This window comes from Cetorhinus maximus, chromosome 25 (assembly GCF_964194155.1).
Source record: "Cetorhinus maximus chromosome 25, sCetMax3.hap1.1, whole genome shotgun sequence".
Lineage (NCBI taxonomy): Eukaryota > Metazoa > Chordata > Chondrichthyes > Lamniformes > Cetorhinidae > Cetorhinus > Cetorhinus maximus.
In genome coordinates this window covers 22,633,602-22,700,796 of record NC_135903.1, presented here as the reverse complement: position 1 = coordinate 22,700,796, position 67,195 = coordinate 22,633,602, and the positions used below count along the sequence as shown (strand labels likewise).

The 67,195-nt window shown below is 42.5% G+C and overlaps 1 protein-coding gene across 5 annotated transcripts; it reads left to right on the top strand.

The window, feature by feature from the left end:
• Positions 1-8,982: 8,982 nt before the first annotated feature.
• Positions 8,983-26,194, top strand: LOC144667962 (glycoprotein-N-acetylgalactosamine 3-beta-galactosyltransferase 1-like). 5 transcript variants are annotated; one of them, XM_078529615.1, is made up of 5 exons: positions 8,983-9,102; positions 10,690-11,014; positions 13,928-14,123; positions 15,435-16,102; positions 23,572-26,194. In XM_078529615.1, the coding sequence occupies exons 3-5, from the start codon at positions 13,934-13,936 to the stop codon at positions 23,719-23,721; spliced, it is 1,008 nt and encodes a 335-aa protein (XP_078385741.1). In that variant the 5' UTR covers positions 8,983-9,102; positions 10,690-11,014; positions 13,928-13,933; the 3' UTR covers positions 23,722-26,194. The 5 variants fall into 5 exon arrangements, with proteins under 5 accessions (XP_078385741.1, XP_078385744.1, XP_078385743.1 ...); XM_078529618.1 differs by having other exon boundaries at positions 8,989-9,282; positions 10,848-11,014; XM_078529617.1 differs by having other exon boundaries at positions 8,989-9,282; positions 10,845-11,014.
• Positions 26,195-67,195: the final 41,001 nt, after the last annotated feature.

Here is a 67,195-nt window from a genome sequence, read left to right as displayed (position 1 = left end):
TTCTGGACTCAAGCAATTGGACCAAAACCACTCTCTTTTTATCAGGAAGAAATAGCAAATACTTATACCTAGATCAGATGAGAGAGGCCACCAAATCCATCTGTCTCCCTGGTCAGTGTGTGAAACTGAACCAGATTGTTCTTTAGCTGTGAAGAGTCTTACGGACTCGAAATGTTAGCCCTGTTTCTCCACAGATGCTGCCAGACTTGCTGAATTTTACCAGCATTTTCTGCTTTTATTTCAGATTGTTCACAACCTTGGTGTCCTACCTGACCCTCAGATGAGCTTCCAATACATGTCCACTCAAACACCAAGATCACCTTCTTCCATCTCCAGAACGTCCTTCATCTCTGCCTCACCTCAGCTTGTCTGCTGCTGAAACCCTCATTCATGCCTTCGCACCATCAACACTCCATAAACTTGATACATCCAAAACTCGCACCAAGTCCCATTCACCTATAAGTCCTGTGCTCGTTAACCTACATTGGCTCACAGTCCAGAAACGGCTCGATTTTAAAAGTCTGAATTTTCTTTTCATGGCTGTGTCTCTCCCTAGCTCTGTAACTTTCTCTAGTCCTACAACCCTTCAAGATACCTGCACTCCGCCAATTCTGGCCTCTTGTGCATCCCCCAATTTAATCACTCCACCATTATCGGTCGAGCCTTTAATTGCCTGCGTCCTGAGTGCTGGAATTCTTCACCTCTCTACCGCTGTCTTCTGTAAAAATGTTCTTTAAAACTGACCTCTCTGACCAAACTTTGCTTCACATGTCCTAATAGGTGACTTACTGTCAAATTCTATTTGCTAGCACTCTTGTGAAGTGCTTTGGGATGTTTTACTATGTTAAGGGCACTGAATAAATGCAAATTGTTGTTCTTGTTATAGGGTAGTAACAGCAAAAACCATACAATTATTGAATAGTTAGATGATAAATTAAGATGGGTAGAAAGGTGCTGGTGCCCCTGTTGATGTACTTAGTCTTGGAAGATAAACTGAAATAACAGACTACCATGGAAAGTTTGAATATTTTCATAGCTTGATTTTTGTTATTCTCTTGGTTTAGGCCTTTTGTTTTCTGTGATTACTTTATCATACAGTAATGGTAGAGTTCTTTAATAGTTACTCACAGTTCCCAAAAGGAGTATGAAAATTCCTTCCAGGAGCATAAATTCCAGAACAAATTTGAAATCTAAATTCAGATTGATATGACAAATTGGATTTCGAACGCCACCTGCTGGTCCTTTAAGATAAATGCAGGATTACCTTCTTGAACATGGGCATGGTTTAACTGAAAATAAGCTGACATGTAGAAAGTTAAATTAAGGAGTGTAAACCCAAATGTCAGTCAGTTGATTTCATTTACAACCAACATCATTAAAAACAGATCAACTGGACATTATCCCGTTGTTGTTTGTGGGAGCTTGCTGTGCACAAATTGGCAGCACGTTTTCTACCTTGCAATTGTGACTACCCTTCTAAAGTACTCCATTGGCTGCAAAACACTAAGGGGCATCCTGAGTTTGCTCACTATATAAATGCCAGACTTTTGTAAAACAAGTTAGATGTGGTTTATATCCACAATTTTATGCACAGGGGAAATATTCCAAACACATTACTTTGGAGGAAAGGAAGGAAAATTGGAGAACAAATTATCCTGGTTCATTTTGTGCATTTCCCAACAGGCAGATGACGTATGAACATACGAGTTAAGAGCAGGAGTAGGTCACCCGGGCCTTCAAGCCTGCTCTGCCATTCAATAAGGTCACGGCTGATCTGACTGTAACCTCCCACCTACCCCCCATAACCTTTCACCCCCTTGTTTATCAAGAATATATCTACCTCTGCCTTGAAAGCATTCAAAGGCCCTGCTTCCACTGCTTTTTGTGGAAGGGTGTTCCAAAGACTCACGACCCTCAGAAAAAATTTCTTCTCATCTCTGTCTTTAATGAGTGACCCCTTATTTTTAAACATCGATCCCTGGTTCTAGATTCTCCCACAAGAGGAAACATCCTCTCCACATCCACCCTGTCAACACCCCTCAGGATCTTGTATGTTTCAATCAAGTGGCCTCATAAGTGGATACAAGCCTAGCCTGTCCAATCTTTCCTCCTCAGACAATCTGCCCATTCCTGGTATTAGTTTAGTAAACCTTCTCTGAACTGTTAATGTATTTATATCCTTCCTTAAATAAGGTAGACCAATACTGTACACAAAACTCCAGATGTGCTCTCACCAGTGTCCTGTACAACTGAAGCATAACCTCCCTCCTTTTATATTCAATTCCCCTTGTAATAAATGATAACATTTTATTAGCTTTGCTAATTACTTGCTGTACCTGCATAATGGCCATTTGTGATTCATGCACTAGTACACCCAGATACCTCTGAATCTCAGAGCTCTGCAATCTCTCACCATCATTAGGACTTTGTTGTCATGTTAGATAGCAAGTAACATACCATCCAAGCAGAGGACTCTTCCATGAGAAAAATGGAACTGGCATAAAACCAGATATCAAGTCGAATTTTGTTTAAAGCAGCACTATGTCATACAAGTACAAATCACTAAAGACATATTGAACTCAAGGGTGCAGCTATTCTACCACTTTGCCATTAATAGAAAGCAGTTTTTCCCATTGATGGAAAGCAGTTTTATGCATCAATACAAAAGGGTCAGTTACCTTCAGAGACTACAGACTGTATTCAAATTCTCCTGGATCCCATTTCACCTGATAGATTTAAAGTGTGTGCAATTTAAATTGAGTCTATGGCTACATATTTACTGCTGCTTCTGCTTCGATATGAAATGGTTTTGAATACACATCAATGCAAACATGACAGAGTAGCTCAAAGACTACCAAGCACGCCAAAGTTATTTTTACTGTGAAGAACATATCTTTTTATTTCTGCTGGACTGTGGACTAAAATTACAATGGCTGCAGGTTGAAAGAAAGGTCCACTGGAACAGGATGAGAGATATATACAATGTTGCAGTACTGGAACAGAGTGTGCCATTAAAGGCAGGATGACGCTGGAAAGGAGTCCTGGACCCAAGGGAGTTGCCTGGCAACAACATTTTAATTGGCTCCTGAACAGGTGACCAGGTTTTGTGTGCGAAGCAGTGCAGCAGAATAGCTCCTAGCCTGAAAGGAACAAGACCTAAAACCTCTTGCTCCTGTGTGTGGAAGATTTCAGTAATTCCACAATAATAGCTAGCTGGCTTTTCCTCTTCATATCTCTATAACATGCTCTCTCTCTCTCTCTCTGAAAACCCCTATTAAGAGGCAAAGGGGAAAATCACTGTTAGAGACATTGAAAGGCAGGTGCTCAACCAGTGAACTAAATACTGAAAGTGCTGAAAGACCACCTTGTGCCATCAACAAGAACCGAACGGAATTTGGAAGACATTGGTCAAAATCAACCCATCAAATCCTGTACTCTGGAATTGGTGCTATTGAACTGTTTTATCCCACCCTTAAAATCCATATTTTTGTGTCTTGTATGTGTGTGTATAGGGATTTAAGAAGGGGGTAGAGATTAAGTTATAGTGTTAGAAATTAGCAGTTCATATTTCTTTCTTTTGCCGCTAGTTAAAGACAATTTGTTCAATAAACAGTTATTATTAAGTTTACAAACCTGGTGCTCGTATTCTGTTAACCTAAATTAAACAGTTAGGTAGAATTGGGGCAATCTGGTGGTTTAATCAAAATTTTTTACATATTCACGGCTCAGGGAACAGTGGGGCTTGATATTAAGCGCACTATCCTCAGTCAGTCGTGACATTACATTATCCTTAGATTGTGGCATTGGTTCCTAACACCTGAGTCTCACACACAAAGTAAATTTGCTGGATTATTTTAAAAATCCTTTCTGGAATATGGGCATCACTGACAAGGCCAGCATTTAATTTCCTGTCCTCAGTTGCCTCAGAGAAGTTTGTGGTGGGCAAATTTTGAAATCCTCATCCTTGTTTTCAAATCCCTTCATCTCCTTACGAAAGTTAGAAGCATTTTGAGGAAGCTAGCATAGAACTTCAAAAGGATATAGACAAATTAGTGGAATGGGCAGACAGGTGGCAGATGAATTTCAATGTGGAGAAGTGTGATTTTTCAGCCCTGCCATGCCTGGACCTGCCACAGTGGATGCGGCGGGCCAGCCAAAAGTTCATTAACTTTAGGCAGGTCTGGAAGATCCCAGTGGTGGGCAGGGCCAGAAAATCCCAGCCGATGTAAAATAAAGAGTACAATGCTAAAGGGGTGCAAGAGAAGAGGGACACGGTTGTATATGTGCATAGGTCATTGAAGGTGGCAGGACAGGCTGAGAGTGCAGTTAATAAAGCATACAGTACCCTATGCTTCATTAATAGGGGCATAGAGTACAAGAGCAAGGAGGTTATGTTGAACTTGTATGAGACACTAGTTCTGCCTCAGCTGGAGTATTGTGTCTAGTTCTGGGCGCTGCACTTTAGAAAGGATGTGAAGCATTGGAGAGAGTGCAGAAAAGATTCACAAGAATGATCCCAGGGATGAGGAACTTCAGTTATGAAGATAGATTGGTGAAGCTGGGACTGGTTTCCTTCTAGAAAAGGAGGCTGAGAGGAGATTTGAAAGAGGTATTCCCCATCTCCTTCAGATAGGGAGAAACTGTTCCCACTCATGAAAGGATTGAAATTGAGAGGGCACAGATTTAAAATAATTTAAAGTAATTGGCAAAAGAAGCAATGTGAGGGAAAAAAATTCACACAGCGATTAATAAGATCTGGAATGTACTGCCTGAGAATGTGGTGGAGGCAGGTTCAATCAAAACATTCAAAAGGGAATTAGATTTATCTGAAAAGAAATAATAAATCAAATGCTATTTTCTAATTCACATTTTATGTGATTTTAAATCTATTCAATTAGTATATTGTTCAAATAGGTAACGAAGGCAAAATGTAGTCAATATCAAAATGAGCATGAGCTCGATAATTGTTTTACATAAAATGTTACTAAAAGCCTTCCATTGGGTGTGCAATTCTAGTTCACAGACCTTAGTTCCTCATGCCATTATTTTTGATCACACTATGTCAATATTTATCATTGTAACTTGCTGTGCACCAACATTCACCCTTAAAGGTGAGAAAGAGCAACCAGGAAAGATAGACCTGTTAGTCCAACATTTGTTGTGGGAAAGTTTTTAGAATCTATAATCAAGGATAGAGTGACTGAGCAATTAAAGAAATTTGAATGGATTAGATAAAACCAACGTGGATATATGAATGGCAGGTCATGTCGAATGAACCAGATGAAGCTTTTTGAGGGAATAATTAAAGCAGTAAACAATGGATGTAATTTAAATAGACTTCCAGAAAGCATTGGACAAGTTTTCACAGAAGAGACTGTTAGCTAAAATTAAAGCTTGTGGATTTGAAGAGAAATTATTTACCTAGGTAAGAGATTGGTTTAGGCAGCAGAAGACAGTAGGAATAATGGGTCTACACTCGAATTGGAAGGAAGTAACTAGCAATGTCCCACAAGGATCTGTGCTGGGACCTTAACTATTCACTATGCTTATTAATAATTTGATAACACAATAAAGAGCCAAGTTTGCCAATGACACATAGATAGGTGGCATAGTGAGCAGTGTAGTCAGGAACATAAAATTACAAAGTGACACTGATTAAGTGAATGGGAAAATCAATTTCATCACAGGTAAATGTGAGGTCATCTTTCTTGGGATAAAAAAGAGATTTGAATATCTTTTAAAATGGTGAAAATCTAGGAACGTTAGAGGTTCAAAAAGATTTTGAGGTCCAGATCACTGAAGTGTAGTGGTCAGTGAGAGAATGGATGTTTTTAAAAAATATTTTGGGGAATATTATGTTATTATGTAAAGAAGGTTGGGTGTCTATGTGTGCATGTGAGAAATTTAATTAAGCTGGGCAGAGTGTGATAGGAGTCAAGTTGTCGGGGGGTGGGGGGCTGTTAGGAAACATGAAAGGAATAGGAGTGTTAAGTTAAGGCACAAGTAAATAGGTTAGATCTAATATTTGCATTTTTAGATAAGTTGAGAGCTTGTTTGAATGTCGAAGAGGAGTCAGAGGTAACAAGAAACATGTTTGTATCTTGCAGGAGTTCAATAGGTAAACAGCAGTGGGGATATTATATTTCATTGACCCAAAATCAAAGACAAGATGGAAACATGAAAGATTTTATATTTGGAAAGGGTTGAGTTTCAGAGAGGTGTGAGAACAATGGAACGGAGATGAAAGGGGGAAAAAAGGTATGTTAGAGTTTCTGTGGATAGCTGTTGAGCTAGAAATGACTGGAGATAGCTGAATCTGTTGAGCTATAGCTGGAGCTCTGGGCTGGGAGAGAATGCAGCTTGAATCACTGATCCAGTCAAGCCAGAAAAGTCCTGGGCTGCAGCAATTTGTTTTATTCTGAAGTGGATTTCACTGCAGAGTGGAGGAGAGTAACGATCATACGGTACACCTTTATTGAATCTACAGCAATTTGCTTTGTGTTTATTATTACTGGATTTTATAGTAGACATCTATAAGGGAGTGTTGCCTGAAAGGTGTTTACTTGTGGATTTGACCAAGTAGAGAGTTTTGGGGGAATGTTTTTTAAGACTAACCTTAATTGTGTCACTGTAATCTTGTGTGCTTAAGTTTTATTTTAGTTTTGTTAATAAAACTTTTACTTTTAATATTTAAAATCCCAAAAGTGTTACTGGATCACTTACTGCAGAGCTTGTCATGTCTTCTTCTCGTTTCCAGAACATAAAAGAAAAGGTTTTGGTCCATAAACCAAGTTTCCCTCTGGGATTTGGTTTGAGCAGCAATTAACACCGGCTGTGGTCATAACAGTCAGGTATAAAGATAATCAAAATTGCTAATAGAATGTTACCCTTTAGATATAGAGGTATATAAAGGGGAGGGTATTTTGTAACGTTACAAACTACCTTGGAATATTCACTAAGGAGTGTTGAAGGTTATGAGGTGATTTGATTGAGCATTTTAGGATTTTGAAAGGATTTGGTTCAATAGATGAAGAGAAACTCTTTCCACTAGTGGAGAGCCTAGAATAAGAGCATATAATCTTAGAATCAGAGTTAGGCTATTCAGAAAAGATGTTAAGAAATATGTCTTCACATAAGGAGTGCAGTACATGTTAAGCTTAATTAATTTTGAATCTGAGATCGAATAGTTTTTTGCTAACCAAGGGCATAGAGCCAAGGTGTGTGGATGAAGTTAGGATCAATCATAACCTTTTTGAATGGTGAAACAGATTCAAGGGGCTGAATGACCTACTGCTATCAGAAATACAACCACTTCTAACAAACTTAAAAACACAGACTGTACTAGACTTTCATGTGATTTCATATATTAAGATGTATTGAGCTTGCTAAAAAGCTTTAAGTCTTAACTGAATTATGTAGATTTTATTTTAACAGATTTGATTTGATTTGATTTTTAGACTTAAATATTTTAATTACTTTTTTTTAAAAAGACTATAATCTCCCTATTCAATTTTGCCATGTCAACTATCATGATGTAACTGCAGTTTCTGGTCACTAGGTGACACTTTGGAGTGAGTTTTTAAGTCTCTTTCAACTCTATCTCAGTCTTGTATAAAGAGAAAACCATCAATTGAATGTGGGCAAAATCAAAGGCAATTTATTAGTAAAAATAAAAATCCTGTGAAAGGATAAAGAAATAGTCACAGTTCAGAAATTCATGCCCATCTATGGAACATCATTCAACAAAAGGGCATGTTTGAATGCATGAATTCATAGTTACATGTTATTTACCGCACAGAAACAGGCCATTCGGTCTAACAGGACCATTCTGGGGTTTATGCCTCTCATGATCTTCCTCCCACCCTTTTTCATCCACCCCCATCAACATATCCCTCTATTCCTTTCCCCCACAGTGTGTTTATCCAGCTTTCCCTTACATGCATTGATGTTATTCAGTTGTTCACAATTACTCATTGTGGTAGTGAGTTCCACAATTGAATCACTCTCTGGGTGGAGAAGTTTCTCCTAAATTCCCTAATAGATTTATTAGTGGCGATTTATATTTATGACCCTTCATTCTGGTCTCCTCCCACAAGTGAAAACACATTCTGGACATCTACCCTATCAAGTCATTTTATAATCTTAAAGACTTCTATCAGATCAATCTCCCTTTTCAGAGAAAAGATCCCAGCCTGTTCAATCTTCCCTCAGATCTGATACCATTCTAGCAAATGCTCCCTGCACCTTCATGTCCCACTCCTGGAAAACCAAGAACTGTGATTGTACTGGAAAGAGTTGCAATCTGTGACTGTTGATAACTCGAAAGAGTTTCCATAGTGCCTCTATATTATTTTTATAATATGGAGACCAATGCTGTTCACATTAGAACAATTGTGGTCTGACAAAGGGTCTATGCACGTTTAACATAATTTTTCTGATTTTCAATTCTTTCCCCTTTAGAAATAAACCCAGTGTTTTTTTTTTTGTTTGCCCTCGTTAACTAGCGTGTCTACTATTAGTGATTTGTGTATCTGTACCCCCGGGTCCCACTGTTCCTCCGCCCGATTAAGGAATATATGGCACCTTTGTTCTTTGCCAAAAAAAAACCCCTCTCAATTCCTAGGCCTACGGGTCTAACTGTAAGACCCTTGGTTTTTCATTTCTGAGACATTAGTCTATAACAGGGAATCCCAGATGGTCCAACCTATTTCTCAAAGTGCTTGTAAGCATACGGTTCTAAACCATAACAGATTAAAAACATTTCGCTGTAAATATACAATTATATTTAAGTTAGAAACAGGAACTGCATCATTTCATGTCTACTTCGTCCTCTAACCCCCCTTCCTTTAGTCATAAAAATAGCAAAAAGATAAGGAGTACATGACTCAAAAAACATTTGTCAAACTTCTGTTTGCTCGTGTAAATGTGATAAAAGATTAAACAAATAAATCCTGAGTTGGTCTGTAATTTCCTGTGTGTTCCAGTCCCTGGATGCGGAAACGTTCCAAGTTGTGCCCTCTTTAAGTTTGGACAAGTTGGAAGTGACCACGGCCCAAATGTGTAAACGAAAGGGAAGCGTGTCAACATTCATCAGTCACTGATGTAAGGAAAGTGGGTGAAGAGTGGGGAGGGGTTCCTTCAAGAAATGTGTGTAATTGTGGCCGGAGATCGTGAATTAAACTCGGGAGAGAAAACAATGGACAAGCGGTCCCGGGGACTGCTGTCCTATGAATCTTCACTTGGAGAAGACAGGTCACTGTCTGAATAGCCCATTGTTAAAAGGTGAGTATTGACAGAACCGTTCAGATTAATGTAGGAAACAAGTTAGCTGGAGAAAATTAAACTTCTTTCACTTCCAAGAGAACAAATTCGTATTTACTGAAAAATGACGTGGTTTTTTTTTTTAAATAACGAGACAATTTGAAAGGAGATAATGATATTCCATTTCTAGTCTGTTCCAGTGTAAGGTGTTTATCTGGACCACATTTTCTAGCCTATTTCTCATTGTTAACGCTTAACAGCTGTTGTTTGGGTTTTTCGATCACTATTTCTATTTATTCTGACCCATGTCTGCCAATCCCCCTCTATGTCATATAATCTGGAAATATACTGACTGGCGGTTTGTTCCCTGCGGTCTTGTGTGGGAAGAAGTTTCAGCCGTTAAATAAAACGACACTTCAGTCAATATTCACCTTTTAACAATGGGCTATTCAGGCACTTTTGTTCTGGGTCTATTGGTTGTTAATGGACCAGGACGGGCGAAAGGGAAGTGATCAGTGGGGTGTTCGGCAGCTGAAGGAAATCCTATTTACAAGCACAACGGAATTAATTTGGAGGGAGGAGAGAAGAGAGAATTCATGTCTGGAGCTAAAATTATTTTTAATGGGTTGCTCTTCAATGGAAATGAATATACCCTACTTCATTCAGCGAGGACATAAAGCGCGACCCCCACCCCCCTCCCACTCCCACTCAGCCCCTCGCCCACTGTCATGGTTCTGTATCCACTGCAAAATCGCGTGTTAAAATTGACAAACAGAAAGGCTGAATGTTGGAAATCTGAAAATTCGCAGAAGATAAGGCCACATCTGAAAGGGAAAGGAAACACTTGCATTCAAATAGCACCTTCCACTTCCTCAGGCATCCCAGATCATTTCACAACAGCAAGGGTTCTCCTCAGCTACTGTCTCCCTCTCTTTCAAATAAGCGCAAAAAATCTAGGCTGGCACTCGGGTGCAGGACCGAGGGAACTTTGGAGGAGCTATTTTTCAGATAAGACGCTCAGTCCAGGCCCTGCCTGCCCTCTCGGGTGGACTCATTTCAACCAGGGGAATTCTTCCAGGGGCCTCGCCAATATTTATCCCTCAGACAACAGCTAAAAACTAGATTCTCTGGTCACTGTCACATTGCTGTTTGTGGTACTTTGCTCTGCACAAAAGAGTAATGCAGGGAAAAAAGTACCTAATTGGTTGTAAAGCACATTGGGACTTCCTGGGATCAAGAAAGGCACTACATAAATGTATGTACTACATATAGGTTGTGTGCCCAAATAATGGCTGCTCACGTTTTTTTAATCACAGACGTGATTTAAAAAATGTTTCTTAATAAAAATAGTGTTTGACATTGGGAACGTTCTGTTGAAAATTGCAGGTTAATCATTTATTAATATATGTCTTTGTCTACTGATTCAAGGTGTTTTCAGGGGGAAGGCAGGAAGAGTTAATTAGCAAGGAACTAAAAATTGAAAGAATTTAAGAGATGGAGAGTGGAACACTTCTCACTCTTCTCCAATCAACAAGGACACTTCTCATTTTCACATTAATTTTCTCACAAAAGTAAAAGAACAGCAGGAATAGCACCGGAAACAAAAGAGAAGATTGCCAAGGAATAAGGAAGCTAGAAGCTGTTCGAAGAAGATCAGGTAAACAAATGAGATGAGGAGATTGGTCTGTTGCAGGTCAGGAAGAAGTCAAAGACAAAGGAATCGGAAAGATCAGGCAACAGAGAGTCTTCTGAGGTCAGTGAAATGGTCAAAACATGAACAACTTATAGTTATATAGCACCTTTATCATAATGTAACATCCCAAGGTGCTTCACAGGAGCATTATAAAACAAAGCATGACACCGAGACACATAAAGAGATATTAGATCAGATGACCAAAAGCTTGGTCAAAAAGGTAGGTTTCAAGGAATGACTTGAAGGAGGCAGAGAGGTGTTTTTGAGGTTAATCCAGAGCCTAGGGCCTAAAGGCACAGCCACCAATAGTGCAATTATTAAAATTGGGACGCAGGAGCGGCCACAATTAAAGGAGCACCAATCAGGATGGTGGGGTTGGAGGAAACCACAGAGACCGGGAGGGCAAGGCCATGAAGGGATTGAAAACAGTGATGAAAATTTTAAAAACAAGACGTTGCCTGACTGGGAGCCAATGTACGTCAGCGTGCACGAGGTGGTGACAGGGGAATGGGACTTTCTGTGAGCTAAGAGACAGGCAGCAGGATGACCTCAAGTTTACGGAAAGTAGAATGTGAGAGACCAACCAGGAGTCTGGAGGTAGCAAAGGGATGAATGAGGGTTTCAGCAGATGAGCGCAAACAGTGGTAATGTTGAGCGATCTTATGGAGGTAGAAATAAGCAGTCTTAGTGATAGCACAAATATGAGGTCAGAAGCTCATCTCAGGTTCAAATGTGACAACAAGATTGTGAACAGATGGGCTTAATCTCAGACTGTTGCCAGGGAGAGGGATGGAGTCAGTAGCTAGTGAACAGAGTCTGGAGCAGGGATGGAAAACAATGGCTTCAGCCTTCCCAATATTTAATTGGAGGAAATTTCTGCTCATCCAGTACTGGGTGTTAATAAGCAGTCTGATAATTTAACAACAGTGGAGGAGTCAAAAGAGGTGTTGGTGAGGTAGACTGAGTGTGCTCAGCATGTGCTTTTGGATGATGTCACTGAGGGGCAGCATGTAAATGAGATATAGGAGGAGGGACAAGGATGGGTAACCAGGAATAAATTGGATGGCATAAAAATGGCCAGAAATATTTAGAAATGAATGCTGCAAATGCAAATGGTATTATTTGATAATGAGCAGATTGTAAGATTCCGATGTTTGGAAAGCTGCATCTTGGAAAGTTATTGAGCTTGGCTTACCTCCACCATTGTACTTCTGTCTGCCCCCAAGAAAACAACAACTTGCAATATCTAGCATCTTTAACATAATAAAATGTCCAGAAGTTCTTTACAGGAGCATTATCAAACAAAATTTAACACCAAGTTACATAAAAGCTTGCTCAAAGAGACAGGTTTTGAGGAATGTCCTAAAGGAGACCAGAGAGATTTAGGGAGGCAATTTGAGACATTAAGTGCCATTCAGGAAAGAGGAAAAAGGCATGTGGGCGCCATTCTAATCTCCAAAGGACCAGCGTTTGATGAAATATTTGGTATATGTTGACCACACACCTCCTGTTCTACAGGAACAAACAGCATAAAACAAAATATTGACATAAGTAAGTGTGGGGCTACAGCTCATGGTGGAAAAAATAAGCTACGACATATTTATAGCACAGGAACAGGCCATTCAGCTCAACACGTTCATGCGGGTGTTTTTGCTTCACATGAGCTTCTTCTCACCTTTCTTCATATACCCCCATCAATACATCCTTCAATTCGTTTCTCCCTTATTTCTTGGCTTCCTCATAAATGCGTCTATGCGATTCACCTCAACTACTCCTTGTGGCAGTAAGGTCCACATTTTAACCATTTAACTTTAGTAAATTCCCAATCTGTGAGTGAGCTGACTAAGCAGCAGTAGAAGCTCTAGAACTGGCTTCACTGCCCCTACAATAGGGAGGAGCAAAGAATCTGCTAAGGTGTCCCCTCCTGACTGCCATTCAGTGCTCCCCCTGCTGTAAAGTGCGTAGGCCCCTCGTAGGAACAGGATCAGCTTTTTTGTGTACTCTCTGAGGTCAATTAGCCTTCGCATGGGGCATGACCGGCAGCACAACTCTCAGCTTGGTGGGACATTTAATGATTTTAAGCTATAATTCTTTACTTGGTATGGAGATACCTAATGATTCAACTCAGCTAGGCAACACACTAATGGAAAAATTCTACACCTGCTCTTAATACAAAATAGTTTGTTATACATATTAAGACAAAGCTAATTGCACAACTTAGGAGTCAAGTCAGCGACCTGACCCCTGACCATATCAAGGCAAAAGGTGTGCAACTATTTCCAGGAAGTGGTATCACTTAGGCTTTGCATTGGTTACAGCATAGCCTCATCCTAGTGTGATGGTGGTCCATTACACTTAAATTTAAATGTTTCTAAAAAAAATAATAAATTTAAATGTTTCTAATGTTGGTAGTGACCTAGTGCTGCCATTGATACTGTCCTAACGTTGAAAGGCAATTAAAAACAAAAAAGAAGGGTCATGTGGACTCGAAACGTCGACTCTTTTCTTCTCCACCGATGCTGCCAGACCTGCTGAGTTTTTCCAGGTAATTCTGTTTTTGTTTTGAAAGGCAATTGGTGTTGTGCAAATAAACATGTGCAGAACTCTTTTGTTACTGGCCAGACTCCAATGTGGAACCTTCAGCTTAATTGGCCTGCTGACTATGCATTGCTCGGTACAGGTGCCAGTTTGACATGGGTAAATGTCACAAGACCTTATATTCAAGGGAAATTAGATTTAGTCTGGTTGAAAGTACAGGATGTCATTTTATGCCTATCTCCCTTGCCCGCCCCCACAATTATGAGCCGAATTGAATTACAGCAATTAAAAAGCAAACACTTAAGCTTGCAATTGTGTCATTGAGCAGGTCATTTCAACTATGAGAAGGCGAAGTAAATATCTCAGTCAGGGTTACTGTGGCAGAATTCATCGTATTTCTCAAATTGTGTGGTGATTTGTTTTTGCCTTTCTCAGAACACGATGGCAGTTCCAAGGTCTGTGGGCTCCTTTATCAACTTTACCATTGGGATTGTGATAGGAGTTTTCATCTGTTCTTATTTTGTTAACAAGGCCACATTACACATTCAACGTATCAAGCAGACGAATCAAAACCGCCACAACTTCGATCATTACAGTCCCCTTGTGAAAGGAATGATAAATTGTAGTTCAAGTAAGTAACTAATACTTTCCTTGTGACTGAAATTGATAAGTGGCATCACTTTCGCTATTCATTTCAGCTTCTCTAGCACACAAAGCTGCTGCAGTTCTAATTTCATTTAATCTTTTTTTTTATGTTTTGAGGATTTATTTCATTCTTCCATAGCCTGTGCTTCCCTTCTCACACTTACATTGTCCTCCTTACCCGGGATCGTGTGGCACACTACCTTGGCACTGTGGGATCTGCAGGTGCCTTTTCTGGTCGAATCCATAAGAGGCTGGTTGTTCATCGGATACCTTCGCTCCCTCCCTTGGCCAGCACCCCTGCAGCACTTGATGACTCAGCTAAGAGCGCTAACTCTATACAAAAACAATCCATGTGCTTATTGTTGTAGTTCCAGTTGAGGAATTACTAAATACTGCACTAGTACAGTGCAAAGTATTTATATTTGGATAATCCCGAGTCACTCTTGGGCCCCAGGCAGCTTCACTCAATTTCTGTCAGAAACAAAGGATAAAGCAGCTCAACGGTAAAGATCTATCATAATTCTAGAATTAACTGATGATATATTTACATACACAGAGCTCGAATTCACAATCCAATGCACTGACTAAAGTGTGCCATTGAAGTTTAAAATAAAGAGCTTCCTAGGCAGTTGATTTTTAATTGGACCATTTGGTATGGTACAATGGTGTATAGACCAAGAAGGTTAAAGGTTCAATCCATGACCTCTCCAAAATTGTCTATTCACAGCCAAGTGAGCAGACAAGTACTGCAGTTAACTTTTTGAATTCTAGACCCGTGAGAGGAACAATCGGCCAGGGTTTCTGCTCCTAATCGCTGGCAGGGGTCAGCTATTGTAAAGTGCTCAGGTTCAATGAGAACAGCATTGGATCTGGTTGCGATGCACCCACAGATGAATAGCCTGCTGACCTTCATTGCCTCGGCTTCGAAATGAAGGGTGGCCGTTTTAAGCACTGTGCTGCAAAAATCCACAAAGGCCTATCCAACAAGGCAACAAGGGAGGAAAAAATACCTCAAGAAAGACAGGTAAATAGGATTTAAAGGGCTATTGATATTGTGAGCTCAATATGCAATTTGCATTTTGAATGCAGCGAGTAATTATCACAAACACCAGAACCTTTGACTAGCAATGCTCTTTGTTGTTGATATTTGATGTGTATGACTGGATCCAGGCTGGTACTGCAGTCATGTCAAATACTGATCATTCTTATGTTTAAAATGGACTCACACCATAACACAAAAAGCTTTGTTCAGTTGCATTGTGGTGATGGTGTTGCAATCTGTTTTTATCATTGACAGAAAGGGATCACTCTGTAGCGGATGAGTTGTACAAGAAAGTGCGCATCCTTTGCTGGGTGATGACTGCGCCCAAGAACTTGGATACCAAAGCCAGACACGTCAAAGCCACCTGGGGCAAGCGCTGTAACGTTTTGCTGTTCATGAGCTCAGAAAGCAATCCGGATTTCCCCACCATTGGCCTGGAAACGAAAGAGGGCAGAAAGCAGCTATACTGGAAAACCATTAAAGCCTTCCATTACGTGCACAAACACCACATCAACGAGGCTGACTGGTTTCTGAAGGCCGATGATGACACCTATGTTGTCACCGACAATCTCAGGTTGCTGCTTTCAAAGTACAACCCCGATGAGCCTGTGTATATGGGCAGACGTTTTAAAATGTTCCTCAAACAGGGTTACATGAGCGGAGGAGCTGGCTATGTTTTGAGCAAAGAAGCTCTGAAAAGGTATGTGGCAGCCTTCAGAGATAAGACCTGCAATCATACTTCCCATGTTGAGGATCGAGCACTTGGCAGATGCATGGAAATACTTGGGATTACACCTGGAGATTCCAGAGATGATCACTTAAGAGAGACATTTTTACCTCTTTCACTGCTGAGTCATTTGATAAAACGGCATCCAGACAGCAGCTTTTGGTACTGGAAATTCACCTACTACAAAGCTACACACGTAAGTTTATTACTAATTATATGCAGTGTATAATCAACAGCAACAGCAAAGCATCAGGCCAAATGAGTATAGGGGGCATCACAGCCCTATATTCGCCCAAAGTTCAGAAGAAGTCACTGTGCAACAATCAGCAGCTTGGGCATTGAATGAATTTTCCCTCCCAACCCAGAGACTCTACAGTCATTTATTTCACCCGTGCCACTGCCCTGGTTGAGATCCAATGAACTGAGTTCAAAATTGAGGTTGTATATGAGGCCTTCCTCCATTCAGAGATAAATATCCTGGCTTAGGGATGGGAGCTACATTGGTAGAACAAAGGAGGCATCCAGCAAAACTTTGGTTGGAATCCAGTTTTGCAGAGCCTTCTGCAAAGTCCTGCCAGAAATGGGCACTACTGTCCTGACCTGACAGGGAAGGCTGACACCAACCATTCCCCTGCAAAAATGTATCCCAGATAATTTTTAAATGTTGGGGTTGCCCTGTGGCAAATTTGGATCATGGGCCCTCAAGCCTTCATTTTCACTTTGTCCGACTGGCTTGGCAGGGCGCTGTAGTGAAAATCCTCCTCTTGCTGCCAACCCATTTACACCAGACCAGGATGGGTGCCTGCCCAAAATATTTCAATTGGCCTGACCCTGGGGTTTTGAACTGGGTCAGGGATGCGGGCAGTGGGAAATTCTACTCCACCCCAGGCTTGTACCACTCCCCAGGAATTTCAGGCCTGCCTATCCTCTGAGCCATCAAGGTAGCTGGCTTGACCTTGTTTATGGAAAATGCTACATTCCTTGTGGGAAGTAGTGAGCGATGAGATTAGTGTGACTTTGAGAGCCTAACCTTGCTGCAGAATCCAAAGAGAGAGTGAAGAAGAATTTCAAATGAATTTACTGTTATCCTTATGCTTTTGAATTATTAGCCAATAGAAGGCTTAAAACTAACTGGCACTGCGATTGTACATGAGCACATGATTCTACTGCCTGAACATGGCTTATAGAGTACGAAAACAAAAAGTGCTAGAAAAACTCAGCAGGTCTGACAGCATCTGTGGAGAAAGAGACAGAGGTAATGTTTCGAATCCGTATGACTCTTCTTCAGATCGAGCTTCAGAGCTTATAGAGTGTATTTTTGGGCAGGAACAGAGTGTACAGTTGTAAATGGAGACCTGAGGGTTTATCAGCTGTACCTGTCAGAGTCAAAGAATAGATGTTTTTAGTGACACTGTGAGGGGAGAAAATCTATCTTTCTCTACATGATGATTGTTGGATTTTACTGCCAAACAGAGCTGTCCTATATTTAGACGTTAACAAAGTGGATTTCAGTCATAGCTGTTCATTTATCCATTCAGCTCATTAAAAAAAATCATTATAGTGAAACCTTCTAATACCTTAACAGCCTTCACCAGCCTAGCTTCTTAAAAGAATCCATTTATGAAAACAATTCTCCTTCAGTTTTTCTGTCCTTTTTTCATGCTAATGTTGGATGTTGATGATGGGCTCACTGACGCAGAATGAGCTTGCGATTCCAACTCTTATGCTTCTCTCAATTAACCACAAGGGTTGAGGGGGAGCTTTGTTTTGTGGAAATCAGCTAAAATGCCATCGAGTGTTTCAAACTGATTTATTACAGACTCTGAGTTCATGATCCAGCAGGGTGAATAATTATTGCCTAAATACCTAGTGGGGCTTGGTATGATGTCTTATCTGAAACACGACATGTCTGAAAATGCAGCATTTGTTTTTGAACAGTGTATTCATTATTTAAAGGGAAGAACCTGAGGCTCACCTGGATATACTGGAAGCTTGATTAGATAATTTAAATCGACCAATCAGAAGCTTTAAGCTTCAACTGGGGACTTTTTTTTGATGGACGACTTTTTAATACCTGGTTGAAATAAACATGTTCAAGTTCACTTTAAAGTAACACAGCAGCAAATTGATGAAAATACCCTAAGCGCTGAAGCAAAGCAAAAGACTTAGATTTATGTAGCAGCTTTCATAACCTCATGATAACCCAAAGCACTTTATAGCCAATTAAGTACTTTCAAAATGTAGTCACTGTTATCAGCAACGAAATGCAACAACCAATTTGTGCTCAGAAACATCCCACAAAAATAGCAATAAATGAATGACCAGATAATTAATTTTGGTGATGTTGGTTGAAGGATAAATATGGGCCAGGACACCAAGGAGAAATCCAATATTTCCAATAGCGCCAGTTGATTATGTCCATCTGAGAAGGTAGACGGGATCTTAATTTAATGTTGCATCTGAAAGATAGCACCTCCAACAGTGCAGCATTCCCTCAGTACTGCATTGGAGTGCCAGCTTCGATTACGTGTTCGAATCTCTAGAGTGGAATTTGAATCCACTCTTCTGACAAAGAAGCAAAAGAGCTACATTGAGCCAGGGTTAACCTGCGATTGCCCCTTGGAAAATTTCTCCCACCCTGTCAGACTAGGGGCGATCTCGATTATCCTCTCTGGAATTGGGAGCATCACTCCATTATGAAAAATAATAATGGGTCCATTGCAACTGAATGAAGCAACTACTGAACAAATGCACACAATAATTGCAGAAAAATTGGAAAAACATTACGATGAAACAGCCAGAATCAATGTTAGTAATTGCCAGTAAGTAACAAAATCAAACCCTGTAACAGCTTGAGTCGAGAGTGGAGAGTCACCCTTTCAGATCCGATCAATCAAATTGGATGGTTAGAACTTTCATTCTGAATATTTGACTGGATAGTTTGGGCTTGAATATTCAGTCCAATTACACACATACTGTCAGATGAATTGAAGGTGAAACTCTCTGCCAAATTGAAAGGGAAGCGATATTTCAGGCCAATTAAAGAGTCATGCTTTCCATTAATAGCTGTGTTAAGCTTGGTTGCTGGCTGCATGGCTCTAATGTGTGTTTTTGGTTTGTCTTGAGAAAAAGGATGAGAATCTCTCCTAACAGCTCATTATCCTAGCCAATGGCTGAGCATACAAATTTAAAAATTCCAGGTTCAGCTCATTTGAGTCACCTGATCTTAGCCAGGATGGTGGTCAGGGTGTTACCATTGGCCTCAGTACCTCTGGATAAGGGAAGAGAAATTTGGCAAAGGTTCTCTCTCCTAAGATAGACTGTCTCCTGATCACTACCCTGTGACCTCTGTATATGTGCGTGTGGACACTGGGTGGGGAGAGGATGGGCTCAACTGTAATGCACTCACAATCGAATAAACTGTAGACACTCACTGTCAAAACTCACACATAATGGCAGTTTACTCTTGTCATGGAGAGTATGGGCACTGCCGAAACTGGATTCCAGCAGGAGAGAGGAGAGAGAAGAGGGGAAGAAGGGAGGGAAGAGGAGAAGAGGGAGAGGAGAAGTTGGTGAACAAAAGAGACAAAATTAATTTATAAAACACAATGGTGTCCAAAAACAAATCAAGTTTATTATCCTGTGATAAAGCTAAATTAACAAACTAATATCCTATAGGCAAGTGCCATGTCTAATTTTTAAAATGATAATAAACTCCATTTCCCTCTTGAAGTCCAACACAATTCCAAAAAACATGATAACATGATGGGTGGCAACAAGCCTCTAATTTCCCCATGGAGAAGTTTTATTGCTGATCAGGACCAACGAAAATATTTCATTTGAAACAAATCAACTCGTGCCCTTTTTATCAGAACCTTGTCTTACCTAGTGCAAGTTTACCTGTCACAGCCAGTAACACATTTACAGCTTATGACTGTCACCCTTGTTCAGTAGGTGTTTGTTGTGTGTCTTGTAATCTGATGAGTTTTTATATCCTTTGCCTCCCGGACTCAATTAACGACAGATGGCAGGCGAGGTGTTGTCAGCGAGACAGATGTCAAATATTGTACCAAACACATGGATTTGTGAGTAATGCTTTGGGCTAGCTGTGAGATATTTTTATGACCCTGAAATGAGAATGCCACATAACCCTTGAGCAGATGTAATTGGCAATTCTTATCATCTTTCTTTTAAACATTTCCAGGTGAGATCGTACGTCAATAATCAAAAACTTTGACACGCAGGACAGGTGTAGCAGTTTGTAACTGACCCATTCAGACCAAAAGGTCCAAAGTTCGATTGCTGGGCTGTGCTGAATGAGCTGCTCTCAACCAGGATGAGACAGTTGGCATACAGAACAAAAACTTTCCATTGATTGCCGTTGAGAAGTGTACCGCCTTTTCTTTGCCTGATGGTATAATGGCTACTGAGATTAGTGCATAACCCATACACATTCAAGAACACAAAAAATAGGAGTAGGAGTAAACCAAACAGCCCATCGAGCCTGCTGTGCAATTTAATCACAGCTGATCCCAGGCTTCAACTCCACTTTCCTGTCTGCTCCCCATATCCCTTGATTCTTTGAGAGATCTAAAATTAGTCTATCCCAGCCTTAAATGTATTCAACAATGGAGCATCCCTACCCTCTAGGGTAGAGAATTCCAAAGATTCACAACATTTGAGTGAAGTAATTTCTCCTCATGTCAGTCCTAAATGATCAGCCCCTTTTCCTGAGACTGTGCCCCCATGTTTTAGATTCCCCGGTAAGTGGAAACAATCTCTCAGTGTGAACCCTGTCAAGCCCCTTCAGAAACTTGCTTGTTTCAATGAGATCACCTATTATTCTTTTAAACTCCAGAGAATATGGACCCAGTTTATTCAGCCGCTTATCATAGGACAACACTCTCATCACAGGGACCAGCCTAGTGAACCTTCGCTGTACTACCTCCAGTGCAAGTGTATCCTTCCTGAAATATGGCAACCAAAACTGCACACGATATTTTAAATGTGGTCCAGATTTGGAAAGTCCCAGGTTCAATCCCTGGAGTTATCTAATCTCAGACTGGTTAGTGACAGTAGGATACAATATTTGGACTCAACGAAATGGATTTTCAACTTGCTGCTCAGGCATAAAACTGGCATTGCAGATCGGCTGCCCATCATAGAAATAATCCCATTTTTATTTCCAGTGAAAGAGTAGGGAATTCCCCTGGTACCCTGTCTGGCATTCATCCTTTGGGATGGGAACAGTGCTGGCAAAGCTGAATTTGTTGTTCATCTTGAATTGTTCCACCAAAACCATTTGGAAGAAAACAGATCAGTTGGTTATTCATCAAATAGATTCATTGTACATGAAGCTTTAAGATTTTTTCAGAGATAGGATGAGGTGACCATTAGACCATAAGACGTTGGAGCAGAAGTAGGCCATTCAGCCCATCAAGTCTGCTCTGCCATTTAATGAGATCATGGCTGATCTGATAATCCTCAACTCCACATTACTGCCTTTTCCCCATAACCCTAGATTCCCTTGCTGATTAAAAACCTGTCTATACTTAATGACCCAACTTCCACAGCCCTCTGTGGTAAAGAATTCCACAGATTAACTATATAAATTCGAATCTTTTTTCTCATTGCTAGGATTCACTGACACATCGAGGTATTTAACAACTATGTCAAGATTCTTTTCCTCTGGAACATATTAATAAAGCCAATGCCACATAAGCACATTGGCAATTATATAATGATAGACATACTGTTATGAATATGTAATTTCATGATTCATATGTATAACTTATAGTTTGAGGATTCAAATTTTTAAATGCAAGATAAATGAAAACTCCTGGAGAGAAGTTGATAAACAAGCCTAAAGTAATGGCAATTCAAAGGGTCGCCTGTGCTTATTGAATAAGATCCGAGTTGGAAGTGGAAAAGCATTAAACAATTGGTGGCCTGTTTCCGAGTTTCTTGGTGGAGATGTGACAGTGGTCTTCATAAGGGATTTAAACCATTAATATAGTTTTCCAGATCAAAGGACGGGTTTGAGAATTGGAGGGAGGGGTTTCGAATCGCTATCTGGAACATCCCAGGTGTGCCACGTTGCTATGGAAATAGGCTATGCAGGGAGGTGCCCTGCTGTTTTGAATTTATCTCTGCGATTCTTTTTCACAGAAACAAATAATTGAAGCTGAAAGAGAGAAAGTTGCCAACAGCTGGGGTCCGGAAGGTCCTGTGGACCTGGAGTGGTAGGCTATCAGAAATCCGGTAGTTCTGAATTGGAGTCACTAAGCAAAAATGCAGTGAGGCCCGTGCTTGTGGTGGGGCACCCACAATTGTCACTTAGCTGAATGCTAGTAGAAGGACCCCAAGAAATCTCACACCTCAGAGAATAGCCGGAACACTGAGGAGAATCAAAGTGAAATCCTGAATGTATAGCACACCTTGGTTTAGTCCCAGGAGGAATGATGGAACCCTCAAGATCCTGTAAAATATAGGAGAACTCTTGGGCGGGAATAAAAGTATAACAAGGAGTTCGGTGAGATTTTTAGTTGTAGAGTATAATTCTTTACAAAATATAGTGTTAAATTGGTAGTACTAGCTTTATTTAACTCCTGTACAGTGAAGGTGTTTAAAACATAAAATCTGGTGTAATTCTTTCAATGAATAACTGGGAGTTTAAATTTAATTTTAAAAGTTATTGTTCTCCACCAAGATCATAACAACCTATAAACTAGGCTTGGAGGACTCATGCCTTCCATTCCTCGGTGTCGTCCTTTTAATGGTCAATAGATGTGAAGCATGAAACTAAAGTAAAACTGTTTTTGAACCAGCTTAAGTACAATTAGGTTATTAAAAATAATTCCACTTTGCTGAAAAGAGAGATATGCTGCCAAAGCTTTTCGCCTTACACTAATCGGGACAAATGTAAGAATGCCAAATTTCAAATGATCACAACAATTTATACTATAGGAGAAAAATGTGCTCATTGGTTGGCAAATCGATTCTGATTTGCAGAGGTGTTGCCATGGAGAATGCAACAGGGAACTATAGACCCCCCAAGCTCCCAGGTAATTCAAAAAAGTTGCAAGGCTTGAACATATTCTTTTATTTACAGAGAATGGGTCCCTGCTTATGAATGTATGTTGCTTCTAGCAAGCATAAATGAGCCATGTTATGAGCTCAAACCTATAGTTAGAACTTATAATTCCCCATGTAGTATATTATAAATTATTGTGATTGTTCATAAATGGCAAGGTGGGCATCCCACCAGTACATTTGCTCCTTTTCCTCTTCCTCCTAACTTCCACCTCCAGAAAAGGTGGCTTTTTGACTAGAGTTCAGAATAATATTTCATAGTCCAACAAATTTCTTAAATTCTATAGGTCTGACAGCTTTCTTCAGAAGAAGGATCAAAGGGACTTGAAATGTTAACTTTGTTTTTCTCTCTCCACAGATGCTGTCAGACCTGTTGAGTTTTTCCAGCATTTTCTGTTTTTGTTTCAGATTTCCAGTATCCGCAGTATTTTGCTTTGTTCTTAAATTCTAATTTGGACATTAAAAAGACTGTATCTGTGGTAACGTAATAGAAGTGATGTGCATGGTTTAAAAGCTTTGAGAAATGGCTACCATTTCTATATTTTGGTGGTAACCCAATCCTTCTTTTCCCAGGGTCCTGAGTGCTGCTCCGACTTGGCAATTTCCTTTCACTATGTACCCCCTGCATTGATGCACATTCTGGAGTATCACATTTACCACCTTCATGCTGTGGGATACAAATACAGAAAACGTACAGATTTTCCAAGCCCAACCAAAACATGAGAACTGGCCAAGGAAGGGAAGGATAATGGAAAGAGGTAAAATTGGTACAAACCACATAGGAATCAAACTTAAGTTTTATTTTCAACCTTATTGAAGATGTCCAGCAATGCCCAGAGTCCTACATACCATACACACTGAATTTACAATAATAACAACTTGCATTTATAAAGCACCTTTAATGTGGAAAAACATCCCAAGGCACTTCACAGTCATGTTATCACAGAAAGTTTGACACTGAACTGCAGAAGACAATATTGGGGCAGGTGGTCAAAATTTGGACAAAGTGATATGTTTTAAGGAGTGGCTGAAAGAAGGACAGTGAGGTCTAGGGAGGGAATTCTAGAATACAGGGCCCAAGTATCTGAAGACACGGCCACCAACGGTGGTGCGATTAAAATCGGGGATGCACAAGAGGCAGATGAATTCCATTTTCTATTGTCACAATGAATCATTACGATGGTTGATTTTCAATTGGTACAACTCTAAACAAGGTGCCTTACTAGGTATTGCTCAGAAAGTGTATCAGCATACAAAATCAAAACACCGCCCTTATTGAGGGCGTGTTCCCTGTGGAACAGAGTCAAGATCTGTTTAGTGCTGGAAATTTCAATCCCATTGTTGGCAACCACCTGCTCACCCAAATACGAAGTATCTAGGAGCTCCACCAGTGAAGAAATTCAAACAAGTTCATAATTTTACATAGAACGGCGTGTGTCGTAGAGGTAACAAAATGTGACAGATTATTTCACTTGCTGTATACAAATAAAAATATTCTTTGTGATAATGTTGTTCTTTATTTTTGGTACCTCAGACTGCCTTTCGGAAGTTAAGACAGAGGGTTGCTAGGAATGTTTGCAGGTTTCTTGAAATGGGTCAATATTAGTAGGGGGTCATACGGAGTGGGTCAATATTTGTAAGGATCTTTTGTGGTGGGTCAATATTTGCAGGAGGTCTCTTGGACCAAGTCAATAATGGCAGGGAGTCACACATAATGGGTTAGTGTTTGCAAGGGGTCTATTGGAGTGGGTCAGTGTTTGGCAGGATTTATTAAAAGAGAAATATTTGAACATGTCTGTTTTTAAACTAAAAATAAAAATGGACCCAAAAGAAGGTAGGGAATCATTCACTCTCTGGGTAGCATATTTGTGCATTTATGTGTTTAACAATTATGAAAGGCATTACAGAAGTCTTATTGTGATCTATGCCATGATGTTGGAAAAATGTAATTTAAGATGAATAGTCTGTATGCTCAGAATCTTTGAGTGTGTGTAACACGGCAGAGATAATAATGATTCAGGTGGGTTTGCATAATATCCACCAGTATACCCAATTGAGATCATTCAGGATTTCCCGTCAGTTAAACACTCAATCCTAATGGGCAGACAAATCAGTGAAATGTTCCTGTTGATGTATATAGCCAGACCAGATTGTTGCTAATTAAGTATCTTAGTTAAAAATTATTTGCGTTGCCTTTTTTGACAGCTGAGCCCCTCTTACATCCATCTGTGTCCTGGGTATTGTCCCTTTTCTTTGTAAACAACATCATTACCAGTCTGGGAATGGACTGGAGGTCACAGAATGAGAAGTTTTATGGAATTATTCTTCCATGTATCTGGAAAATCAGATGTTATTTTGCAATGTTTCAGGCTGTACACAATGTTTTAGATTTCTCCCTTCACAACACCATCAAAAGTTTGTCCACTTCCTTCCTGAGGGTTTTGAACTCTTATTGAGGCACAAATCTACAGACACCAGTAACCCTCTGGTAGCCTCACCATCAGCCCAAGTGAGGACCATCTAAAGGCTACTTGGTCATGAAAGGGAGGGGAATCAAAGTAAACCATTGTTTTGACCACTCATCAACACACACGCGCGTACACACACACACACACATATGGACACACAGCCACTCATTCACTTATACACATAGAGTCACATATAGAATTATACAGATACATGGACTTACACACATACACTCATATACACACATGTACACACTTCAGCAGGGGTCTCTGATTGCAATCAGGAGCAAAAATCCTGATTTTTGCTCTCCTCCCTAGCCTGCAAATGCACGCAATTAAATTTAAAGTGTTTATTTTTACAGCAATGCCACAAAGCAACACTGCTTATTTCTGCAGCAGTAATATTTCAGAAATATTCACCCCGCTGGCATTTGGCAGAATATACAGGGAAAAGCATTGCTGTTTCAACCATATTTATTTTGGAACCTTCACTTCCATCATTTTTAATTTGATTCACAAAATGTTCAATTACTGATGCTCAGCACTGCTCGGTCTGTCCCGGCAATCTCTGCCTTGTGACAGAAACTCTTTCACAATTCAACTCCATAAATCTGTCAGAAATGCTTGAAGGTTCCTATCTGTTTATTTGTGGTATGAACACAACTTCCTGCAGACTATAAACAAACTCTGAGACACATTCCGCAACTTGTTCTAAGATGGGACAGCTTTAAAAATAAATCAAGCGAGAGTCCCACTGATGAAAATAAACATTTATAGCAAACTGGCTGTGGTTTGAAATTCTTTAAAGGAATGGCTGAGCGGACTTTACAAATTTGAAGATTAACTTATTGCAATAGAAGGATTCCTTTCAAAAAAAAAAGGTAGGAAGTTCTTTTTGGAAGCATTCACACTGTGGGGTAGAAGTTGGCCATCATCACGCCTGTTTTCCGAATGGAAAATGATGGCAAAAAGGACCAATTTCGGGAGTGTAAGATTCCACCCTCAATGTCCCCGCGTTATTGATGCCACTGTATCAGTAAAGTTAGCTTTCTCAGTGACCGTAAACAGGCCTGTTACATGTGCAAATTCGGTCAACTCGCTGAAATTGGTCAATGAATAGTGGAGCAGGTGTTGAGCCCTCTCTGCTCAGGACTCTTCAGGATCCCCCTTGGCTGCCAAAAAAAAATGTCAGCAATTTGAAAACAAAGTCAGGAGTTGTTAAAGCAGAGCCAGAATGAGCAGTTATCAACTCCATAGCACTCGCAGTCGGCTTCCCACCAGTTGCTGCTTCTGGGCAAGGGGAGGGATGGAAATTTATTGCCACAGAATGTTGAGTTCAGGGCTTTCAAACATCAGCCAGAATTTTTGTGTTATTTTTATCAGATGCTTTCTATCTTGGTGATCTGCCTTAGATCATTTGATAGAACACAACCCAATAGAAGTTCTTTCAGAGCTAGTCAGTTCTTCCAATTTGATCGCTGAAAACTGATTAATTGGACTTCTCTTCGAAATATTCGTCAGATCATTGCAGTGAATAGTGGAGAAGTTATTGATAAACAATGTTGAACTCATGCCCTAGAGTTTTTGTCTAACTAGGCTGGTTCATTTTTTATTAGAATTGTTAGACTAATGGAAATAATATTTTTTTTCATTCATGGCACGTGAGTGTCACTGGCAAGACCAGCATTTGTTGCCCATCCCTAACTCCCCTTGAGAAGGTGGTGGTGAGCCGTCTTCTCGAATTGCTGCAGTCCATCTGGCACAGGTACACCTACAGTGTCACAGTGCTGGTGGTTAGGGAGTTCCAGGATTTTGACCCAGTGACAGTGAAGGAATGGCAATATAATTCCAAGTCAGAATGGTGTGTGACTTGGAGGGGAAATTGCAGGTTGTGATGTTCCTATGTGCCTGCTGTCCTTGTTTTTCTATGCAGTAGAATTTGGGGGTTGGAAAAGCGCTTGTTGAAAAAGCCTTGGTGAATTGCTGTGGTGCATCTTGACTATCATACGCTCTGCTATCATTATGCGTCAGTGTTGGAGCAAGTGAAAGTTTAAGGTGGTGGATGGGGTGCCGATCAATTAGGATGCTTTGTCCTAGATGATGTTGAGCTTCTTGAGTGTTGTTGGAACTGCACTCATTCAATCAAATGAAGAGTATTGCATCACACTCCTGACGTGCTTTGCAGAGAGTGGACAGGGAAAGTCGAGATGAGTTTGTCGCCGTAAAATTGCTGAGTAAGTGCCACTGATAGCACTGTCGAAGACGCCTTCCATCACTTTGCTGATGATTGAGAGTAGATTGATGGAGCGATAATTGACTGGAGTGGATTTGTCCCACTTATTGTGGACTGGACAAACCTGGTCAATTTTCCACATTGTTGGATAGACACCAGTGTTATAGCTGTACTGGAACAGATTGACTAGGGACACAGCTGATTGTGGGGAACGCGTCTTCAGTCCTACAGCCAGGATGTTGTCAGGGCCCACTTTGTAACCTATGATATCCATTTTTGGAAAATAGACCTTTTGAATTAGATCTGGCTTGGCAAATTCCTATCCAAAAATCCCCATCAAAAACATCCAGTCTATGCCACCACCATTGTTAATCCTTCAATGTAAACATTGCAACAATGCACATCAACATGGCTTTTGTTGGCAACATTTCTGTCACAATACCCAGGGAAGAAAGGTCCATGAAGTAAACAGTTCCTATTATAGAACAAAGCAGACATTCCAGAATAATGCTCAAGCTCCCTCTTGCTGTGAGTTCATCAGATGAACTCTTGTTCATCCCTTTCTTGTTGATCATCATTCTACATTTTTGTGCTTATTCGCACACTAATTTGTTGGTAAAACTTCAATTGGCCCCAGTTGGAATCTATTGCGTTAGAAGTTTAAATGCCAGTTGTTCTTATCACATCCACTGGGTGGAGCACCACACCATGGGAGTGGGATAGATTGCTTCACATTTCTGCCTCCTCTTGGCCAAATGTGGAACAGTAAGTTTTCTTCACTGTTCAACCTTCCTTGGCGATGCAAGTGGTGGCAAATAAATAGAGACAGGAAATCTATAGGATAAAACAAAATCATAATCTTAATAATGTTTTGTGATGTATTCACATTTTCACTTTAACTTTGATTTACCCTGCTCCTTCCAAACCACTAGCCCTACAAACGCCTGAGAGATCTGCGTTCCTACAACTCTGGGATCTTATTCACCTTCCACTTTATTCACCCCATCATTGGCAGCCCTGCCTTCAACAGTTTAGGCCCTAACCTCTAGAATTCCCTCCTTACACTTACGACATCCCGCCTTTAAGGTGTTCCTTAAAACCTGCTTGTTTGAACAAGATTTTGGTCACCTTTCTTAATTTCTCCTCCTTTTTGGCTCAGTGTCAGTATTTGTTTGATTACATCCCTGTGAAGTGCCTGGGTGTTTTACCGAATTAAAGGCGCTATGTAAATGAAAGTTGTTGTTGTAGGTGGCTCCCCAGCCACCTTGCTCAGACCGCGCATCGGGACAGGCATGGGCAGCAGCTCAAGATGGTCGCCCGATATTCCTCATAAAAAACCCAGGAAGGGATTGCGGAAATGATTAATTTGATAGTCCGCTTCATCTCCTATATTCAAGGGAATAAAAGGCTCATCAATGCAATTTGTCCTCATAATCTAACCCTTTTACAGCTGTTATGATCTTGGTGAAATTGCAGTGCACCCTTTTCAAGTTTACATTGCTGCATTGCATAGAACCAAATGTGGTATTCCAAATGGAGTCTAAACAGTGGTCTGTACAGTTTGTAGCATAACTTCCTGCTTTGGTTTTTCAGCCCTCTTGAGATAAAGGCCAATATCCCATTAGCCATTTGAATTATTTTTGTACCTATTATCTAAAGGCATTTCGTGTTGGGGTGGAAGGGGGGACACAGTTAGCAGAGGTTACCAAAGTGGGGGGTCAAAGAAAAAGATTTTGAAGAGGCTTCTGAAGATGGGGAGAGATGGAGTAAGACAGAGGGGCATAAGGAAGAGAACTCCAGAGCTTCAGGGATGGAATGAAGAGCCAGGAGGTCGATCATGGATCAGCAAGAGGAGTGTAGAATGCAGCTGAGATGATGGGCTAGCAAAGGTTATAGATGTTGGGCGATGAAAGGCCCTGTAGAGATTGTGGACAAGGAAGTGAGAATCGCACATTCTGAGCTTCGGGTAGGGAGCATTGCACGATCAGAACATTGAGCCCTCCTCTTCCCACGCTGAAGATCGGGTAGTAAAAAGAACATGTGACAGAAAGTCCTGCAGCAGTAATTGTTTTTCAACCAACAATGATGTTTGGCCTTTTTGTATTCCCAGTGAAAGATTCAGATAGCAAAGAGCCATTAATAGAAAAGTCAGTTCCCTTTTCTGTACACTCTTCGTCTTTCATATTTCAACGTGTTGCAGGTGGTCCTGATAATCTGCAGAACATGAACTCAACGGGGTGGTTAATAGAAAAGAAAACTTCAGGTGACTTATTATAAAAGTGTAGGCCTTTCATGCATTTCAATCATCTGTAAGAGAGTGGTTAGGAGGTGTTAGTAAAAATATCTTTACACAGTGGAACCTTCAGCTTCAGGGAATAGCTGTGGGTCGGACCTGCCTTCAGGCAGAGAACTGAAGAAGACAAAAATCATTTCATGTTTCACAGGAAATGTGGATAATATGTGAAGCAGAGATAATTGGGAAGAGGGCAGGAGCAGTCCGGTCAGTTTAAGATTGCACAGGTAAAGCTGTGGCAAAGACAAAATGAACCTTATGGTTTAACCTCAAATGACAAAATACAAATGTATAAAGGGGGCTAGATTTAATACATTCCGAAAATGAGTGCGGGGATTGAAATGGGAAGTTATCCCCTGCTCCCAGTGCAGTAGCACATTAACTTCATGCTGTCTGCTCACTTACACGATTGCAGCCAGTGCTAACCTGACTGCACTCTTCAGCAGGGAGTCCCAAATCATGAGAGACTATTACCAGTTAAAGATAGCCTGCACTGCTTCAAACCAGCTTGCACCTCACTGTGGCTGGAGTAAGTGCTGAAAGTCACGCTACAACTGATTCTGACCTGGGAAAGACAAAGGAATGGAACAATATGGGAGAGTGTGGGCTCCAAGATTTTCTGACACTGCACCGGAGGCCTTGGTCAAGCAGGTGCAGAGGAGGGAGAGATGATCTCTATCCACATGAAGCCTGGAGGCCCTCCAGACAAACTCTCAGAAGGCTGTGGGATCAGATAGCCATGGGGATCAATGCCAGACATCAAATCCCAAGGACCTGGATGCAGTGTCACAAAAAACAAATCAATGATCTCACACAAGTGGTCAAGGTCAGTGAATGCATCTTTACATGCCACGTTCCACAAACTAGCACCACATACTCCTCAGTACACCACAAATCCATCACTCACCGACCAACAATCCCTGTCAATCAGGATTCATACCTGACGTTCATAGCCTCAACTCACCCTCACACACTTAGCAGGGCTTCAAGCCGCGCGCCCTCATCTCTCAGCTTGCACTGCCAACTATTCAACCATGGCAGGCAAATGACCAAACACATTGAACCACATCCACTGACACATTTCCCTCTCTCTTGCAGGACAAGGTGCTGCACAATAAGAGGCAGCAGGAGCTAACCAGCTGCGTGGCCTTAACTCTATGGCGAAGGGGCATTGAGGACTCCAGCACCAGCATTTCACAGGGCTTCAAATCTCACCCTTTCCAGCATGAAAGTAGTGATCAACTCCATCAGCTTGTGGGCCCCAACTATGTTGAAGCGTTTGACGGCCGATATCTCAATTTCCATTGCAACACAAGCATCTGAGTGCTTCAGTGAAAGCTCAGACTTCTGACACACAAGGTCGACTTGTTGCCATGCTAGCTTTGACTGCTGCTATCACGGATACGGATACTGAAAGGGGTTTGCAGAGTATCCCAGCAGCCAGCCAATCTGTCCTCCAACAGATTACTAGGGTGGCTGAGGATTGCTGCCCTAGGGGAGAGGCAGTGCTCCCGTGGAGCACAACCCCGCTGTCCTCTCTTGGAACGACAGCATTCATTCTCCCACCACTGCCCCTCCATCGGTGCCCTTGCAGACCACACTGCTGCCGCTTTCCAACACTTCCAACAATCTATATCAACGAATTGAACGTGGGGATTAAATGTAATATTTCCAAGTTTGCAGATGGCACAAAACTAGGTGGAAGTGTGAGTTGTGAGGAGGATGCAAAGACACTTCAAGGGAATTTGGACAGACTAAGTGAGTGGGCAAAAATTAGGCAGATGGAATACATTGTGGAGAAATGTGAGGTTATCCACTTTGGTAGGAAAAACCGAAATACAGAATATTTCTTAAATGATGAGAAGCTGGGAAGTGTTGGCTTCATAGGGACTTGGGTGTCCTTGTTCATGAGTGACTGAAAGATAACATGCAGGTTCAGCAAGCAATGAAGAAGGAAAATTGTACGTTGGTCTTTATTACAAGATGATTTGAGTATAAGAGTAAAGATGTCTTACTGCAATTATATAGAACATTGCTGAGACTGCAGCTAGAGTATTGTGTGCAGTGCAGTCTCCTTACCAAAGAAAAGATATACTTGCCATAGAGGGAGTGCAACGAAGATTCACTAAATTAATTCCTGGGAAGGACTGATTGTCCTTTGAGAAAACATTAAATAAACTGGGCCTTTATTCTCTGGAGTTCAGAAGAATGAGAAGTGATCTCATTCAAACATACGAAACTCTTACAGGGTTTGACAGGGTAGTTGCAGGAATGATGATTCCCCTAGCTGGGGGGAGCAGTCTAGAACCAGGGGACACAGTTTCAGAATGAGGGGCAGGCCACTTAGGACTGAGGAGGAATTTCTTCACTCAGAGGGTGGAGGATCTTTGAAATTCTCTGCCCCAGAGGGCTGTGGAGGCTCAGTTGTTGAGTATGTTCAAGACTGAGATAGGTAAATTTCTACATATTTATCAAAGGATAAGGGGATAGTGCAGGGAAATGATGTTGAAGTAGGAGGTCAGCCATGATCTCATTGAATGGTGGAGCAGACTTAAAGGGCTGAATGGCCTCCTCCTATTTATGTTCTTAAGTCCTCAAGGTAGTGCAGGGTGAAGTCAAGCATTTGAAGACCAGAGCTGCTTGAAGTTGCCCTCCAAAGCTATCTGCAGTCTCCTCCAATGGAAGTCAGCAGCTTTCCATCAGCCATGCTGCAGCTACAGGGGTAGCACTGCATAGGAGCACTAGAACAGGCAAAGGCACATGGGGGAGAGGCACAAAGGCAATGCACAGAAGGCACCCTTTGGTTTGTGGTGGTGGCTCAGCAGACTGCCACAGAATGAAGGCATCACTAAGTTGCACAACTTGTTGTATATGGTTGCCATGCCAGCTGGACCTTGAGCCAGGAGAATTCCTTTTAATTTCAATACACCTCCATGTCATCATGAGGCACCCACAAAGCAACGTGCAATCAGTCAGTGGCATCCTGCACCATGGAGAAGCTGCAATCTTTGCAAAGCTGTGTCCTTGCTCCACTTGCATCCCTCTGGCAAGAGAGAATGAAACATAATTGGCTCTCCTAATAGAGAACTTCAGTCACCTCTCTCACACAACAGTGGAGGTCAAATTGTGAGATGTTACAGCTCCAGCCCAACACATTAAAATTCATGGCTCCAGTCACCTACACAGCCATTAGCAATGGAGTCCTTGCCCTGCTCTGAGATTGCAGTTGTGAGAGAGTTGGAAATCTGGATGTATGCAGCAGAGACTTCGACATCTGAAAAGAAAAGGTAGGTTAGTGTTTTGGCAGGAATCCTTCATATCTTTAGAACAAGGGCCTCAATCTGAAACATTGGCCCAACTTTTCCCTTCTCAGATGCCAATAAAGCTACAAGGGCTGAATTTCCCCTGCGCTTTCCCACTTATCCAGTGTAACTTTACTCTTATTTTGGGGCTTTCCTTGTTGTTCCTCCAAAATCATAATGGTGGAGCAGGAACACCCATGGATATTCAACCTCCCATGTGTTCCAGGTATTCTGTTTCAACGACATATAATCTAAGAGGGGCTCAGGGAGCCTGGAAATTGCCAATGGTAATAGATATCCTCTGATAATGAAGCAGTCCATTCCCTCCTGCAACAAGACCAGGACAACATTCAGGCTTGGACTGAAAATTGGCAAGTAGCATCTGCATCACACAAGTACCGGACAATGACCATCTCCAACAGGAGAGAATCGAACCATCATCCCTTGACATTCAACAGCATTATCATCACTGAATTTCCCACCATCAACATCATGGAGGTCACCCTTGACCAGCAACTTAACTGGACCAGCCACATAAATACTGTGACTAAAAGAGCAGATCAGAGGCTGGGAATTCTGCAGTGAGTAACTCACCTCCTGACTCCCCAAAGCCTATCCACCATCTACAAGGCACAAGTCAGGAGTATGTGGGAATATTCTCCACTTGCCTGGTGCACCTCCAACAATGTTTATGAGGCTCAAAACTATTCAGGACAAAGCAGCCCATTCACTATTTTAAACATTCATTCTCTTCACCACTGACCCACAGTGGCAACAGTGTGTACCATCTAGAAGATGCACTGCAGGAACTCATCAAGGCTTCTTTGACAGCACCTTCCAAACCTGCGACCTCTAGAAGGCCATGGCGACACCACCACTTGCAAGTTCCTCTCCAAGCCACACACCATCCTGACTTGGAATTATATCACTGCTCCTTCACTGTCGCTGGGTCTAAATTCTGGAACTGCTTTCCCAACAGCACTGTGGGTGTACTTATACCAGATGGGCTGTAGTGGTTCAGAAAGGCAGCTCGCCACATCAAGGGAGAGTCAGGATGGGCAATGAATGCTGGCCTTGCTGGAGACACCCACATCCCCTGAATGAATAAAAAAAGGTATTAGATGTAACTCTGAAATAGAATGCTCCCAGGATTCCATCAGACTGCAGCTCTTCTGGTTTTAATGGGCTTGCGTATCAGTTTGGGAAGCTGAGGGAAAAAATGATTTCCTGACCTTATTGGTTCTGCTAGATCCCCTGGCACACCTCATAGTGAGGCCGTGCCAAGTACAAGGGGCATGGTTAGATTGGGCAGAGAAGCTGCTACTTTCCTTCAGAATGTCAACACCTCTGTGACGAGAGCCTATTGTACACACCCGCACAGGTTGCCCTCTCAAGAGGGTGGCAGAGCAGGCAACCATTGTATAAAAACCCATCAGCGATATTGTGGCCTCAGCTAGGATTAGGAACTACACTGAAAGGTGCAATCCCTCATATCCACACACATTATTCACTTGTACTGTACAGTTCGGATGTACCCATCTTTTTAATGTGTCGAGTTTACACGTGTTTGCAGTTGTCAAAGGGGAGCTCTATTACAATTGAGTTATATGTCACCATTTCAGTGATGTAGTTGGGCAGAAGTTGTACCATCCTGCGAGGATACCTTTTTCATTGCCCAAAGCCAGTGTGTCACCTGGCATTAAGCTGGTGTTTATATTGGCACCTGGTAGAAATCATTCCACAATATTTCTGTGAAACCCAATCCATACGTTGTACATTAACTATGTTTGGGGGCGTGGGGGTGGGTGGGAGTGGGGAAGTGGGGGTGTGGGGGAGTGGTGGCATGGGGGGGCGGGGGGAGTGGGGGCATGGGGGAGTGGGGGGACGTGGGGGCATGGGGGCGTGGGGGCGTGGGGGAGTGGGGGGATGGGGGGGCGGGGGGAGTGGGGGCATGGGGGGGCGTGGGGGCGTGGGGGGGCGTGAGGGCATGGGGGCAGAGGGGAGTGGGGGAATGGGCGCGTGGGAGTGGGGGCATGGGGGGGCAGTGGGGGTGTGGGGGCGTGGGGGTGGGTGGGAGTGGGGAAGTGGGGGCGTGGGGGAGTGGTGGCGTGGGGGAGTGGGAGAGTGGGGGCGTGGGGGGGTGGGGGCGAGTGGGAGTGGGGGCGTGGGGGGCGGTGGGGAGTGGGGGTATGGGGGTGTGGGGGTGTGGGGGGGCAGGGGAGTGGGGGCCTGGGGGTGCGGGGGAGTGCATCACTCTCCTGCATGTGTGAAGGGACCTTCAGGCTTAGCCAAGAGAGGTTTTTAATACACCCATGCTAACCCACACATCGCTCTCTCTGTTCCTGCAGGAGAACATCAGGATCATAGAGCCTGGTGATTTAGCGGTCTGCCTCATGACTTACAGAGACCAGAGAAGAGGAAGAAGAGCGCAGCAGAGGCACCTGGCTTGGCAAAGGGAGGAGCACCTCCCTCAAGATGAAGGGGTGGCAGGTCCTGCTGCGCACTCAGCTGAAGATCCACAGCGAGCCATTGCCCATAGGTGCCTCGCTAGACCCAGGGTCTATAGATGGCGCCTGTCATTCATGCAGCTGACTGAGAACAAGTATCACTGAAGACTGCGCATGTCTAGGGAACAGGTCTGTCACACATGCCACTTCTGCAGGACTTTGCGCCATGGGGACATGGAGGGCATCCACTGCCAGTGGTCATGAAAGTGACTGTGGTGCTCAGTTTTTACACCAGTGGCTCCTTCCAGCGCTCCACAGGTGTCCTGTGTGGGATCTCACAAGCCTGTACGCACAAGTGTATCCAGGAGGTCATGGATGCCATCTTCGCGAAGGCCCAGAACTTTGTGCTTATTGCCCGGGATCAGGAAAGCCAGGATGCAAAAGCACTGGGATTTGCACAGATCTCTGGTTTTCCACAGGTGCAGGGCACCATCAACTGTACTCTCGAGGCGCTTAGATCTCCATGGCAACAAGCAGTCAACTACGTCAAGTGTAAGGGGTTCCATTTGCTGAATGTTCAGCTGGTGTGCGACCACCACAAACGCATTCTACAGGTCAGCGCCTGATTGCCAAGGAGTGTCCACAACTCCTACATCCTCAGCAGGTCTCAGAACCCTGACATCTTCCAGGGTCCACAGAGGCTGCAGGGTTGGCACCTTGGGGACAAGTGCTACCCACAAAGAACGTAGCTGATGATGCCAGTGCAGCGGCCTCAGACTGCAGCAGAGTGACGGTATAATGAGGCTCATGCCGCGACCCAGACTTTGGTGGAGCAAACTAAAGGCATTTTGAAAATGAGGTTCCGGTGACTCGACAGGTCCAGTGGAGCACTCTAGTACAATCCCCAGAGAGTGTCGTCCATCAGAGTCACTTGCTGCACACTCCACAACCTGGCACGGCAAAGGGGGGAGGACCTGGCTGAGGAGGAGTTGGGGGAGCTGCACGTCTCCTCTGATGAGGAGGACGTCAAAGGGGATGACGATGATAAGGTTCTCGAAGGCGAGGATGCTGGCGATGAGACCACCACACCGGCCAAGTGAGGCAGGCATGCGTGGAAGCCTCTCACAGCTGTAAGATTCTTGGAGGATCATGACAGGATTTAGTGAGGACAGTCCTGACATCCTCACCTTGCATCTGTGAATGTTTGACTCCTGTGTGGCTGATGGCAGCACACATACCCTCAGCGCTCAGGCTCATGTCATGGAGAAGAGGTGGAGGCCTTAATAGTTGCTAGCGTCCAGTAGGATGATAATGACTTGCAGTGAGGACACTTTATATATCTTCACTTTGCCTCTGTGAATGTCTGACTCTTTTCTGGCTGAGGGCAGCTCGCTTGCGCTCTGTGATCAGGGTCATATCATAGAGACGCAGCCATGAAACTTTATATGCACCTGATACTTTGTCAGCCTTCAGCACCTGACCCCTTCAGGAGCACAGTGTCACCGGTCACAGATGCTGAAAGCTGGGGGACCTGCCCCACCTCAAAGGTGTTGAGAGCAGACAGAGAGAATGACAGAACTCTGTGTCATCTGCCCACGACATTCTGGCAGCAATGACAAGCACCATCAAGGTGCAGGCATCACTGATGTGTCCAATGACTAAAGACAGATCATCACTTTGGTCTGAAGGTTACACACTGCACAGGGAAGAGGCCCTGGACTGAGACACTTGCCTTTATCTTGTGCAGGAACCAAGGTTTCACATCTAAATCACAGGAACACTGCTCATCATAACAAGGTGCCATAGACAAGGAGACATTCTTGGGAGTTTATTTACAATAGTGAACATTAAGTGCAAGTGATTAACTCTCATGCCCAGGCTGTGCAATTACACCTTCTTAACCTTCCTAACCCTGCCACTACACCTTGGTGCTCCCCAAGCTCGGGAACATCAGGAAGGGATGCCCTCTGCACTCCTCAGGTTGTAAGGTATGATGGAGGACTCCTAGCCTTCAGTCTGAGGTGATAGCGTCGGCGTGCCAACGTACAAAGGCCAACACTGGTAGGATGGCAGCTGCCTTGGAGACCTTGGTCCAGGACATCGGTCCTGCGCCGCTGCGTGGGCTGAACTCCATCACTGACGCCATAGTTGGCCCCCAACAGTGTTAACATGAGAGGCGTGCAGGGCAGCTCGATCTCACTCCAGCTACCCCTTCTCCTCGAGGAGTCAGCCAAAGGCCCTCAGGCAACCATAGGGAGGAGGATCAACAGGTGCACACTCTGAGGCCATCCATCTAGGTGACTCTGGGACTGTCCAGCCCATCCAAATCCCCTCTTCCTGCGGCCCCAGCAGCTCCAGCTTCACAGACCAAGGAGGGTGCCACTGCCAAACAGCAGAACCCCGAAAGCAGGCCGGGGCCCTACATGTCTCAGCCCTCCAGTGGACACCTGCCAAGATCATCACAGACAGGGCATAGCAGTCAGCAGGCTGCCTCCACCTCCGCTGTGGCTCAGGGAAGCACCAAGAGAGGAATCCCTGCTGCTGCCTGCTGTGGATCAGAAAGTGCGATGTGCTCACCAGATTTGTGATCCCGAGGCTACTCTAGAACTAGATCCCATCAAGGTGTGTGTCTCTGCGCTGGTGGAGGGTGTGGGTGAGCGCTGCGACATGTCTTCAATTAGGGTGTCTTTAGATTCTTCTTCTGAGGTGTCTTCAGGGCAAGAGTCGAGGACCCCTCGGTTGCTTCCCAGATGTGTCGACGAAAGCAAGGAGAGATAATCAGTGCATGGCAGGGGACTGTGGAACAGGGGAACTGACTCACAGCATGGTTGGATGGCTGTTGCACTGCTGGATCCTCACTTGAATGAGCACCACTGACCTCACCGTCAGCACAGGAATGGTCTAGCTCGTCGCCGGCCAGCTGGATGACTCTATTTTCAAAGTCTGTGAGGACCTTGATGTCAGAAATTCCTCCACCAGACTGTGACCTCACCCTTTTGTTCTGTGTCAGCTTGTCCTGCATGAAGGTAGATGGAGAGAGTGTAAGCAGGATGCCTGCCAAGCCAGATGATAAGGATGTCTTCCATGTGTAGGTGGTGAGTGGTGCCATGGATGGGATGAGAACAGGATCCACAGGGCAGATGAAGGTGCATGTGAGAGAGTGAATGGTGATGTCCGTTGAACTGGCAATGAGATCACTGTGGATGTGTGATGGGTTTGTGAGTGCGTGAGTTGAGAGTGGTGAGAAGAGTGACTTACCCTGGCAGAATGGAGGAGATCATTTATCCTCTTTTGGCACTGGGTGGCTGTCCTCTTCGGCAGGGTGTTGGCACTGACCACCGCTGCCACTGCCTTCCATGCTGGATTGGTGATCTTGCTTGCTGGTCTTCACCCCAGAGTGGGGCGTAAAGGACTTCACGGCGGGCTCCACTGCATCCAGTAGGCACCCGAAGGAGGCATCACTAAATTTGGGGCAGCATGTTTCTTTCCTTTGGCAGCCATGACTTTGCAGCAGCTTCTGATGCTTAAGGGAGTGCTAGCTCCGTGCAGGTGCACCCCTTAAATATAACGCCTGGATTTGTGAAGCTCTGAAGCGACAGCAGGGCGGGCAAATCAGAGGCTGCCCCACCAGCGATCCGGCTTGTTTCCCAGGAATGCATTATTAATGAGGCAGGACGTGTCGGGAATGGGGTCATTGCAGCTGGCGGGTAAAACGTCCTTTTTCCTGCCGACTACCGCACCGAGTGCAAATCTGGGACGATTCCACCCTATGTCTTTATTAGAACTGGATGCAACATAGCTGCCCCTAGCGTGTACCTCATGGCAGAGGTCACAGGATTACGGCAAGTCGGGTAGGATCTTTAGTACATGATTACATTTCGATCCCAAACAAGCGCAAACATGGGAGCCACATCATAGCCACCTGATTAGAGCTAATTCCATTACTTGCCCATGTACTCTATGCATCCACGCTCTGACCTGTATCTTGATGTCAGTTTAAAGAACAGAGTAGGAAGATTGCAAAATGTGAGGCTATTTCTCAATGGTTTGGTATGTCTTTTAAAAAATATTGCCCATTGTAATTTTGGTTTTCAGGAGCCTTTGTGGAAAGTGTGCTGCTGCTATTTCTTCCACCATCAGAGCAAGATTATCACAATGGGTTTTCCTCTGGGAATTTCCCTGTTTTCTTGAAGAAGAAGAACAACAGCATTTTACATTTATGTAGCATCTTTAATGTAAAAAAAAAAGGTCCCAAACACTTCACAGGACATTATAAAACAAAATACCACACCAAGCCACATAAGGTGTTAGTGTTTTAAAGGTGGAAAGAAAGGTGGAGAGGTGTAAGGGAGGTATTCCAGAGTTTGGAGCCAAGGCACCTGAAGGCACGGCCAGCAATTGTGAAGCGATTAAAATCAGATGATGCTCAGGAGCTCAGAATTCGACGAGCACAGATATCTTAGAGGGTTGTGGGACTGGAAGAGATCATAGGGATAGGGAGAGGTGAGGCCATGATTTGAAAACAAGGATGAGAATTTTAAGATGAAGACATTGCTTGACTGGGGGGCCACAGGAAGAACAACACAAGGAGGCCAGTCAGGTTGGTCTGCGCCAGAGGTGCTCTGCACTTACCTACCAAAAGCTTTATTCCAGGACCTATGGCGCAATGCATGTATCTCCATGCACATGCTTGAAAGACCAGGATTCGCTAAACAATACTGTGAGTGAATTATGCCACATGCTCCCTTCAGATCTGCAGCCAAGTTCTTCTGAAAGCACAGGGCTGTTATTTACTGTCAGGACAATTACTGCCCTTAACTTTTGCTTTGGAATCATGTTAGGCTTTCATTCAGGACACTGACGTTAGTCAATCAGCTAGCTATAGATGTGTCAATCATACCTTGTTTGCTCAAGAAAGCGATGCCACTTCTTTCTTCACAGGCAATGGGCTGATGCATGAGAGAAGGCTGCGCAATTTTACAATGTAACAGGATACCCAAAGTTCCCAAGGGTTACCAATTTTACGGAGGTGATTCTACATACTCCATTATGTAACACCACTATCAACATAATCAGGAAACACTTCTGCTTTCTCAGTGTGAAACTGTTTGTAACAATCAGCAATGCAAGTGAGTGTTCACTTCCCAGATAACTGTCACGATATCTGCTTCCTGCTCCTCTTTGTCATCTCCTTGAAGTATCAGGGAACCTTCATCTCAATCATTATTCCCTGCAGTTCAGCTCGCAGTGTGCATCAACAAACAATCCTTAAAGCTCTTGTCAGGCAATACTACAAGGTGCCCCTAGATCTATCCAGGCACATGAAGCACTGACTCAATGTGCCAATGGTGGGCGCCAGCACAATATTACACCTCTGGTCAATTTAATGGTCACTTAACTTTTAAGGACAGAGCCTTATGATCAATCACTGCATTAAAAACATATTTAACTTAGCAAATACCATCTAATTATGTCATTTGAAGTGGGCAAGTCTTTTTAAACCTATCTGTCAAAAGGTTCCTGACTCCACAACAAGATTCCTCCAAGGTTCTTTATTCCTCTGAGGTGCCATGAACCACATCTCCTAAAAAAATGGGCCTTACTCCATGAAAATAGCAGGGGATCTAAAGTGCCCACCCCTGCAACGGAGTAGGCAAAGGCAGGATTGCTGCATGTGGGCTCGCTACACACATCCTTATCCCAGGGCCATAAAAGTCCAACACACCAAGAAAGGGTGATGGGAATCCCAGAATCGGGTCCCTCCCGCCATTTTTAAATCCCTCTTCCTCCATTCCGACACGGATGGAGGCATGAAAATCTGGCTTAGTGTGCCTGGGAAGCAGTAAGATTGACTTGCTGCATTCTGTGTTGCCTATAAATGCTACTGCTTGGACAGCTTGGGCATTCCCACTTGCTGGCATTGTACAGACTTTGGAAGGCGTTAACAGGGATGCAGATCTGTTGATATCCTGAGAGGCAGTACCAACTTCAACGTGACCGGAGACAAAAGCATCACTGAAGCTCCTTCTCATAGTTCTCCCTAAGTGACCTGCAAGCCTATTGAAGCAGGAAAGATTAAACGGGTCATATCGTCTTGCAAGAAACTCGACCAGTTTAAATAAGACATTCAGCAATCAGTGCATCCAATGAAATCATTTTTGATGCCATAAAATGCAGCATATCAGTTATAGCTGGTATTTGAAAGATAGAAGCCATAGTTTGATAATGAGTGTTGGCTGAGCTATCTGAGAGTTCACAGTTGAGCTCAGCTCTTGGTCTTCCCTCAATACACACCATGTGTGTCACAATTTAGCAGGGGTTGCTGAGTAGGACAAGTAACCCTGGCCATTTTACCTTTCCCAAACCCAGGAGGTGACACCAATTCTGGAGCCCCTACTGGCGCCAAAATTGAAAGCAGCTAACTCAACACAGACTGCCGGTCATATCTGGGTTCATTCTGTGCTGTATGACTCAGCAACTCGCTGAAAATCCTATTAGACCATCAGGGAAGAAAGATTCTAGTGGAGTTACCCCATCAACACCAGTGGTTTAAATAGTTCCAGAATGACAGGAAGTATGGTAACTGTGCTGTTTGAAGCAGCCATTTACAAACATAGGAGGAAAAGAAAGAACTTGTATTTATATATTGCCTTTGTCATGAAAATATAATAATTTTCATAATATTATTGTGAATTATTGTAAAAGTGGGTTAATAGTGGGGTTTGGATTAGTTTCTCTGTGTGTGGGTGTGTGTGTGGGATATAATTGAATTGGAGACAGCTAGTCTGGAGGTTTTGAGTTATCAACAAGCAGCTAGGTTTGAAATGCTAAATACATAAACATAGCTGAAGTTTTAGAATGTGAGGTGTGAGGAAAATTTGCATTTTTGGTTAAATTAGGGTAGTTTGAATTTCAAAGAGATGGTAAAATGTTACACCTAGCCAGAAGCAGCTAAGCCAAACAGTATGTTTATTTTCCCAAAGGTTACTGATAAAGTTAGTACTATGAAAGATTTAGGGCAGGATTTTACGCGTCAGTGAGTGGGGGTAGGGCCTGCTCGCCAACACGTAAAATGACGCACGGTGACGTCGGGGGGAACTCCCTACGTCACCGCGCCCCATTTAAATTTTCAGGAAGGCGGGGGCGTAGTGAAATCAGCTGTGCACCTGCCGACCTGTCAATGGCCAATTGAGGCCATTGACAGAGTCAATTAAGCAATTAAAGGACCTGCCCGTCCGACTTTAAGGTTGGCGGGCAGGCCAGGAGCCCCAGCGCGAACTAGAAAAAGCATGAAACCTCATCCACAGGTGGGATGAGGTTTCATGTAGGCTTTTTAAAATTTTAATAAAGTTTTTGTGAAAATTATGGACATGTCCCAACTCATGTGACATTGTCACATGAGGGGACATGTTAAGGAAATTTTATTTTTCTATTTTTAGGTTTTTACATTTAGAGCTGATCTCCCTGAGTCTGCACTTAGCCTTGGGGAGATGAGTGCGCTCTTTCATGCGCATGCGTGAAATAGCACACTCTCAATTTTGGGATTCCCGCCCCGCCCACGCAGGGAGCGCATAGTGCTTCTGTGCAGACGTCACGCTGGGCGGGCCTTAATTGGCCCGCCCACGTAAAATGGCACCGCGCCCCCGTTTGGGGGTGCCTGTGTGCGCCCGCTCTTCAACTTCCCCCCCGATGGGGGGAAAATTCAGCCCTTATATTATGAGAAAAGTAACATTGCAAAGACATATGGGAACAATGGAATTTGCATTAAAAAGGGAGATACATGTATATAGCAGATGGGCTATGTGTAAGAGGAGAAGGCATTATAATGTCTTATACAAGTATGAAAAGCCTCCAGCTTCTGTGCATCAGGTTGTCTATAGGCACTGAAGCTGAGAAAACTCATTTTGAATGAAACTGTCCAGGGTATTGTGTTGCTTTGCCTGGGTCTGTTTAAATCCATTTGTTTTTATTGTTGCCTTAACAGAGGTGTAACTGGGAGCCAGATTAATTAGGGGTTTTAGGAATTATTATAATAGTAATTTGTAGACCTATGTATCTGCTTAAAGTCTTTTCTTTTGTTAATAAATGTTTAATTTAGTTTTCTAAAAACCTCTGAAGTCTTATTACTTCTGAATTCAAGGCACGCATGCCAAAATAAAATACAAATTGCAAAACAGTTGTGACCACGTGATCAATTGTGGATTTGATCTACCTGGCACACATCATCTGCCACGTCATAACACCTTTCACATCCACAGCACATTCCAAAGTACTTCACGGCCAATAAATTACTTTGAAGAAAAATTCAAACAATGAGACACGATCAGACAATCTGATTTAGTGATGTTGATTGACACTTTAATGTTGGCCAGGAAATGTTGAGACTGCCCCTACTCTTTTTCAAATTAGTGCCATGCCATCTTTTGCATCCATTTGAATAGGCAGATGGAACTTGTGTTTAACATCTCAACAAAAAGATGGCACCTCTGACTATGTCCTGCATTGAGCTGTCAGCCTGGATTATGTGCCCACAAAAGGATGCATCTTAGAAAGGGATGAAAAGGAATGGCAAACACATAACTAAGGACAAAGAAGCCTTACTGAAGGGGCAGGGCCCAAACTCCAGAAATGCAAGATCTGTTAACAAAGCAGTATGTATGGAGGTTTGTGCTCTCTGGAGAGGCTTTAACAGATGTTTGTGTGATAATGTGAGATTATCTCAAGGGGTCATTAGTGACTCCAACTGCTCCCTCTGTTGCTGTGAAAATGACAGCAGCTGTTAACTTCCTAGCTGCTAGGTTGTTCCAAACAGTCTGTATGAGAGACAAAGCACCATGGAAGGGTAAACTCCACCTACCCCATGGTTTCATTGGGGAAATATGCTTAAAGGGAGCATGACTCAGAGAATTGGGCTGAAAAACTAGCATTTTCCCCATGCCCCACTCCCCTCGAGCACAAATTCCAACTGGGAACTTTTTCACATCTGCCCCTAAATGTAAAAGATGACTGAAGCACTGTTTGTCCATTTCCACAAAAGTGCTAGAAATACATGAAAGAGTTTCTGCAACACTGCGCGATCGTGTTGAACCACCAGACTTTCCCTTCCCAAGCCTCTCCTATGGTGTGTGGATTTGATGGATGAGGTGACAAGTACTGCACCCCTCCTTCCTCTGTCACCAAGGATTATTAGCTCTTCCTTTGTGAATTGTACATTCCAGCCCTGTGTGTTAGTATTAACAATTTTACAACCAGCATTGTTGGCTCATTTACTGCCTGCTGATTTTACTGGGAATTATATATAAACTGTTCAGGTGCTAAAATGCAACTATTGTGACAATTTTGTGCGTTACCTAATTATCAGTGACAGATTAGGATGGTGCTTTTCACAAATGGCAGCATCCCTGCCTTGATAGAAAGTGAAGGAATTTACTGCCAATGAAATATTTTTGAAAACTTCAACTCATCCAAAACTCTTGCTGCCTATATCTTGCCAAGTCCCGTTCACCCGTCACCCTTGCCCTCTCTTGCCTAAATTGGCTCCCAGTCCTTCCATGTTTCAAATTTAAAATTCTCGTCCTTGTATCTAAATCCAACCCTATTTCCAGCACCATAACTCCCCATTCCTCTTATCTGAGGCTTTTGTGCAACCCCTGCCTCTACCTTTGCCCACCATTGCTAGTCGAGTCTTTAGTCACCTAAAGATGGCAGCTGTGGCTCAGCTCTCTTACCTCTGAATCACAAGGTTCTTGGTTCAAGTCTCACACCAGAGCTTGAGCACAAAAGTCAAGGTGAACACTCCAGTGCAGTACTGAGGGCATACTGCACTGTCAGACATGCTGTCTTTCAGATGAGATGTTAATCTAAAGCCCCATCTGCCTGCTTGGATGGATGCAAAAGATTGTATGGTACTATCTCAAAGAAGAGTATGGGAGTTATCCTCAGTGTTTTGATTAATATTTATCCCCCAATCAACATCACAAAACCAGATTATCTTGTCATTATCACATTGATGTTTGTGGGATCTTACTATGTGCAAATTTGCTGCATGTTTCCTACATTATCAACATTTCAAAGTACTTTATTGGCTGTAAAGCACTTTGAAATGTGCGGCGGTTGTAATATAAATGCAAGTGTTTCTTTTTTATGCCACAGATTCTGGAACTTCCTACTTAAACTCCTCCACCTCTCTACCTCCCTCTGCACCTTCCCTAAATCCAATTCTTTAGCCAAGTTTTTGGTCACCATTCCTTGTATTTCCTTTGCTTTGGCATCCAGCTTTGTCCTTACACTTCCGTGGAGGATCTCGAGAGAAGTTCCTACATCAAAGGCACCACATAAATGTAAGTTGTTACTTGTCCTTTCAAGACTCATAGGTTAATATTAGCTATATTGGCTGCACTGTTCCAGTCCAACATTAAGGAGGAGGCAGGTAAAGCCACCTTACATATTGCAAATAGTTGAAAAACACTAAAAATTACAGTGGACTCAATGATATTGAAGTTGGCTCTCTTTCTCCCTCTCTCTCACCCAAATCCTCAAAAATATTTTGGTCTTCATTTTTAATTTTAATTTTAATTTTACAAAGTGACATGACTCTCTAAAAATGATTTCAAACTATTGAGATTCTTGTTGTAATCAAGGCAGCTTTTTTTTTCTAATTAGGCGATCTTTTTCTTTTGGTCTTATCTGCATAAACATTATAGTTGCCTGCAAGAGCCAGTTTTTCAAAACAGAGGAAAGTTGATGGGATCGGAAATGTTGATGAGTTTGATCACACCCTAACAGACGGCCTTTGCAGTTCCAGTAATAATGGAGGTGTATAGAGATAGTTGTGATCTTTTGTACAAGGAAGTCTGCACAGTCAGCCTTACCTGCACCCTTCCTGTTTCTGGAAATGTAGATCTCAAGCCCTGCAATCTGTGTCATTTGAGATTTATTGTTCACAAAACAGCAAGGCCCAAGTCGAGCAGTGATATCTTGTTCCACCTATTGTATGATTCTGTATAATTATAGCACGTACATTTTAAAAAAAGCATATCCCATCTGGTGATTGCTTTGAGATATTAGAAATGCATATTATAAATTTCCCTTGGTTAACGGCAAACAGAAAATGGTTAAAACAGCACTCAGTGTGCGGTGTACTCTGCCAGGTTATCAACTGAATTTCTGTGGGTTGGAGGAAGTGTGTTGAATTTGGCTAAAGAACAGCTGATGTTAAAGCTGGTGATTATAATACAGTCACAGCACTCACAATCTGATCTGGATCTTTGCCATCAAAAAAAAACAAAAAACTGCTTAGATCAGAGGATTCTATCATTTAAAGCTACATACTTAAAAACTAAAATTTTCCTGGCAGTTTTGCCATGAATTGTTGAATCAGAATTTTTTTCAAACTGAATGTTCTGTCAGTTTTGAACAAGCTGATTGGTCTGCGGGGACCGTGTGATATTGGTCATATGATCAACATGGCTCAATCAAATGCAAGAAACAAAGTGTCCATATTTATGATGCTCAGCCCTTTTTCTCACTGCCAGGCTGACTTTACATTTCAATTTAGAGGCCACATTTTCCTTTGTCCCCAGCCACTTATTCTTCCCATTCTAATTGCTCAGCCTCCCAGCTGACAGCAACCTTCCCCCATTCTGACTCCCAGGGTCTTTCCACTCTCCCAGCACTGTGCGCCATTACAGGGCTCATGTCTTGCCATAGAATAATTTAAATGTAATGTGAAAACACATTCTCATATCTGTGACTGTCATAAGTCATTGCTTATTTTTCATGGAGGTTTTTAATTAGAATTTTAACTTTTCCCCTGTCATATCACACCTGGACAAAGTCACTCAACACTTTTTTGTTGGTCAGGGAGGCAGAGAAGGAAAGCAGACAACTCGGTGCTGACATTAAAGAAAGCTTCCCACAAGGATCTTATGACAACCCTGTCATGGTTTTTCCATTTCCTGATGGCTGTTTAAATCGAACCCTAAATCAAGGGGATGGCTTGGCAAAGAGCAGAAATTATGTCAACTAGCAGGTAAACAGCTAATCCTGTTGAAGTATTCACAGACAGAAAACTAGGAAGTTCAAAGCACTTATTATCCTTCACTTGTAATTTATGTTTCTAGAAATCCAACCAAATGATAAAGGTTGAATTAAGATAGAAGCTCAAATAAAGATAAACAATAAACTTTTTTTTTAAAAAAGAAATTTCTTAGCATTATGGAGAAATTTGGCATTTTATAAATATAAACTTAGGCTTTCAGGATCAGTGAGGGTGTTTGGCAGTATTAATGAAGTTAGTACATTGTTAAAAATTTCATTCAACAAGGTGTAACTTTTCAAGGATTTTTAAGTGAGACGAAAAGCTTAATAGTGGAGAGTCTCATCAATTCAATTGATTTCCCATTGGCTGCAGTTTGATGGGTGCTTCAACAGTGCACCCTCTGGAGAAGCATAGAATCACAGACAGAAACTTCTGGATTTCCAAATTCTGCACAGGTGAAGTTGTTGTCCATTTCAGAGGAGTAATAATGGTGAATGTTAACAGTTTCAATGTCATTACCACTGCAAAATCTGTGCCAATGTGTGACCAACGCAGTGTCTACCAACACTTCCTGTGAGAAGTGCCACAAGAGATCAATGTGTTAATGCTGTTTATACAAGTTAGAAAACAACAACTTGCATTTTATTTAGCACCTTACCAAATCCTGAGAACATCCTAAAGTATTTCACAACCTACACTATCAACATCCTGGGGGTTACCATTGACCAGTAACTGAACTGGACCAGCCATATAAATACAGTGGCTACAAGAGCAGGTCAGAGGCTGGAAATTCTGTGAAGAATAACTCACTACCTGACTCCCCAAAGCCTGTCCACCATCTTCAAGGCACAAGTCAGGAGTGTGATGGAATGCTCTCCAATTGTCTGGATGAGTGCAGCTCCCACAACACTCAAGAAGCTTGACACTGTCCAGGACAAAGCTTGATTGCCACTCCATCCACAAAAATTCACTCCCTCCATCACTGACGTACAGTGGCAGCAGTGTGTACCATCTACAAGATGCACTGCAGCAGCTCACCAAGGCTCCTTCGATAGCACCTTCCAAACCCACAACCACTACCACCTAGAAGGACACGGAGCAGATGCAAGGGAACACCACCACCTGCAAGTTCCCCTCCAAGTCATGCACCATCCCGGCTTGGAAATATATCACAGTTTCTTCACAGTCGCTGGGCCAAATCCTGGAACTCCCTCCCTAACAGCACAGTTGGTGCACCTACACCACATGGACCGCAGCGGTTCAAGAAGGCAGCTGACCACCACCTTCAAGGGCAACTCGGGATTAAGGTAAAAAAATCCTGGCCGAGTTAGCCCACATCCTCTGAAAGACCAAAAAAAAACCAAATGATGAATTACTTTTGAACTGGAGTCACTGCATAAGCAAAAAAATATTACTAAGATCCTTTGGAGCTAAAGCAACTTTAAAAAATGAAGATAAAGGCCACTTTGTATCAAAGTGTCCTATAAAGTGGGATTTGGGCAGAAAGTGTTCAGAGGGTAATCTGGGAATGGAAGACACTACATTGCTATCATGCTGCAGAAAGACTGAGAAGAATGAAGTATCTGAAAGAAGAGAAATGCTAGACGTATAATTGGAACTGCCCTTCAATAGCGTCCTTTTGGAAAGCAGTAATAGATACAATCTTACAGATACATACGAAAATATGAATGTATGAAATAGAAGCAGAAGTAGACCATTTGACCCATCCAGCATTCTCCACCATTTAATAAGATCATGGCTGATCTGTTTGTATTAGAAATTCCACATTCCCATCTAAACCAGATAACCTTTGATTCCCTTGCCTAACAAAAATCTATCTACCTCCGTCTTAAAGATATTCAATGACCATGCCCCCACCACCTTCTGAGGCAGAGAGTTTTAAAGTCACACAACCTTCTGAGAGAAAATATTGCTCCTCATCTTTGTCCTCAAAGGGCGCTCCCTAATTTTAAAACAGTTCCCCCTAGTTCTGGACTCACCCACAAGAGGAAACCTCATTTCCTTGCCCAACTTGTCATTTGGGATCTTATATACTTCAATCAAGTCACTCCACGCTCTTCTATACTCCAGTGGAAACAAGCTCAGCCTGTCTAACCTTTCCTCATCAGGCAACCCACTCATTCCAGGTATCAATCTAGTAAACCTCCTCTGAACCGCTTCTAATGCATTAACATCTTTCGTTAAATAAGGAGACCAAAACAGCACACAGTATTCGAGATGTGGTCTCACCAATGCCTTGCATAACTGAAGCATAACATCCTTACTTTTATGTTCAATTCCTCTCATAATGAAAGGACAGCATTCCATTAGCCTTCTTAATTGCTTGCTGTACCTGCATCCTAACTTTTTGACTCATGCGCTAGAAAACCTAGATTCCTCTGCATCTTGGAATTCTGCAGTCATTCTCCACTTAAGTAATATTCTGCTTTTTTAATCTTCCTGCCAAAGTGAACAACTTCACATTTTCCCACATTGTACTCCATCTGCCAGATATTTTCCCACTCACTCAACCTATCTGTATCAGTCTGCAACCTCCTTATTTCCTCTTCACAACATACTTTCCGACCTACCTTTGTGTCATCTGCAAATTTAGCTACTGTGCCTTCACTGCCCTCATCTAAGTCATTGATATAAATTGTAAAAAGTTGAGGCCCCAGCACAGACCCCTGTGGGACTCTACTCGTTACATCCTGCCAATCAGAAAATGACCCATTTATGCATAATCTCTGTTTTCTACCAGCCAGCCAATCTTCTATCCATGCTAATATGTTACCCCCTACACCATGAGCTTTTATGTTCCATATATAACATTTGATGTGGCACCTTATCATATGCCTTCTGGAAATTCAAGTACAGGACATCTACAGGCTCCCCTTTATCCACGGCGCGAGTTACTCATTCAAAGAACTCCAAACATGATTTCCCTTTCACAAAACCATGCTGACTCTTCCCAATTACCTTGGCCAGCATCTTCTGGTTGGCGAGCGGAGTCAAATACGTGCCCGCCGACCTGTCAACGGCCTATTAAGGCCATTAAAAAACCAATTGAACTCATTAATGGACCTGCCTGTCCAACCTTCAGGTGGGATGAGGTTTCATGAGTGATTTAAAAAATGCAGAATATTTTACAATAAAAGTTATGGACATGTCCCAACTCATGTGACAGTGTCAGTGACAGCACTTAGCCTCAGGGAGATCTGTGCGCTCCTTCACGCATATGCGTGCGGGGGCGCTGATCGGAAACCCGCCCGCTCGTGCCCGCTCCCACACTTCCCCCCTAACGGGGGGGGGAAATATTGCCCCTTGAGTTTTTCTAAGTGCCCAGCTATAACCTCCTTAATGATCGATTCTAGCACCTTCCCCATGACAGACATCTGGCTAACTGGCCTATATTTTCCTGTTTTCTGCCTCCCTCCCTTCTTGAATAGAGGGGTTATATTTGCTATTTTCCAGTCGCTAATCACAGACATGGATTGAAAAATGTATATCCAGGGCTATTCATTGGATTTGAAAGCTTATAGAATGATACTGTCATTGCTAGACATGCAATTTACTGCAGCAGGGATTCAGGTCACCATCCTCTGCAAAATAAAATGTTAGAAATATCAGTTTAGGATAATTGGCTTAGAGGACCAAGATACTCAATCAAATTTAGGATGGAATTAAGTAAATTGAGTCAAATAAAGACAAATACCTACTTATCTGGGTAGATCGCCATCACAAGAAGAAAAGGAAGTAGTTTCCCAGATGGAGTAAACAGTAAAACTTGGGAAATGACTGGTACTGGTCCAAACTGGCCTTGCATACCTGGAATGTAAAATGGAACTCTATTTCGGGCCAGTACCAGTTATTTCCAGTTATACTAGTTTTTCCTCCTGGGAAGTTTTGGAATGGACTTCGGAGGGAAGCTTTTCTAGTTACAGCCAAGCAATGTTTTTCTTTTTGTCTCATTTTTTTCTTCTTTTTGTGAGTGGGGCCATTGAAGATTGTTGTTCTTGTAATTGACATTCAAGGGGTTGGTAATTCCACACTTCTTGTTACCAAGTATTAGGAAATATTTATAGCACACAGTCAGTCCATTAGGCCTGTGCCAGCAGGCCTATGCTGGTGTATATGCTCTTCAGAAGCCTCCTCCTACTCTTTTCCATCTCATCCCATCAATAGATCCTTTGATTCCTTTCTTCCTTACTCAGCTTCCCCATTTATCCTATTTGCTTCAGCCATTCTATGTGGTGGCAAGTTCTATTTTCTAACCATTCTCTGGGTAAAGCAGTTTCTCCAGAGATTCCTATTAGATTTGTTTGTGATTATCTTATTATTTATGGCTCTTAGTTCTGGTCATGCCTGCAAGTGGACAAACCCTCTCTATGTCTACCCTAACAAACTCCTTTATATCTCAAAGATCTCTATCAGGTCACTCTTCAGTAATCTCTTTTCTAGAGAGAAGAGCTACACCCTGTTTATTTTTTCTCGATAGCTATAACCTCTCAGTCCTTGTATTCTAGGAAATCCTTTCTGCACCTAAGAAAACCAGAATTGTTCACAGTACTCCAAGTGTGGTCTAACCAAGATTCAGTGCAAGTTTAACATAACTTCCCTGTTTTTCAATGCTACCCGAGAAATGTACCCGAGGACTTTGTTTACTTCTTTTTATGGCCTTATTAACCCACTTCCTTCATTTTTGTGATTTCTGCATTTGTACCTTCTGCCCCCTCCTCTGTATTAACGACATGCCCAATTCTGCATTATCCCCAAACTTAGAAATTGTATATCCGGACCTGAGTTCAAATCATTTACATAAATGGTGAACAGTGGTCCAACACCAAACTTTGTGGAAAATTTCCTTCCTTTTGCCACTTTGCCACTACTCTCTGTATCATGTTTTGTAGCCAGTTTGCTATCTATTCTGTTACTTATCCCCTGAGTCCACATGTTTTGATCTTCGTCATGAGTCATGAGTCATAAGTATGTGGTATATTGTCAATGTTTTTTTTGGAAATTCAAATGTATTTATCGCATTACGCTTATTCACCCTTACTTCTTCAAAGAAGTAAATAAGGTTGGTCAAGTTTCGTCTTTTGTTTTGTAAGTCATTCTGACTTCCCAGTTCTAGCTGTTTTTCTATTATATTCCTGATTAAGGAATCCATTTGGCAGAATCTTCTGGCATTTGGGCGGGCCGGTCATAAGTGGGCGTGGGTGGGCGTGGAGCTGATCGCCGCCCGTGATTGGCTGTGCGCCGTTATTTTATTTTATGCGCTCAGTGCTACCTGTGCAGGCGGCAGGGAGGAGGGAGAGTTGGGACCTGCGGAAATCTGTCTGAGGCATGGAGCTGCCTCAGGGAGATTAAATTCAGATTGTAAGTTTGAAAATAAAAGATTAAAATTATTCAGACATGGCCCCTCATGTGACAGTGTCACATGAGCTGGGACATGTTTATGAATTGTGAAAATTTTAAAAATTTATTTATTTAATAAAACCTTCAGGAAACCTCATCCCGCCCGTGGATGAGGTTTCCTGAAAAACGCAAAGGTCACGTGGGGTCTTCGCCTACCCGCCAACCTTAAGGTTAGACGGGCAGCCCTGTCAATTACTTAAATTGGTTTATTATTGGCCTTAACAGGCCTTTGACAGTTCGGCGGGTGCGCAGCCGCTGAACAAAAGATCGGAATGCTGCATGGTGACATTAGGATGCACGCCCGACTTCACCGCACGTCACTTCACGCGTCGGCGTGCAGGGCCCACCCTGTACGCCGATGTGAAAATTCTCCTCACTATCTTTCTTACCACTAACTTTAAGCTAATTGGTCTATAGTTTCCTGGACTCAGATCTATCTTCCTTTTTATACATGGGAATTACATTAGCTGTCCACCAATCCTCTGGCACTATTTCCTTTAATAAGGAATTCTTAGATATATATAATGGTGCCTCTCTTCCCTAACTTATTTTAATATGCACAGATGCAATCCATTTGGACCAGGGATTTTACCCCCTCTAAGTTTGATTAACTTATCAATTGTCTCCCTCCTTTCCATCTTAAATGCCTTTATACTTCGAATGTCATGTCACTGTGTTAGTCTCCTGCTAAATATCGAGGCGAAGTCATTTTTTTAATATTTCTGCCATTTTGTCATACTTAACTTTAAATTTTTCACATCCCAGCATGGCCCTATGTTAATCTTGGTTTATCTTTCATTATTGACGTGTCTGTGCTTTTTTTATATTCCTTGATAATGCAATTCTATAGTTTCTGTTTTTCTTACCTTTTTTTGACTCCCTGATCTTTTCGTATCCCCTTTTGTCATCCTTTGCTTCGTTGTACGTGTTGTATGCCTTTTTCTTTAGTTTCAGTTTTTCCCTTTATTTATCCACAGCGTGTCATTCTTATTTTTTAGTGGGATATATTTTTCCTGGATTCTGTTGATCATGGTTTTAAATGTTTCCTAGTTTGTCAATAATTTTTTTACAATTCACTTTATCTAGTTCCATTTTCATCCTCTTAATACACTTTTTGCCAATTTGTTACTTTGGTCTTTGTCTGATTTAGGTTCTTTATCTTAAACCTTATTCTGTCTCTACCATAATGATTGGTCACCAATGCATTTCAGTTTTACCCAAAGGCATTTGGACTTTTGATTGACCATTTCTAATTTAAATCCTGAAGTTCAAAGCATCTTTTTTCTATACAGTGTTAAAATTAAAGCTTCACACCTCTTTAAGAGCGTGTTCTGCACTCTTGGTCGTGAGTGGAACTTCGACTGACCAAATCTCTTATGGCATAACTGTGATTCTATGGACCTGATTTAACTCTGTGCTTGTGGGTGGCTTTTAAATGAGTATAAATCGCCTCCGATGTGTAGGACAGGAAAGATGTCGAAACACATATTCTGCTCTTCTCCTATTGAGGGAGGTAGGGGAGAGAGGAGGGAAATAAAAACACATGATAACTTCAAAAGCAGTGGCTGTGGGGCTGTCAAGCTTCAAAGTCATGATCCTGAGATTACATAGAATTATTATAGTGTGTGAGCAGCAAAGCTGTAATTTAGTCCAGGAATCCTGAAGCTGTCATGTGGCTCCCTTAGTAATTTAGTGTGTAGCTGGGCCCTACAGGCTGGGAGGGTCCTAGGTTCAAAACCTGGTTTGTACTAAATTAGCAGATCACAGGCAGGCTAACTAGATGGGCGACATGCTTCACTGCAGTGTCTCCATGCTAGGGAGAGGGAAATCAGCCAAATTCCTATTCCTGAAGCAGGAAGCGTACAAAATTGGGTGTTGAACATTGGCAATGATCAACAAAAAAAGATATCATAAACCATAATGACAAAGCTCATTGCTTTCTGGATGTAATCTGAGTCCTATGGTTAAATTATGGCCTGTACAGGCTCTATAGTGTCTATATATTTTTATTATATACCATAGCCTGAATGAAACAAAAGGCTAAAGACAGCTAAATGTGGAGCTGGAATTATACTAATGATTGGGAGACACGGTGACTACATCACTGCAGATTATTGCCACATGATTCTCAGCAGAGTCTCAATATGCTATTACACCACCAAAGCTGAACTCTTAAGTGAATGAAGTGCCTGTTATAATTTTAACCGCTTCAAAGCTGTTTTCTCTCTCTTGGGCCCACCTTGATGGGACCCTTTTCCCACACTGGATGCCGCAGGTTTGGTGTGAGGGAAGGAGTTAAGTTAAGGCACTTGTATGGAAAGATAAATACCGTCATCTGAATAAAATCAGCCCCCCGAAAAAGTTAAGAAACAAACCCATGCTTTCTGGTTGACAGCACCCATTCTACGCATCTCTCCTCACAGAGTTGGAGAATAAAAGAAGGGGTGTACTAATCAGTCTCCAAGTTGTCTTTTCAGTACGTAGGAAGAACTTTTGCCCCAAAGTGGAGGTGAGAATGGGGGCAGGCAGGCACGTAATTTTGTCCAGCTGGCTGGCATGTCGGTTTTCTGGCACTACCCCATCTCCAAACTATTTTGCTGGAGGTCAATTAGGGGGTGGGATGCTATCCACCACAAGCAGCAGTTAGCTTAAGATATTTTAAAGGTTAATTAAGGCCAATTATCAGAGGCCCCCCCCGAGTGGGGAGGTGGGGGATACGGTAGGGGGGCAGCACTCGAGGAGTCCTCTGATAAAATGGAACCACCCTCTCACTTATCCAAACTGCATGCTGCAGCTCATTCCATTCTGGAGGGCCTCCTATTGGCTAATTCAGGGAGAGTCACTGTCGGGTGACTGCTCCTGATACAGTGCAGGGTCACGGACCCCCATTTGACCTGGAGGTCGGAGTCCCAACCCAAAACACAAAATCCTGCTCCATATTCCGGTAAATAATTTAACAAGTTTAATTTATTTTCACTCTTTCATATAACGAAATGAATCAATAAAAGCCATTTTCATTGTAAAATAAACGTGAAATTACATTAAAAACAGAGTTTTTTATTTATTCTTTCATGGGATGTCGACATCACTGACAAGGACAACATTTCTTGCTCATCCCTAATTACCCTTGTCTCAAGAGGCTTACTAGGCCTTTTCAAAGGGCAGTTAAGAGTCAACCACGTTACTATGGATCTGGAGTCTTATGTAGGCCAGGCTAGGTAAAGATGGCAGATTTCCTTTCCTAAAGGACATTAGCAATCCAGATGGATTTTTAACAACAATTGATGTTAGTTTCATGGTCACCATTACTGAGACTATCTTTCAATTCCAGATTTTACTGGTTGAATTTAAAAATTCTACCAGCTACTATGGTAGAATATGTTCTCAGATGTTCCCAGAGCATTAGCTTGGGTGTTTGGGTTACCAGTCAAGAAACATTACCACTATACCGCCATCTGCCTGCAAATCTGCCTTTGGTAAGCACAAGATTGTGGAAGGCCATTTGCATTATTCTAGCTCATTCAGCCTGAAAGACTGCACATTTCCCCATCATAGCATCTAATGTTTTATTATATGACTCCAATTTATGTGAAGACAACCATCCTGATATCAGGAACTTGCTTTTAACCAGCTTCAATTTGTATCCTTTGGCCTAGGGTCACTTTCCAATTGGAATACAACAACACAAATAAAATTCAAAGATGTTAATGTTCATTTAGCGAGGCAATCATTATAAAATAAATGGTCTAACAACCCAGGAGATGCATCCTCTGTTTCATTTACCCTCTCAATAAATGCACTTTTGGGCTTCTACCCAGCTTCTGGTAGGATTCCATTAAATGGTAAGAGATGCTCAGGTATTTCCTAGTCGTCGTGATAATATAAATGCCACTTTAAAACTGTCCTCACATCTCCACTGCAAACAGCCAATGCTAAATAGGAAAACAGTTGCAGTTCAGAATGACCACATCTGCTGTTTTCCCCAGTCCCGTCAAGTAGCCTCCCCCATCACTGGCACCAGAGAGAACATTTACTTATGGCCAGGCTGGTAGAGATGTGATTAATGATACCTCATTTGCTCCTAGTTACCTCCTTTGGAAAATATAGCCTATTTCCAATTGGCTCAGAGTGGTAGTACTCTGTCTCTTGAGTCAATGTCAGTGTGTTCAAGACCTATTCCAGTACTTGGAAAAATAAACCTGGACTGACACTTCATTCCAGCACAGATCGCTGTACTGTCAGAGGTACTGTTTTGCAGTTAAAATGCTCAACAAAGGCCCTGTTGCCTGCTCAGGGAACTGTAAAATATCCCAAGATCAGGGAATTCAATTCAGGGACAATCTTCTTCTGACATCCTGGCCAACAGATCCTCCCCTAACCAAAATGACCAGAAACAGAATAACTGACCATTCATTCATTCATTCATTTGCAATTTGTGGGATCTTGCATTGTGCAAATGGCTTTTATGTTTCCAATATAATTGTACCTGCATGTTAATCATTAGATAGGATAAACTGTGTTTCCAAATGAGAATTTCAACAAATGCAGTATTTATATTTTAATTTTCAAGAGAAAAGTTACAATGAAAAGCAGTCCAGTTCTGCCAAAAGTCATTGAACAAAAATGTTGGGCAGGATTTTGCCCTTTAGGTCATTGTAATAATTGTAAGTTAAACAGTTTCTTACTGTTATGAGAATTATGTGACTGTACAGACGAATCAGCCCTAAGTGTGAGGAATCATAGGATATTATGAATCATAATATCTTATTATACATCTATCATAAAAAGAGCTTTTTAGCCTTGGTCTTGGAACAAGCATGTAGCAACATCTGGAGTCTGTAAATAAAGTGCAGTGTTTCTTACAAGAAACCAGTCCTGCATTCCAAGTTTATTACAATTGGTGATGAGGATGGGCAGCACCTTGCCTCGCAACTGTGAGTATTTCTATTTTTAAGGGAAGGAAATAAAAGAAGTATACTCACCAGCAATGCCTCTCTTTGGCAGAAGTGACCTGTATGACTCATCCACTGAGGACTGGAGTCAATACATTGATTGATTAGGTTTCTACTTTGTAGCTAATGAAATAATGGTGGAGGGGAAACAGAAGACAATTCTCCTAAGTGTCCGCGGGAGCAAAACGTATAACCTAATCTGTAGCTTGACGGCTCTGAGTGTGCCAAATTCCAAATCCTTCACCAAGCTTGTAGACCTCATGAAAGGACATTTTTAGCCTAAACCCTCGGTAACCATACAAAGATTCAAGTTTAACTCTCGAGTAAGGGCCCGTGGTGAGTCAATCACAACCTACATCGCAAAGTTAAAACAGTTAATGTAGCACTGTGACTTCGGAGATACTCTAAATGATATGTTCCGAGATCGTTTGGTTTGTGGCATAAACGACAACGCCATTAAGTGCTATTTGCTTACAGAAGTTGAGATAGACCTGAAGCGCGCCATGGAGATAGCGCTAGCAATGGAGAGTGCTGAGAGGGATTTGCAGGCTTTGCACAGTGTGTAACATGGAGCCACTCTGCAGATAGGGTGGGAACCTGCCACCAGGCGTGGCTCAAAGACCAGGGAGGCGAAGTGGGACACAGTCCCTACCACTAGGAAAATAAAAAGAAATACTGGAAGCAGCTCACCAGTAACCCAGAAGTTAAATTGTTGCTGTTCTGGGGGAAACGATGCACCTGAAGTCTGTAGGTTTAAAGAGGCAGATTGTCACTACTGCCACAAAAAAGGGCATGTTGTTAAACAGTGCAGGGCTAGATCAAGGCAGCCATTCAAATATCAGGTCAAGTTAAATGAAGTGCACAATATAGATGAGCCAGAAGCTACTGAAGCTGACATTTATTCCCTACACAATCTGAAGGCCAAGGAAACTGAACCAATCATTGTTACACTTCAAGTAAATGAAGACCCTCTGCTCAGGGAGGTTGACACAGGAGCAGTGACCACAGTGGTGGGGGAACGCATCTTTAAATACCTCAGGGAAGGTACCCAGCCATTAAGTTTGGAGAAAACCACTGCTTAGTTAAAATCAGTTGAAAAACATCGCCTCTGTACCTGTATCCTACAGGCAACAGACAGCTCTGTAATGCTGTCATTAATGATAGTATTATTACTGCCAGTCATTGTAACAGGAGAAGGATCTAGTCTTTTCGGCTGTGATTGGTTGAAAGAAATCAAACTAAACTGGTCAGAAACTTTTCAGGTCTGGACAGAAGGAATTATAGAGTTGCTGAAAAAGTATGACAGAGTATTCTGAGATGAGTTGGGGAAAATTAAAGGTCTACAAGCTAAAATATACATGGACTCTGAAGCAACACCCTGGATTTTTAAGGCAAGACCTGTGCCTTATGCTCTAAGAGGAAAGGTAGAGGCGGAATTATTTGGAAAAGTTAGGAATAATACAGCCAGTCCAATTTTCAAAATGGACAGCACCCATAGCTCCTCTGCTAAAACCGGACCAAACTATTTGCATCTGCGGAGATTATAAATTAACAGTGAACAAGGCTGCGAAATTAGACAAATACTCAATCCCAAGGATTGAAGATCTGGATGCTAAACTTGTAGGAGGAAGGTCCTACACTAAACTGGACATGAGCCATGCGTATCAACAGCTCAAGCTGGACAACACATCAAGAAGTTATGTCACCATAAACACGCACAAGAGCCTGTACCAGTATACATGCCTACCCTTCGGTGTTTCATCGCCCTGTGCGATTTTCCAAAGAACCGTGGAAAGCTTAGTACAAGGACTTCCCGGAGTTATAGCGTACCTGGACAACATCCTAATCACAGGATCCACAGAAGCAGAAAATGTGGCAAACCTGGAAGAGGTTCTGAAGAGATTTTTAGAGGCTGGCATTGGTTTAAAAAAAGAAAAGTGCACCTTCCAACCAAAGGAAGTTGTGTATCTGGGTCATCGAATGGATGCCCAAGGATTGCATCCATTAAAGGAGAAAATCATGGCAATCAAGGCAACACCCTCTCCTACCAACGTCTCAGAGCTCAAGCCATTTTTGGGCATGGTAAACTATTATGGTCGATTCTTGCCTAATCTGTCTACAGTGTTAACCCCCTTACACTTATTATTGAAGAAGAACCACAGATGGTCCTGGAAGGCACAGCAAGAAGAAGCCTTCACAAGATTCAAGGCGCTTTTACACTTGTCATGTCTGCTAGTGCACTACGACCCATCTAAGGAATTGATACTCACTTGTGATGCATCTCCCTACGGAGCAGGAGCAGTATTGTCACACAAGATGGAGGATGGATCTGAAAGACCAATAGGATGTGTATCCAGAACCCTTTCTGCAACCGAGAAAGGTCACTCGCAAATTGAAAAAGAAGGCTTATCTACCGTAATTGGGGTAAAGAAGTTCCATCAATATTTGCACGGTCGACACTTCACCATAGTGTCAGATCACAAATCACTGTTAGGTTTGTTTAATGCAGATGAGGCAATCCCGCCGATAGCTTCTGCTAGAATTCAAAAATGGGCTTTAATTTTGTCGGCATACAAGTACACTTTTGAGCACCATCCATGTGTGCATGTAGCAAATGAAGATGCCCTCAGTCGTCTCCCTTTGCCTGATAGTATTACACATGTTCCAGTACCTCAAGGGGTAGTGCTTGTGTTAAATTTCCTGGACTCCCTCACCAGTCTGCATGAGACAGATAAAGAATTGGACAAATCAGGATCGAATTTTAGCAAGGGTCTGTGAGCAAGTATTACAAGTCCCTGAAGAATTAAAACCATTCTTTGTACATAGAGCTGAACTGAGTTGTCAAGATGGTGTCTTGTTATGGAGAGCAAGAGTCATTATCCCTGTGCAAAGAAGAGAATCAATATTGGAAGAACTTCATAGTGCGCATCCTGGTATTTCGACAATGAAAGTGCTCACACAAAGTTATATCTGGTGGCCAGGTACAGACAGTGATATAGAAAAAATGGTGAAACACTGTCTCCAGTGCCAGCAACAGCAGAAGTTGACCATTTCAGCTCCATTACATCCGTGGGAGTGGCCTGGCTGACCCTGGGTTAGACTACATATAGACTATATAGGAACATTTCTAGGTACCATGTTTCTTGTGATCATCGATACACATTCCAAATGGACGGATACATTTGAAGTGAGATCCTACATCGCCTGTAACCATTGAAAAACTGTGCCAGAGTTTCAGTGTTCATGGTTTACTGGAGGTTATTGTGTCAGACAATGGTACTGCTTTCACTAGCACTGAATTCAAAAAATTTGTGAACCTAAATGGGATGAAACACATCAGAACAGCACTGTATCATCCCTCATCTAATGGGTTAGCAGAAAGAGCAGTATAAACCTTTAAAACTGGCATGAAGAAACAATCAGAGGGAACATTAGAAATGCGAATTTCAAGATTCCTGTTCAGCTATCGTATAACTCCTCACGCAACCATTGGTTTAACACCTTCAGAATTGTTAATGAAGAGCAGACTTTATACAAGATTGAGTCTAGTATTCCCTAATTTAGAAGGGAAGGTGGAGAGAAACCAGGGGAGTCAGAAAGTGAATCATGACGTTTACAGTTAAAGGTCGAGAGTTTACTGTGGGGGAGACAGTTTTTGCATGAAATTTTGCAACTGGACCGAGATGAGTCCCTGGTACAATCATCTCTGAAACAGGACATTTAACTTATCAAGTAGAAGTGGAAAACAGGATTGTTAGGAAACATGTGGATCATCTCAGAGGTCGAGAAACCCTCCAACAACCAATCAATCCACCTGAAATCAAAGTCAAAACTTTGACACCTGAGGTGCCAGATCGACAAAGAATAGACAATACAATAGGTATCTATTGTCTCTGGTGGAATAAATAATTCTGAACTGCCATTGTCTAGGGATGCCCTTGAAGCTGCAGCTGCTGTTCATGTAGATCCAATGGAAGAACCTTCAGTTGTAGAGTTGCGTCGCTCTACCCAAATCCGAAAATCTCCTCAAAGACTAAATTTATAATGGCATGTAACTGTGTATAATTGTATTAATATGGGTTAAGATGTTTTTGTAAATAAGAGGGTAAAACAAAATTAAAGGGGGAGGGATGTAGTAATTGTAAGTTAAACCATTTCTTACTGTTATGGGGATCATGTGACTGTACAGGCGAATCAGCCCAAGCATGGGGAATCTTAAGGGCGGAGCTTTTTAGCCTTAGTCTTGGAACAAGCATGTAGCCTCTTATGGAGTCTGTAAATAAAGTTTACTGTTTCTTACAACAAACCCGTCCTGCACTCCAAGTTTAATACAGTCAGGGATCCCAATGTCAGGGTCAAATGGGGGTCACAACTCCGCATTGTCTGGAAAACAGTAACCGGGCATTGATTCTCCCCAAATTTGCCCATTAATGGCCAAAGGGTGGGGTCTCAACCTGGAGAAGTAATAGGAGGCCCTCCAGATTGGAAGGAACAACAGCCTGTAGCTCAGGTAAGAGAGAGAGAGGGGAAGCCACCATTTTGAGGTGCCCTCTCTGCACATTTTATCAAATTAAATTTTAAAATGGCTACAGCAGCTGGGCCACTATTGTGGAGGAGAAACCCCTCCACAGGACGGCCAGTGGCTGCATCTGCATCCAGGCAGGTAGGAAGGCCTCAGAGCCTGCCTGGAGTGCTGGCCTAAATTAAAAACAGTACTGAAAATACTCAGGAGGTCTGGCAGCATATGTGGAGAGAGAAACGGAGTTAACATTTCAAGTCAAGTATGATTCTTCTTCTAAAGAAGTAATATTTGACTTGAAACATTAACTGCTTCACAAATGCTGCCAGGTCTGCTGATTATTTCCAGCACTTTCTGTTTTTATTTCAGATTTCAGCCTCCATGGCAGTTTGCTATTAATTTATTGGAGTGCTGGCCCCCACCCATCTCCATTCTCGGCACCGTGTGGGACAGAAGTCCTGCACATGAACTTTATTTCTCTGTTCCAGATGCTGCCTGACTTGCTGAGTATTTCCAGCATTTTCTGTTTTCATTTCAGGTTTCCAACATATGCAGTACTTATAGCTTTTGTTTCAATGAAAAACATAAGGCTGGGTTTCCTCAACAAATACTAGGGCTAACATGGTAAACAACAATAGTGGAATATTGAAAATAAAAGTAACCAGGAACATTACTTACATTCTTTGTGGCTAGAGATTCTGGCCTTAAATCATTGTTAGATTGCTGCAAAACAAAGTAATTACATTACTCATATTGTGCAACTTTGGAATTCTCACGGACCTCTGCCCAACAAGGTTCCAGTGTTCCAAGAAATTGGGCTTTCTTGTCAGTTGAATAAAAAATAAAATCTGGCTTTTATAATATCTTTGCTTCCTAAATGTTCAATTTGAAATGTTTCTGGACACTGGGTTGTCTTAGGACCATGCTGTTCAAATGTTTGACTCTCTCAGTGGACCACAGGAATCCAGTAGTAAATTATTTGCAGGCCTTAAGCCTGATGGCTGCAGCCATTTGCATAGCGCTGGATACAAAGCTTATCCTGGTTTCATCTCAGTAGCCAGCTGTCGCACCAATCAGCTTGAACATCAAGCAGTGTGGTTGATGCTCCAACACTTCAAAGAGGAAAACTACAGCCAAGAATGATTCTTTGAATGGAAAACATTATGTTCAATGAGCAAACAGTACAGATTCATTCCCACGTACCTTATTTATTGACACAGGCTTGAGTTTTGGCTCTGCCACAGCAAAATCAGCTTGCTTTACTATATTGTAAAGTCATGTCCTCCAGGAAATAGATTCAGATTGCCAAAATTAGTTGCTGTTGAGGCTCTTGAAGCTGAGCAGGATTATATCCCATTAGAATGAATTGGAACACATCTAAGTTCAGCTAATGAAACAACAGTGTATTATCCACTAAGTCGACTCACTTACTAAAACTGTTCTTTTAATTCCTGGGTTAAGTCATCATTTTACCATCCCATGTGGTATTGCTTCCCATTAAACCTAAAGGAGAGTAAAGATAATTGAGATGCAAAGAATATATATCGCAGAATTACAGAATCGCTGAATCACACAGTGCAGAAGAGGCCCTTCAGCCCGTCGATTCTGCACCGACACATGAGAAACACCTGACCTACCTATCCTCTGCTGGGTTTGGCCCCTGAGATAATAGCAAAGATACTACTCATCACTCAGTCACTAAACTATTCAGTGTCCCTGAAATCTGAGAAACACCGTGTCATTTGGTCTAAATCTTAAGTTTATTTCATTCTTACTTCATTATTATATCAGTTGTCCATCAGTAGGAGGGACACTGGAATCTTCTGCCCCCTCAGGAGGCAAGGAAGGAGGCAGGCAGGCCTGAAAACTTGGTGGCTGGCGTCGAGACCGATACCCGACATCTTCTCGCCTTCACTGGAAGTAAGTTCTGAGCAGGAAGGCCCATGGTCATCCTTCCTGCCCACCTCCACTCAAGTCCCTTAAATGGCCAATTAAAGCCGCTTCAGGACATATTCCTGCCTCCGCTGCAATCTTCCCAGCTCCTGGGAGGCCTGCTGACACGTGGCATGCACGACTGGTAAAACTGGGCAGATTCATGTCAGCTGGAGTGGGGAGGGGGGTCCCTCGATCTGCACTAATCTGTGCATGATCAAAGGCATAGACATGGGATAGGAGGTGGCCACTGACAGACACCCTTTTCCCTTGCTGCCAACCCCCAAGGCCCCCTCTCCTTACAACTCCTACCCCACGAGAGCCCCCCTCAACTCAAGCAGCATTTACCTGTTTCCTGGGTTGCTCCTCGATCTTGGACTCTGCTGGGGGTGGGGGGGTTTGTTGTTGTTGTTTTGACGCAGCCACGGCCTCCTCCAGGAAATTATTTTCTTGGGTCCTCAGTCTGGAGGAAGGCCCACAACTGTCCCCTTAACTGCCTGATGGGCAGAGGATACAGAGGGCCTTTCCCCTCAGAGTCAGTGCAGGTGTCTCGCCGCTTTTTCAGGCAGTGGTGAGACATCCCGTAAGAACAGAAGATTCCGCCCAGTAATCCAAGATAAAACTACCTTGGACAAGCATGGATTTGTTAAGGGAAAATTGTGTTGACTGAGAATTGAGTTTTTTGATAAGGTAACAAAGGGGGTGGATGAGATCAGCACAGTTGATGTAAAAATGTACTTTCAAAAGTACTAAAAGTACTAAAGTACATTCAGCCTGTTAGCTAAATTGAAGGCCATGAGATAAAATGAGCAGTAGCAGCATAATGGATAGAAAAGAAACTTATGGTGAATGGGTGTTTTTTTGAACAAGAGGGAGGCAGACAATGGAGCCCCCCGAAGTTCATTACCAGGGCCACTGCTGTTTTTGGTCCCCATTAATGATTGGCGATTCATGTCAAATCCCCTTTCGGTATTCACTGCACCAATACCTCTATGTCTATTTTTAAAGGGTGGGATTTTCCAGTCCCGCCAGTACCAGGCATCGTTGCAGGAGGGATGGGAAAATTTGAAAGGCAATCGACTTTTGGCCACTCTCCGAATTTTCCCGTCCTTCCCACGACGATGCCCACCGCTGGCGAGGCTGGAAAACCCCGGCCATGACATGGAGACCAGAGCTGTCCACCGTACTCCAAGGTCAGGATTCTCCGGCACCAGCGCGGCAGGTCCCACCGTGGTAGATACAGTGAGCCAATCAAAAGTCCATTGACTTCCGCGGGACCGGAAGATCCCTCCAGCGAGCGAGGTCGGAGAATCCCGCCCCAATGCTTGACACAAGTTAAATGTATCTTTTCTGCTTTTCAATTCTCTCCCTCAAGAACTGAACTGCAGTGTATTGTTTGCCTTTTAGTAATTTGTGTATCTGGACCCTCTGCTCCTCTGTCCCATTTAGATATTTATTTTCCGAGGAGTATGTGACCTCCTTATTCTTCCTACCAAAATGTACTACCTCACACTTATCTATATTGAAGCCTTTTGTCAATTACAAGTTGCAAGTTTATTTATTTTGGAAAAGTTTTCTTTTGTGTTAACTTTGTCCCCAATTTAGTGTTGTCCATAAATTTGGAAATTGTACTACCAATCCTACTGTTCAACTCGTTTATTTAAATGGTGAACAGCACGAACCCTACAGAATACCACTTCTCACCATTTGCCAAGCTCATAGAGTAATGAAATTATATAACGGTTACAGCCCAGAAAGAGGCCATTTGGCCTATTTCATCTGTGCTGGATCTCTGCAAGAGCATCACAGTTTGTTCCACTGCCCTACTTTTTCCCTTAGCCCTGCAATTTTTTTTTCTATTCAGATAATTATCTAATTCTCTTTTGAAAGAAACAATTGAATCTGCATCCCCCACATTTGCAGGCAATGCATTCCAGATCCTAACCACTGGCTACGTAAAATGGTTTTTCCTCATGTCACCTTTGGTTCATTGGCCAACCACTTTAAATCAGTGTCCTCCGGTTACCTTCCACCAATGGGAAGTTTCTCCCTTCCCAGGCACTTCATGGTTTTGAACACCTCTATGGAATCTCCTCTCAATGTTCCCTTCTCTATGAATATCTCCAGCTTCTGCATTCTAACTACCTAACTGAAGCCCCTTATCCCTGGAACCATTCTCATAGATCTTTTCTGAACCCTTCATATCCTTCCTAAATGATGGTGCCCAGAATTAGACACAATACTCCAGTTGAGGCCGGACCAGTGTTTTGTAAAGGTTCACCATAACTTCCTTGCTTTTGCAGTCCATGCTTCTATTTATAAAGTCCAGAATCCATATGCCTTATTAATCGCTTTCTCAACTTGCCCTGCTGCCTTCACCAGTTAATGTCCATGTACCCCCAGATCTTTTTGTTCTTGAACCCTAGTTAGAATTATATACATTATTTTATACTGCCTCACTTCTTTCTTTCATCCATTTCACATCTCTCTGCACTAAATTTCATCTGCCGCGTGTCCGTCCATTTCACCAGCTCCCCTGAAGTCTATCACTATTCTACTCACAGTTCACAATATTTCCAAGTTTTGAATCATCCAT

Coding starts and splice junctions, on each gene's coding strand:
- LOC144667962 (XM_078529615.1), top strand. CDS start 13,934: ATGGCAGTTCCAAGGTCTGTGGGCTCCTTTATCAACTTTACCATTGGG. Junction 14,124..15,434: donor AATGATAAATTGTAGTTCAA/GTAAGTAACTAA, acceptor TATCATTGACAG/AAAGGGATCACTCTGTAGCG. Junction 16,103..23,571: donor CCTACTACAAAGCTACACAC/GTAAGTTTATTA, acceptor TTCTTTTCCCAG/GGTCCTGAGTGCTGCTCCGA.